Genomic DNA, 67819 nt, shown 5'->3' on the forward strand with positions numbered 1-67819 from the left:
AAGCATGTACTTTCTACTGAGAAGTCCAAATAGCTCAATAAAAATAACTGTGTAAAAAACATAAAGCTCTCATTGAGAGGAAAAGTATATTGTTTCTTTTTGTATAAATTAACAACTGCCTGCCTGTTTCATTAGCTAGCTTCAGCATAGAAGTGCATGCTATTAAGAAACTGATATAAGACAAACTTCACACAAAATACAAGATCAATAGATTTATTGAGGTAAACATGCATGCAATATAGTCATCCAGAGGAACTGTATAATAGAAACTATCATATCGAGAAGCAAAAATACATTGTAATATGCATCTCTACTCTCGAAAAAAAAATGGATTCCCAATGAGATTGTTAAATGTATCTTGACAATAGGATGCTGGACCTCCTGCCATTGTCTGTATGTACAATGTCAGGATACACTTATATAGCAGAATAATGGACTTACGACTGGTTTTGAAGGACTATACTATTGTGATAATATAGAAGAATTCGGGGGGGAGGTTGGAGAGGGAGGAGCAGAAAGCCCTAAGCCTATGGAACTGTATCATAATATAAATAATTTTAATCAATTCATTAGTTTTAATAAAAAAAAAAGAAAGAAGCTATCTATGCTTTAGCATCCAACAAGAGAATGAAGACTGAGAATGAAGGCTAATGCCCCATCAACGTGTCCTTCCTTAACACCCAGCATTAGAATGATCTGTGCTGTTACATTATGATCCTCTTAGATGCCCCCGTGCAATGCAACAAGAAGACACCTGAACAATTTTCTCTGTTCAGATTGCATTCACCTGCAAGTAACAAATGTTTGTGGCACTTGAGAAGAGCTCTTTTAATTTCCTACCTCAAGGTTTGCAGGAATCTCTACCAAGTTGTTATGTCCCTTAGGACCCAAGTCCTTCCATATGTGTGCCCTATCCTTCTTGTCTGTTTTTCCCTCAAGATCACAAAACGACCACTGTAAGTTCTCCATGCTTTGTAAAAACTGAATAACAACCACACAAAAGAGCCGGGTAACTACAGAGCTCTGCCTTTTCAAAGACCCCTCACCCATTCTTTCCAGAGACATCTCTGCACATGATTACTGCCTGTGTTAATTTTCGGGTATGGTCTTCGTATTTTTCTCTTTATGCTAGTAATAGCAATGTGCCAAGACACATGGCCAGATGACAAAGCTGAACTTAAACTCTGACTGTGTGAGTCTAGCATGAGTTTGAGACTCAAATGTTTACACTCCCTTTTTCAGATGGACTGTGGTAAAATACTGGGTCTTAGTAACTCTCCCCAACACTAAGAATACTTTCAATCAACTTAAAATAAAAGAGAAACAATGTAAATTTAACATAGTCCTCTGGTTCACAAACACCATTGGGCCATATAGCATGACTTTCTAAGGTCTAGGGACCCTGATCTACAAGGCTTTAGATGAATTTTTTTCCTTAATGTTAGTTATTAAAAGCTTTTATAGGAGTTAGTATACCTTCCATAGGTTAAATAAGAGCAAATACAAATCACCACCACTACCATCAATTTAATGTAAACAGTGCATCCAGGCAGGCATTTGGCACAGCAGTGAAGACACTCGGATTTCTGACCAGGGTGTCTGGAACCAAGTCCCGGATCTATTTCCAGCTAACTCAACACCCTGGAAGGTGGAGTCCAGACCCAGGGGCTGTGTGTCTACCAGTGATTTGATTATCAGCTCCTGCTTTTGGGCATTTGGAGAGCGGACCAGTAGATGGAAACGCAATCAATATTCCTCACTCCTCTTCTCAGCCTTTCAAGTAGATGGAAAATAAATCAATAAACACTGAAGAATTCGTGAAATACATGCTCTCATAAAGTAACTTGGTGTGAAATGTACGGTTTCATAAATTAACTTGGAAGCCTTAAATAATGTTAAGTCTTCATCTATGATCACTAAATAACATGGGTCAGGTCACCGACTTTGGGAAAGAGTACAATTTAGACTCAGCATTTCTAATGGAATGCTTCATCCTTTTTTCTTTAGGTATTTTTTGGTTCTGTAAGATACACAGAGTGCCATATCCTCTGGATGTAAATAACCGCTCTTCTGCAATAATGGAAGGTGGGAGGGTCACCAGGGTCGTGAACACACAAAGACTCTGTCACTCGACTTCTGTGTTTATTTTCTCTAACACTGTTGAGCAAATTCTGACAAGGACACCATGTGCTTCTTAATGATATTCCTGGAACCACTTAGCTTTACAAATGTCAAACCACAACCACCCCCAAAATAACTGTGAGGTAAATTGTTAGTAATCATATAATGTTACAGAAAACTCACAAATAAAGCCTGCCACCTTCTACATGGTTACATTGTAAAATCTTGCTTTCTTGTATTCTTCCTACATACAGATTATACTGTCATGTCAGTTATAAATCCATGTGGAAGTAGCAAAAGAGAACAGACCTGAAAGACATCACATCATTCAACAGGCGCTCACGCTACACCAGCTGGCAACACAATCTGGGGCTACTTGGAAGGATACCAGAAAATAATCACAAATACTTGAGTAATGCTTACTCTCCTTCTGACACTGTTCTGTACACACACGCACACTCTCTCACACACAAAAAGGGTCTCAAAAAGTTTATGGGGAAAAAATAATCAAAAATCTATGTAAGAAATCTAATTAGCCTGAATGCATCTAAACTCCAACTATTTTATTCGGGGTGCTAATTTGTTGATGTGATGTATCACATTTATTGTTTTGCGAATGTTGAACCATCCCTGCATGCCTGGGATGAATCCCACCTGGTGCAGGTGAATGATCTGCCTGATGTGTTGTTGGATCCTGTTGGCTAGTATTTTGTTGAAGATCTTTGCATCTATGTTCATCAAGGATATTGGTCTGTAGTTCTCTTTTTCTGTTGTTTCTCTCTCTTAGCTCCAATTTTCTGTATGTAAGAACCTTCACTCTGACTCCTTGAGGAGTTCAGGGATTAAGCAATAGCTACCAGGCTCCTTGTTCTGCACATTGCAATGAAAACCAAATTTCTTCCCCTACCCTAATGGCAGTGATTAGCTTTCTGTGCCAATCCAGATTGGGGGTTCTACAACAATTCCTCCAACCAGTTTAGAGTGTTGTTCAGCAATATAAACACATATAGTTCCCAGGCTCCCGGCTCCAACCTGGCTAAGGCTTGGCCATTGGAGCCATATGGAGAGTGAGCCAACAGATGGAAGATCTTCCTCTGTCTCACTCTTCCTGTCACTTTGCCTTTTAAATAAATACATCTTTCAACAATTTTTTTCATGAATAAGAGAGAGGCCTCTTCATAATCTTCATAACTAGGGTATAGTACAGTCAAAAATAGAAGGATTTTTTTATATTCTGTGTCAAAAATATCTAAACTTTACATTTTCATGTGGTAGCTTAAAAATGTTGATCCACAGAAACATGAAGTAGAATAGTTGTTATCATACACTGAGAAGAGTAGGGGGAGACAGGATATACAGGAGTCCAGCTAGACAGGAGCAAACTATGTACATATTCAAGGAGGCTGGTGCAAGGGAGAGTTTTGTTAGCAAACATTAAGAAATTTTACTTGAATGTAAAATTCCACTGGACTTGGAGACCAGAGTGAGAAATAGGGAGCCACTCATTGAGGGAGGTGTCATTATCTTAAAAATATTCTGCCCACAGAATCTTATTTGAATTGCTAAGATTTTAACAAATATTTAAGATAAGCTTCATTGCAGAAATGTGTGCCAGTCTTGCAAACATGGAATTAATGTAAAGCACAAAGAAATTTCTTCTGGGGTTTTTAGGTAATCTTTGAGACAGAAATTATCTCAGATAGTCAGGCACTATTTCTCCTTCACTAATTCCCACCTCTAATTTTGTCTGAGTCCAATCAGAAAAATTTCACCGTGGTATCAGCAATTTTATACCATGAAATGCCAAGCTCCTTATAGGTTACATCTGTACCCTATTTGTGTTTCCAGACAATAATGCAGAGTATTGTATATAGTAAGTACTCAACAAACTTCTAAGAACACAGGATTCACTACATATTTAAACATACAGTTTGATTTTTACCAAAAACTGTTCAGTCAAATTTTCCTCTTTTTTTAAAGATTATTTATTACTTTCATTGGAAAGGCAGACATACAGAGAGGAAGAGAGACAGAGAGGAAGATCCTCTGTTAGAGGATTCACTCCCCAAGCGACCACAACGGCCGGAGCTGAGCCAATCCGAAGCCAGGAGCCAGGAGCTCCTCCAGATCTCCCACATAGATGCAGGGTCCCAAGGCCCTGGGCCGTCCTCGACTGCTTTCCCAGGCCACAAGCAGGGAGCTGGATGGGAAGCAGGGCCGCCGGGATTAGAACTGGCTACCATATGAGATCCCAGCGCATTCAAGGCAAGGACACTAACCACTGTGCTATCCCACTGGGCCCATAGTCAAATTTTTCTTAACTCCAACTAAAAACCAAAATCAAAATCAGACTTGCCAGAAGTATTTTTCCATGTTCACAGTGAATATATAATATATTCCCTTTTCTTAGCTCCTTCCAATGTGGTGGGTTTTTTGGTTTGTTTGTTTTTCTTTTCTTTTCCAAATTAAGAACAACATGTATTTCACAACTGCAGGTTCACTCCCCAAATACTCCCCCACATCCAGGCTGGTCCAAGTCAAAGCTAGGAGCCAGGAACTCAATCCAGATCTTCCATATGGTTATCAGGAACCCAAGTGCCTGAGGAATCATCTGTTGCTTCCTACAGTATGCATCAGTAAGAAGTCAGAGTCAGAGGAGGAGCTTGGACCTGAATCTAAGAACTCTGGTGTGATGCAGGTGTCCCATAGAGCATTTTAATCACAGCACTGAATGTTATGGCACCAGTGTGATTTTCTAGAGTCCGTCATATGCTAGGATGACATTACAAAGTTGAAGATCACAAAGACGATGGTTTGTGAAGCAGCGTAAAAGGCCTCTGAGGAGGAGAGCAAGAGGACCTGCTTCCTGTACCTCATCTCACAGTGATACTGTCTACATGCACTATTAGATGGGCTACTAGATGGGCTGGCTGTGCAAAGCAAGACCGTGGAGTTGCCAAGACAATCAAGGGGAAGAGAGTTTCCCTTCCGCTCTGCTTCCCAGACCTTGGGAGTTGGAGGATGCAAGCCACGCTCCAGAATAGGGCAAGATAGTCACTGGAATGCTTAACCCCTTGATCAGCTCAGACACTTGAGTCCCCCAATGCCCCTCTCTATGTTCATAAATGTAAGGAAAAATAGCCTAAAAAGACCTAGCCATTTCCCCAAGGCTAGTGTCCAGTTGGACATGATCCTCCACTTCCCTATTTCCTTGTGGGACAACACTTTCCTATCACTCTGCTTTGAATAAAGATTCTGTTATGCTTGCACTTGTTTCCTGGATTTTTGTTTCTACACTAAGCTGCAGAAAGAACCAACTGAGCTTTTTCAGTAACAGTTGAATGAGAAGTGTCTATACAATCCAAAAATAAATGCACTGTAACACTACAACAACCTTATAAAACCTTTATAAACTATGTTTTATGTTTGTAAATTTATTAAAGTTGTTTTTAAATTTTTGTAATGTTTTCCTCAAACAGAATCCAACCAGTGCATTAGATATTATTTATTGTAAAAAAGCAAATATGATAACTTAGCATTTCAAAACACAGAAAAGTTTATTACAAGATAAAAGTTAGAAAATATGCTACTTTACTTCTATAATTTTTTAAACATTCTCTAGCAAGAAAATGGCCTGAACTAGATCAATTTTATGCTCTCATTTCTGGGAAGGCCTCTGTGGTTTTCATCATTATCCATTAATATTAGTTGTTCATAAGCTTTACTAAGTGATTTCTAAGGTTTTAAATAAGCAGTTGAAGCCTTGGGAGTTCTCAGTAATGCTGTGCAGCCACCACATGTTGGCAACAGTTCAGCAGTGGGGTGGCCAAGTCTCTGACCTTTTCTTAAGCAGTCAGAGTATTGGAGAGGGGCAAGAAAGAGGAGAGGCAGGAGCCAAGACACTTTTCATTTTCCCCATGGATGAGATCAGCTTAATTTAAGGAATAAACTTTCATATTATGTTGCAAGGTCAAAAACAACAATTTTAAAACAAAGACACCTGTAGCTGATATCACAACAGTCCTGAAGGTTAAGCATTTTCACTTTCTACATGAAGATAAAAAACCAATCCAGTTAGGAGCATCAGCCACCAGCTCCTGCCTTAAACATCCTCTTCCTTTATTGCAGCCAAGGCTTCCTTCCCTGAGAACAATCATACAGAATAGCCTCCCTGGTAGGGGTTATTGTGGGTTGCCCCGGCTAGGCTGTAGCTCTCACTGGTTGATGTAAGGGCCGAGTATGTGCTAGGCAGAACCAGGCTGACTGCAACACCCATTGGTTCCAGTGCAACTCAGGACTGAAAACAGAACCAACCCAGCAATTGAAACCACCAGCTGATTGTGGTGATGGACTGTGCCGGGCCCTGTGCTTGCTAGAACATACAAGAATCTGGTCTGGGAATGCCTCAAAGTTTCTTTGGAGATCTCCCCAATCGAACTGCTGGACTCAGAACCCTAGCCAAGAAAAGACAGAGGACAAAGCAAGTCAATCAACCACCTCAGCTATATGTTGGCAGCGAAATACTGGGCAAATGAAGACTCTATGATGGACTGTGTCAATCAGTGGACAACCTCATCGAGCGAAACTGGCAGCGATTCATAACTGGAGAACTATTAAAACCATTTGAGCAAGGATCTCAGAGCATGCCCCACATCCGGGACTTGGGGTGGGTGGGAAACTGGGTGGGGCTTCTCCCTCAATATCCCCCTTTACCTCAGACACATGATGGAAACAATATGGACATAATACTATCCCTCTTCCCTATACCCCCTGGACCTTTTTTTTTTACCGTAATTAACTATGTAAAGATTGTCAACAAAAATACAGTTAAAAAAAAAAAGAAATCCATATAGCCACTGCAAGGAAAGACATCTGAAAATGAGCCAGCCAATCTAAACAGATCCCAGAGCAGCTAAGTAACAGCCTTGATCACACTGTACCCTGAGCCGCTACACATTCAAAGTTTCTCTCAAAGCTCCTGATTTTCACATGCATATGCCACAAATGTCTTAGGGCCAAATACAGTTAAATACTTACAGAAAATATCTCAAGGCCATCTACCAAACTGAACAACATTTAACCTCTAGTGAGTAACACTGGAGTTGGTGTGGGAGTTAACATTAGCAAAAAAGGAGGGGTGTGATGTATGGGGTATGGGTCAGATTATGTAGTATTATTTTTTTCTCCTGGTTAAGTAAATGTAGCTTTTAAATTAAAATGTTGTTAAGTGAAAAAAAAGTAGAGTGAAGAGATTGACAAAACAATCCTCAACAGACATTTCAACAACCTAATAGTATAGTTTTCATCTTTATCATCCTTCTGAGTAGTTTGACATCATCAGTTATGAAAGACAAGGCTCTCAAACACAAGGTTCGGGGTGTCCAGCCACCCCAAACACCTGTTCACTGAGAAATTCCCCACTGCGGCCCCTGTCTCACCCTCCTTCCTCTCTCATCATCCTCTCCCTTCTCTTCTTTTTCATTCTCTTCTCTCTTATTCCTTATTTCTCATATATATGGATCAAGTTCTACTTGTTCTGTAAGCTCTGCTCTCTTGGACACAACCTCTTCAAGTTTAACTGAAGGTCATCCCAGAAGTAACTTATGACACAAGATAAGTTATAAAATAAAGTTTATAAAAATTCAAAAAATTAGCATAAGAATTGTGTCATCCAGATATTGAAAATATACAAACTATTCAAAGCCAATTAATGGTTGAATTTCTTGCTTATATCACATTAACACCTTCTTGCATTGGTCCTCATCCAATTTTTTGTTAAGATTTATTTATCTAGGGCCTAGCGCAGCGGCCTAGTGGCTGAGGTCCTCGCCTTGGGCGCCCCGGGATCCCATGTGGGTGCCGGTTTTAGTCCCGGCAGCTCCACTTCCCATCCAGCTCCCTGCTTGTGGCCTGGGAAAGCAGTCGAGGACGGCCCAATGCATTGGGACACTGCACCCGCGTGGGAGACCCGGAAGAGGTTCCAGGTTCCTGGCTTCGGATTGGCTCAGCTCCGGCCCATTGCGGCTCACTTAGGGAGTGGATCATCGGAAGGAAGATCTTCCTCTCTGTCTCTCCTCCTCTGTGTATATCTGGCTGTAATAGAATGAATAAATCTTTAAAAGAAAAGATTTATTTATCTTCATGTTTGAAAGCAGAGAAGACAGAGCTTTCATCCTCTGGTTCACTTCCCAAATGGCTGCTCTGCTGAAACTGGATCAATTCAAAGCCAGAGCCTGAAGTTTCTTCTGGGTCTCCTATGGAAGTTACAAGGGTTCAAGCACTTGGGCCATCTTCTGCTGCTTCCTCAGGTGCATTAGCAGGCAGCCAAATTGGAAATAGAGCAGTCAGGACTTGAACTAGCATCTTTATGGAATGCTGGCATTACCAATGAAGCATTACCCACGATGTCACAATGCCTGGCCGTATTGATTTCTTTAATACATTACAGATACAGTATAAACTTCTGTATTAATTCTATACCTGCCTGCTGTTCAGGGGTAGTCTTCTACAGAAGCATTCAGGATAACACTACAAAACATTAAAATATTTACATTTGAATTATCAAAAAAATTAATACTGAAAGCTAAAAGAATTGCTTATTATTCAAAATTTATTAATTCCAATGTCAATGTTTCCATTACAATAAAGTATTATTTATTTCTAAAATTATATTTATGATGCACAAAAGAATTCTAATATATACATATAAATCTTCCATTCAGCTTCATCACTGACACTGTTTACTAATTGCATTGTTTAATTGAATTACTTATTCTAAACAGCATTTGATTATTCAAAATAATGCTGTTCAACTTTAATTGACTCCTCAAGCAAGCCAGCATGCAACTTTTCAATCTGCATAGTAATTCATCAATACATTCATTATGCATTTTGTATGGATAAAGCATGGATTAAAATGGCAGATTGGGTTGAAGGTGTATCTATCTGTTTTTCCTTAGGCAGAATATAGGAGGAGAAATAAAATATATGCATAAAGATACATTTTTCTAGGGAATTTAAAAGTTTTATCATATTCTATAAATTATTTTCAACTTTATGGGGCATCCTTAGTTAGAAAATTAAAAAAATTCATCTGTCTGCACCCCAGGGAGTGGAATTTTTACCCACATCCAAGGTTGAATGACTTGAGCCCACAACAGCTAATTACTTGGCCCAAAGTCACAATGGAAGAGAATCTTCCAGAATCCCAGAAGCCAATTTTCTTCCCTTTTCAAAGCATTTTATGAGATTTACACCAGACATTTTTACATTTGTAACAAGTAATTAGAAGGATCACAAATGCATTTTCATAGACTTCACATACACATTATGCAATTGCAAACTGACAGCTGGAGCAGAACTTTGTTCTACAGTTAGAAGCAAATTTTTTTGTTTGCTTGTTTGGCCAGGATAGCATTTTCAATTTTGCTTTTGATTTTGTTGTTTTTAAGGAATCTGAATACCTTTAAGGCAGGTTCATTCTGCTACAATCATTACCACAGTCTAAGGTCTTACAGCAGTAACTTTTCCCTTTCAGATTGGCTACAAATGCTGAAGGCCTTTCTATGTATGACCCAGATCTCACAAATTACATACCTAGTTCCAATCTAAAACTTCATTGCTCTTTATCTTTAAAGTCACTCCTTTTTAGGTTTTCTTCTGTCATTCCTTCAGTCTTTCAACCCAGTGTGCACATTGCCAGCTGTATTGATTCAGTAAATATTTATGGCATCTCTAACTAGTATGGTCTAGGTGCAGCTGATAACAGACAAAACACATATTCTGCTCTCCGGGGGAAAATATTCCAGTATAGGAGAAAAATACAAACAAATGTAGATTTGGGTAGAGGCAGGACAGTGTATCAGGAAGGTCTCTTTGAAGAAATGGCATTCTGAGTGGAGGTGTGAATAAAGAGGAAGCAGAAATCACACAAGTTCCTGGAGACGAATAAGCTCAAAGTTGTAAGACAGAATGCCACTTGATGTGGCTGCAGAGCAACAACAAGGGGCACAGTGCCCAGAGGAGAGGCATAACAACTAGATCAAAGGCATGGGAATAAGAAACTAGATCAGGAATCAGTTCACATATAGCTTTTTTATTTGTTTGGCCAGCCCAAGGTTGAGTTTTTATTCTTATTAAACACCTTTGGGCCACTGAATACTTTGTAGGCTAGAGTAAACCCTTGGACTTTTCTCTAACTACAATAAAACCTATTGGAAACTTTAAGGAGGGGACTAACATAATCAGACTGGATTGCCATATTTAAAATGAAGGCAACCAACTAGAAGGCACTCCAATGACCCAGACGAGAGTTCAAAATATTAGATTCCTTAGTAGTAGCAGTGTATGTAGGGGTTATAGGAAGTGAGAAAATATTAGTTTACAGAATATGATTATGTGTATTTAGAAAGTATATTAATAAAGGGTCTGCTGAGAAACCAACAGGAGATATCTATTATCATAAATTGGCTCACACAATTGTAGAGTTTGAGAAGCTCCATAACATGCTGTCAACAAGCTCAGGATCTATCAAATCAAGTGGTGTGGTTGTAGAAATTAGGAGAGCCAGTTGTGGAAGCCCTAGCGCAACAACAGTACCATGTCCCAGCAGTGATAGAGAAAAGTACAAGAGAACTCTCTTTTCCTCTACTTTTTAAAATTATATATTTGCTCACCCTAAAGAGTTTGGATTGTGGACACCCATGTTAGGCAGACAAATCTACTCTGTCTACCTACTCAACTGCTAACTTGAGCCTGGAAGTGACCTTACAGATAAATCCAGTAACAAAGCTTAACAAAATATCTAGAACCCTGTCCCCAATGAAGCTGACACAAAACTAACAATCACAGAAAATATGACAACTCCAGGGATTTGAGGCTAAGCAACTGGCAAAACAATTGCTCATGATGAGAAAGGCCAGGAAAAGAAAAGGTTAGAAAGCAAAATCAAGAATCAATTTTTAGGGGCTGGTTTTGTGGCATAGCAGGCACAGCCATCATCAGAGATGTTAGCATCCCAAATGTGCACTTGTTTCAGCTACTCCACTTCTGATCCAGTTTCTGCTAATGTGCCTCAGAAAGCACATTAGCAGGAAGGACCAAGCACTTGATTCCCGACACTAATATGGGAAACCTGGAAGAAGCTTCTGGCTTCAAACAGGTCCAGTTCCAACCATGGTGACCATTTGCAGAGTGAACCAGAGGATAAATCTCCCTCTCTCTCCATCTCTCCCTGTCTGTGCCTTTGCCTTTCAAATAAATAAATTTTTTAAAAAGAATTAACTTTTTGTCAGATTTTAAGATGTCCACTTGATGCCTAAGTGAAAACATAGCATAGTTCACTAAATATTCTGGATATGTAGAGAAAAGAAAAGTTGTGTGTATCTATTTCAGCTGATAAATATAGAGATGGTGCATAATGCCATGACAATGGAAAGACATTTTAGGCAGTAAAAATAGAGAAGAACTCTAAGAACTGAGCACTGTCAGGATCACACCATCCTTCAGGAGAAGGATGAAGAGGAGTGTCCAGCAGAGAACACAAAGGATTGGCCAGTGAGGCAGAAGAATGCAACGTCCTGCAAGTGTAGTGAAGAATAAAGTACATAGCAGTGCATGAACAGCAGCAAAATCAACTGGGTACTTTTTAGAAAGGCAAACTCTCAAGTCCCATCCAAGAACTACAGAATCTGAAAGCTGTTTCATCCAGTGCCCCAAAAGATGATGATATATACTAACATTTGAGACTTAAAAGAATTGATTCAGCAAAGAGACAGAGTAGATGCTACATTGAAAAAATAATTACCATGGTCTCCAGAAATAATAACCTAGACTCAGATTGAAGCATTCTCATTTAAACAGTTGTGTTGATTTAAAATACTGCTTCTGTTAGTATCAAGAGATATTTCTATAACAAGCATCTCCATTTTTATTTTCAATGGATTTTGTCTTACTGCATATGGTAGTTGCTGTTTCAAGAGACTTGCTGGAATATAAAATGAGCACATTAAAATATTTTTCCCACTAGATAAATGTTAAATTCTTACATATTTTAGATCATTATCTCTCAAATCTACCTACTCAGCAAAATCACTGGGAGGTGTTATTGTATGTGTGCTTATTTGTTTTAATGGAGATGTTTGAGCTCTGCTTCAGACTTATGCCAAAAGACAGGCTTTGAGGTGGCACTCAATAATCTAAATTTTTTTAGTTTAGTTTGAGGACTACTTGGGCTTAGGAGCCACTATTATAAATTGTAAGTGATTTAGAAGTTTAGAAAACATCAAACCTATCAAAATTTAGTAATCAAAAAAAGTTCTGTGGCAGAAGTGGGCTGTGACTGCACAGCAGAGTAGACCATCAGCTGTAGTAGAATGGAAGCTGACAGCAGAAATGGCATGGGTTTCCCAGGCAAGCACATCATTATGAAAAAGGTGGGAAATAACAGGCGATGATAATCTGGATCCTCTGAGGTGTTCAGTGATAGAAAGCCGAGGCGACACAGTTAAAGCAGCCAAGTTATATAAGAAGGCAACTCACTGGGTTTTCATAAATAATAGTTCAAGCTTCAACAAGGATGAGTGTGACACAAAGAATAGGAGAAGGGAAGCCAGAAGCTACAGCTCAGCCCTAAACTAACCTGCCAAAGTCCTGAGATAGGTAATTCTGGGATAGGATTCTGCTTTAAATGAAATTTTACTCAGACTGGAGACAGCAAGTAAAGTAGAAAAGGGGTGTGGTTAAATGGTATCTAATTTTTTTGAAGCTCTAACCTTTATGACTCCACTTTTTTAAAATTTATTTATTTTTGTTGGAAAGGCAGATAGGTAAGAGAAAGACCCTCCTTTCATTGATTCACTCCCCAAGTGGCCACCACAACCAGAGCTGAGCCAATCTGAAGCCAGGAGCCAGAAGCCAGAAGCCTCCTCCTGGTCTCCGATGCAGATACAGAGTCCCAAGGCTTTGGCTCATCCGCTATTGCTTTCCCAGGCCACAAGCAGGATGCTGGATGGGAAGTGGAGCCGCCAGGACACAAACCAGCCCCACACAGGATCCCAGTGGATGTGAGGCTAGGATTTAGCCACTAGGTTATTGCACCAGGCCCTGTGATACTATTTTTAAGTCCTACTCTTTCATCATTTCCCCTGGATCTTTTTAGATATTCTATGCTACTGTTTGAATCCTGCTTCTTCCCATTACAGAAACAATAAATTGCTAAGCAATGTGGCAATGGTGTATGTATTTTTTTATTATTTTTACAATAGGATATTCTGTATGTACTTTCCAGTAGCAATCAACCTTGAACAACACACGCCTTACCCCAACGTTTGCTGTGAGGATTCTTTGATCTCTGGTAGGTAATTTTTTTTTACTAAGACCTTAAAGACACGTGCGCGCGTGCACACACACACACACACACACACAATAAACTCATATGCCCCACTAACCAAGAAAAATAAAACACTACAGTGAACAACATGTTGGACAAATCTGATGTGACAAGCATTTCTGTGGTAGTTGCCATTTTTCTCAAGGTCTTTGGGATATATAAAGACTAATACATTTGTGGGACAGAAACTATACCTCCTATTTCCAAGCACACTTGACACAATCCAAAATCAATTTTTTTTTCTTTCTTGAAGTTGGTTCCAATCTGTCAAGATTCATCCTTTTTTGGCCTCACCTCTTGTATGTCCTTATATCTATTATATTATTTAATGATGACCATTGCAACTCACAGAGATGAAGACAACTGGAGATAAAATGTTGTTGCTGAAAAATAACCCAGTGATACCCACTTTAATGCTGTCTTTCTGAAGGCTCATAAGATTATTCTCAGAAACAGCTTTTAGTTATTTTCTATAAAATAAATTATGCCCACAGGAGATGTCAAGGACAAAGTAATTATGATAAATGTCTAAAAATGAAGCAAGAAGGCAGGCAATGATAGGAGTACAGACTCTACCTCAAGCCTGCTTAGTGCTATATGAGGAATATCGGATGGCTTATCCAAGTTCATCACAAAGGATGTGCAGGATAAAAGCTGTAGAGCAAATATAATGATTTGCTCTTAGAAGCCCTAGTTCTCTTTGCCTTGTACGGTTTCAGTCCAATAGAAAGATCTCTTTAAAGGCAGTGCTTTTTGGATCTGATCTCCTATTAAAAATCTCCCAAGATGGGGCTGGCACGACAATGCAGCACGCTAATCCTCCTATGTGGCACTGGCATTCCATATGCACACCAGTTTGTGTCCTGGCTACTCCATTTTCAGTCCACCTCTCTGCTTATGACACGGGAAAGCAGCACAAGACAACTCAAGTCATTGGGACCCTGTATCCACATGGGAGACCGAGAAGCAGCCCCTGGCTCCCAGTTTCAGATCAGCTTAGCTCTGGCTGCTGCAGTCATTTTGGAAGTGAATCAGTGGATGGAAGACCTCTCTCTCTCTGTCTGTCTTTCCCTCCTCTCTCTCTGTAAAATATGCCTTTCACATTAAAAAAAAAACTCCCAGATAAAGAGATCCAATAAAAAAACCATTCATTGTTTTCTGAAATATGTTTATTAGGCTTAAGAACTTTCAAATGATGTTAACAGAGTTTTAAAAAGCTAACAAGCAGTTGGATAAGAATAATATCAAGACAAATGTCACAAACCAGTAAAAGCCAGCATATACTTTCACCATTTACATAAAACTGAGTACCTATGTGATGCATAATAAAGATAGATAGGAGTCTTGATTAGCTGTAATGTTCAAGAATCATTTCATGCAAACTCGGGTTTGAACTAGATTTTGAGACAGCAGTAAAGTTAGGACCTTAATATTTTGAGACTGCCTTCTAAATGTCCAATCAGTTCTTCACCTTCATGAATGTGTGTGTGTGTGTGTGTGTACTTAAGGATTTATTTCTTTCTATTGGAAAGGGAGCTCTACAGAGAGAAAGAGAAATGGGTCTTTCATCAACTGGTTCACTTCCCCAGTGGTTACAATGACCAGAATTTAGTTGATCCAAAGCCAAGAACCAGGAGCCTCCTTGAGGTGCAGGGTCCTGGAGGACTTGGGTCATCCCTTATTGCTTTGCCAGACCACAAGCAAAGATCTGGATGAGTAGAGGAGCAGCCAGGACATGAACCAGCACCCATATGGAATGCCAGCACTTGTAGGTGGAAGAATTAGCCTGTTGAGCCACTGAGCCAGCCCTGAATTTTTATATTTGCCCTCTTCTTTACATCTCTGCAATTGATTACCATCACCTTTTACCCAAATTCCTACAAAAGCCTCATTTTGGCTACCACTTTTGCCCCCTGCAACCCATTGATTATATTAGCCTATTTTCAGTTGCTGTCATATGCCAAACCCTTTCTATCTCAGTGCCCCTATCTCTTGTTTTCACTGCCAGAGTGGCACACAATAGTTGCCCAATACTTGAATGTTCAATGAATTAATCAGTTACTTCTGGTTTGTGAACTCCAAAAGAACACAGATCGGATTTGCTTTATTCCCCTCTATATTACCAAAAGCCTGAAGAGTACCTAACGGAAAATGTGTATGACAATGAAGAGTTACCTGAAAGGAATAAAAAGAAAGAAATGATTGAATGAACAAATATCAAATCTGCTACATTATTTTTTAAGGACATTTTTTGTCATTATTATAATACTGTCTAGTTCCTATTAGAAGAACACAACAACACCATGTGTCCCATCATGAAATATAAACAGAAAAATCTACACAAATAGTTGTCCTGTTAAATTATTTTATAGCTACATATTTGGCTGCTTGGAGAAATAATAGATATTATGCTAATTAACATACAAATAAGCATTTTTTACATTTTTTTTAAAAACTTTTACATTAAATATTTTAAAAGACAAGGTACATGGTAGAAAGTGGCATAGTATCAGCCACATAAAGTGATTTGATTCCTATGAAATAATTGCATTTGCTCTGGAAAACACCATGTTTTTAATGCAGAGATAGTATGACTTCAGTGACACTAGCAAAATGAATTGCACTTCATTACATCAAGACATATGCCATTTAACAATAAATACACCATCAAGGATGTTTTCTATTTAATATCTCAGGATGTATCCTGCGCTAATAATGTATTATGAAAGGAAAATTTTTTTAATCGTTCCTTGTAAATTATTCTTTCTCTCTATGTGTTGAGCTTCTTTAATAACATTTTTTAAGCATGCAGATAAGGATGGCACTTGACCATAAGTAACAACAAATTTACACCATGTTAGCCCACAAACTACACTGACATAATATTAAAAAACAAAAAAACAGTGCAAATGGAGACAATAGGAAGGGAGGATTTCTGTGTGTGTGTGTGCTGTTACATCAGGAGGTTTGCAAAGACATTCAAGCACAGAATGTAAAAACATATGATATATCTTATGGGATACATGGAAACCCTGGAGTGTATAAATTTGATCTGTAGGAGAATTTGTTCAATCTTTACAATGCAATATTTCTCCTGAACTATACATGGGCTTCTCAGGAACTGTTTTTCTGGGAATATAACTGACTTTAATAGATCTCTTTGCTGTTAATATCTATGTGAAATTTAATTAATCTGTTGGCAATATTAACAATATAGGCCTTCTATTACAGTAAACTATGTTGCTTATTAAAAATTATTGCCTCATTGATTTTTTTCTAAAAAATCAAAAATAAGACAGAATAAGCAACTAACCTCACATTTTAGATTTCCAGTTCCATATAGTTTTGAAGAGAAAAATAAAGGCAAAAATGTCCCTCAGTTATCAGGTTAGAGCTAAGATTTGAACTCAGCTTATTTGGTTTTATAGCCTCTTTCTATTAACACACAACACTGTGTAATTAATTTAGAAATAATTTCTAATGCTTAATTGATAATTGCGTTATTACTATATTTTTATATATTAACTTGCAATCTTGAGACTATCCATTGATCCATGAGTTTATTTATCCTACATTATGGTAAACTCCATGGAAACAATGTTGAATGAAAACAGACATGAGTTCTGGCCTCACAGAAGAGAGTCTAGAGCAAGAAAAGTAATAAATTCAAGTTAGGGAAAGAACTGCAGGCAAGTTCAAGTAAAGATTTGTTTTCTAGGGCCCGGCACGGTAGCCTACTGGCTAAAGTTCTCGCCTTGCACACACAGGGGTCCCATATGGGCACCGGTTCTAATCCTGGCTGCTCCACTTCCAATGCCTGTGGCCTGGGAAAGCAGACAAGGATGGCCCAGAACCTTGGAAACTTGCACCCATGTGAGAGACCCAGAGGAACCGTGGGAGACCCAGACAGGGCCCTGGCTCCTGGCTTCGGATCAGCCATTGCAGCCGCTTAGGGAATGAATCAACAGATGGGAGATCTTTCTCTTTGTATCTCCTTCTCTCTGTTCATCTGCTTTTCCAATAAAAATAAATAAATCTTTTTTAAAATTGCTTTCTAAATCTATGTCCAGTATTGGCAATTTTGGAAAGTCAGAGTCATGACTGCTGCTTGGAAGGATCCAAGACTGGACTCCAGAGTAATTCTAAGTCCCATGGCTCAACCAGAAACCCCACACTTATGACTCAGAGGGGAGGTCAGTTTTGGGCAGCCATGTGACAAGTCTACTGTTTTGAGGGAGTGCTTGAGAATAAGATGTAATGACATGACTTCCTGGGTTGGAGAAAGATTAAAATAAGAGTATTAAAACACCTACAGCTCCCCTGCCTGGCAGGACCCCCTCCATGCTGGTCGTAGAAACCCAAGAACTGGGGGAGTAAGGAAAGCATAGTGTAAATCAAACATCCTACCAAGATAGTCTTTGTTCTATCTAGTTGGGAGCCCTGTTTCTATAGATAACCCCTAACTTACAAGTATCTCGGTTTTCTATAGCTTGAAAAAGCAGAATTTACAGATGATAATAGGGTCTCTAAATCAACACAATTAGCAGAAAAGTAATCTTTGAATAATCCCATCATCACAGTCATACCGTATATGAATATCATACACAACTGAAAATTATTTCAGGAATGGGGCTGTCATGGTAGCATAACAAGGCAATCCTCTGCCTGCAGTGTTGGCATCCCATATGGCTGCCAGTCCTGGCTGTTCCACTTCACATTCAGCTCCCTGCTTATGACCTAAGAAAATAGTTGAAGATTGTTCAAGAACGTGGGCTCCTGCACCATGGGGGAGACCCAGAAGAAGCTCCTGGTTCCTACTTTTGGATCAGTTCAGCTCCAATTCATTGTGATCATTTGGGCAATGAACCAGCAAATGGAAGACCTCTCTCTGAGTCTTTTCTCCTCCCCCTCTCTCCCTCTTTTTTTTTTCTCTCTCTCTCTCTGTAACATATGTCTTATAAGTAAAAATAAATATTTTTTTTCAAGTGGGGGCCAATGTTGTGGCACAGGATATGAAGCCACTGCCTGCTATGTCACCATCTCAATGGGCACTGATTTGAGTCCCAACTGTTATATTTCCACTTTAGCTCGCTGTTAATGCACCTTATGAAGCAGTGAAAGATGTTCCAAGTACCTGGACCCTTGCCCCCTTTTGGGAGACTGGAAGAAGCTCCTGGCTCTTGCCTTTGGCCTGGCACAGTCCTCGAGATTGCAGGCTTTGGGGAAGTAAACTAGCACGGAAAAGATCTCTCCTTCCTCTCTCTCTCTCTCTCTCACTTTTTCTCTGTAACTCTGATTTTCAAATGAAAAATAAATATTTTTTTAAATCCAAAGAAAATTACGTGAAAACACCTGTCAATCCTACTGTAAATAGAACACAGAAAATATCAGTTGAAATGACAGCTGAGCAAAATTGTCCACCTTTCAAACACTCTGAATAATTGCTTTTATCAACTACTTATTATAAAGAAACTAGAAGTTAGCCAGATCACTGGATGGCCTATACAGTATTGTATTTGCCATTATTTAGCTAATGTACAATCAAGTGTATATTGTCTCCTTATACTACAAAATCAATTATTCTCACCAAATCGTTTTGTCATCTTACTAAAAAACAAGCTAAGAAATCTCCTCCTCTTATTATTATTTTATATGAATCCCAGATACGTAAATCAATATTCTAGCCTCCAAAATGAAAGAATCCGAAGTGTGACTTCTATTAAAGAGTGCTGGTTAAACAACAACAACAAAAAGAATGCTGATTTACAGGTTGATTTCTTCTTGAGCATGCTATACTACTCTTTCTTACTCATTATTTAATTTCCTCCTCACAACAGCCTTGGATTATCCTGGGACAAATATTATTAAGCACTTATAAAGAATGAGGAAACAGATTCAAAATGAATGGCTCATGCAAGATTACACAATCGGTGAGTGAGGCCCAAAACCCTGACCTTATTCAATCATATCATACTTCATCTTTCCATTCCATCAGATGTTTGCACTATACCACAATTTGGAAAAATGTGTATTTATTTATTTATTTCCTAATTTTTTTAGCTTAAAAATCTCAGCATGAAATTTTATGTACTAAGTGGATATATCACAACTGACCAGAGAAGCTATAAAATCTCTTCCCAACGCTTTAAGAGACTTGTTTACTCAATCACTAAGACAATGCTACCATAAGTAACCTCAGATAGATTGCTATTCATAATTGCAGAGGACATTCATATGCATGAGTCACCTGTCAGCTAGCTCTGCAAGCCCATCATTTCTAATACCTGTCAACTGTCATCAAGGACTCTGAGTCTGTGACACAAACAAAACTTACTTTCTCAAGAAGTTGAAAAACATGCAGTACCACACAGTTTTGTGATTGAAGAAAACAACACAAATAATGCACTCTACTTGGTACATGAATTTTCTAGTTCACTCAGAACTGTTCCTCTTCAAACATACACAGAGTATGGACACATTCTCAAGCACAGAAATTTGAATCCTCTTATCATTTATGCTAGCACAATATCCATAATATTCACCTCATATGTGCCACAAAAGACAAAAGAGGGGACAATCAAGATGGCGGAATAGGGTAAGGACACATTGAAACAGACAGAAAAACATCTAATCAGGATGAAAAAGAGAGGACACATTACAGGAAACGGGAAAAGACAGAACAACATCAGAGGGGTACCTGGAGACTGACAGACACAGGAAAGCAGCAGACACAACAGTGTGGTGTTGCAGAGACTGATACTCCGTTTGCATTCAGCTAACAGCAAACTGAACTCCACCAGCAGTCGGAACTCCACCAGCAACAAGGTGGGAAGGGACTTTCACTGGGAGCTTGTGAGGTGAACCCAGACCAAGAACTGTCCGTCCTGCTGCTCTGTTTGATTTGACCAGGAGCAGAGACAGAGCAGCAGATCACAGACGGGCAGTGCGAGAACAGCGTAGATTTCACAGCCCAGTCAGCCCCCTTGAGCTGAATTGGCACCATTTTGCGTAAGCAGGCAAAGACAAGGGAAAGAACTAAGTATACGCTGAGCTGGGGGTGAACTCTTTTCTGACTCAGTGAATTGCATCAACGTGGTATTCTACAGGTTCCTCCCAAGACAGGTCTGGACAGCCCACAGACCTGACAGCTAGCAGATCAAGAACTCTAGTAGTAGTACGTCAGGCACCATTTTGTACACTGTGGCAATAGCTTTAGGACTGCAGGGGACAATGGTGAACTACGCATGTGCTAAGCTCGCTAGAACTCACTGAATCCTGTGGATTGCACTGGCCCCACAGGAAAATAATACCGACTGTGGCACTGTACAGGTCAAAATAGGTCCGTGTGGCACCAGATCTGACGTCCAACAGGTTCCGGCCAGATGAGCACCACCAATAACCTAGCTATATAGGACATCTGGTGTCTCTCTAATCCTGGAGCTGCTCCAAGCAGAAGTGGGGAAAAGGTTGTACAGACCACACTGCAACCTCAGCATGAAAGCACAGGAGGTGGAGAGTGGTTAGCCAGGAGCTGGGGCTGTGGAAACCACAGGGGAAATGTAACATAAGAACCCAGACCTGGAACTCGCTGGAGGGAGTAGCACAAGTGGCTGCAAGCAAAAAGTTGTGTACCAACTGCAATAAGTAAAATCAAACTGTAGACCTGTGGGTGACACAGCTTAGAAACCTGCCCCAAGGAGAAGAATCTAATAACCAGAAGTACAATGGTCAAGAGCAAAAGAAGAGACAAAGACACAAAGAATATTACTGAAGTCTCCCCTGCAAAAGAGCAAAACCCTATGCCAACCTCAGAGTTAACTGAGGCAGACATCAAGAAAATGGGGGACACAGAATTCAGAAAGCTCATTATAAAGCTTCTGATCAACAATGAGAAGCACATTCAAGAGTTCAAAGAATTTAGGGAACATTTTACACAAGCAATAGTAACAATAAAGCAAATGAAGGCTGATGTATCAGAAATTAAGAACACAGTACAGCAAATTAAAAGTACAGTGCAGAGTCTCCAAAATAAAATGAAGCAAGCAGAAGAAAGAATCTCAGATTTGGAAGATATTTCCTGTCACCAGGGGGAAACAAACAAAAAGCTGGAAGCAAAGCTGGTTCAGGCCAAAAAAAGTATTCAAGAATTGAAAGACACTACTAAGAGGCCTAATATAAGTGTAAAGGGAGTCCCAGAAGGTGCAGAAAGATAAGCTGAGTTTGCAAATGTATTTAATGAAATAATAAAGGAAAATTTCCCTCATCTAGAGAAAGAATTGGGAAACAAGATCCAGGAGGGGCACAGAACTCCCAACAGGCTTGATCAAAAGCGATCTTCACCAAGACACATGATCATCAAGCTCTCTTCAATCGAACATAAGGAAAAGATCCTTAAATGCGCATGTGAAAAAATCAATTGACATATAAAGGTTTGCCAATTAAACTCACAGGAGATCTCTCACAGGAAACTCTACAGGCAAGAACAGAATGCAATGACATATTTCAGATTCTAAAAGAAAAAAAATTGTCAGCCTAGGATAACATAGCCAGCAAAGCTTTCTTTTGTCTTTGAAAATCAAATAAAATTCTTCCACAGCAAAGGAAAATTAAAAGAATTTGCCTCTTCCAAACCTGCCCTACAAATGAGACTTCAAGATGTTCTCTTGACAGTGAAAAGGAATAATGCCCACCAAAACCAAAGGCAAATGGGAAGAACATCCCAGTAAAATGACAACAGAAGACTAAACCAATGAACAACCCATTCCCAAAATGACAGGACCAAATCACCACCCATACATATTAACTCTGAATGTAAATGGCTTAAGCTCAATCAAACATCATAGATTAATAGACTGGATTAAAAAACAAAACCCATCTATTTGTTGCCTACAGGAGACACATTTCACCAAGAAAAATCAGCAGAAACTATCTCTCATGGATTTTGATTTTTTTGTAGTTTCTTCTCAAAGCAGTTTCTTCTGATGAAATTCTTTAACTACTCATAGATCGTACAGTAGCATCATTTTCTTCAAGAAGGTTCTTGACTTTCTTTTTCATTTCTTTAGGGACACATCAGTCATTCAGTAGCATGCTATTTAACTTCATGGTGTTGTTAATTTCTCTTTTTTTCTACCTGTTCTTGATTTTGTTTCGTGGTTTTTCATTTAAGGGGATGTATAGTAGTTGTGTAATGAAGACTGTCATGTCTAGTAACATGTTATTTAACTTCATGGCATTGTAAATTTTGATTTTTCTTCCTATTGTTGATTTTGTACTGTGACCTTTCATTTGAGGGGATGTACAGTAGCTGTGAAATGGAGACTAACATATCCAAATGTGAGGATACAATGTAGTATGCATCTCTACTTCCAGACAATGATGGACTTATAATGAAACTGTTTACTATATCTTGACAATAGGATGCTGGACTCTCTGCCATTGTCCATGCCTGCAATGATGGACATATAACTGTGTATGAAGAACTATACTTGAGTAATGATATAGAGGAAATAGTGGGGGGGGGGGAGGAATTGGGGCTGGGATAAGGGAAATACCAGGAGCCTATGGAACTGTATCGTAAAATGATAATAAAAAATAAATAAATAATTTTTTTTTTAAAGATTTATTCAGTTTATTACAAAGTCAGATATACAGAGAGGAGGAGAGACAGAGAGGAAGATCTTCCGTCCGATGTTTCACTCCCCCAAGTGAGCCGCAACGGGCCGGTGCTGCGCCGATCCGATGCCGGGAACCTGGAACCTCTTCCGGGTCTCCCACGCGGGTGCAGTGTCCCAATGCATTGGGCCGTCCTCGACTGCTTTCCCAGGCCACAATCAGGGAGCTGGATGGGAAGTGGAGCAGCCGGGATTAGAACCGGCGCCCATATGGGATCCCGGGGCTTTCAAGGCGAGGACTTTAGCTGCTGAGCCACGCTGCCGGGCCCATAAATAAATAATTTTTTAAAAGACAAAAGCACAGAATTCTCTCCTGGAGTCTTCTACACCATACTAACAAATGACAACTTGTCCCGATGTGGTGCCTATCAAACATGGCAATTTTTCAGGGAAGTTGTCTCTCTGTGGATAGGATTAGTTGCATCTGCTGGTATGACTGAGAAGATGTTTAGAATGAGGAAGCCATTGATGAGGCCAGGGAAGAAGCGGAGGTTTGGACAGACAGGTCATAATTGATGCTAACAATCAGAGCTTTGTTTAATAAATCAAACCGAGGAACAGAAAAGTAAGATCCCAACAGGCAAGAGCAAAATCAACCACAAAAAAGAAAGGCAAGAAAAAGTCATACATGCAAACAATTCACTGCATAGAGTTGCAGCAACTTAAAATTGCAAAGCTTGATAGACAAGTAAGTCAGTTCAAGACATCAGTGGTCAAGGCACCACGCCATAAATCTGACTGACATAAAATTTTCTCGTCTAAGGGCCAGTTCAATATTGGTTACCAAGTGTTAGTGAACAACTGCAAACAGACAAGTGGCTTTACCTGTCTCAGATGTGGCTTCCGGTGTTCATAAACTAAACATTGGTATATTTTTAAAACAGCAATTCACATATATGTACATATATGGAGAGAGAGGGTTTGGTTTCAGGCATCCACTGGAGTTTTGGAAGGCATCTCCCTGGAAAAAGGGGTGCTACTCTACCTCCACATGAAGCGTGGGGGTGTTAGGTAATTTTTCTCAAGACCACACAGTCATTGAGTCTGGAATGGAACTCATATTTTCTAACCTCAGCAGCCACATCTAGGAAAACAGACATAGGGGTGAGGAATAATTTTCTGTCAAGGATCATTTGAATATTTGTATCATTTGTGGCCTGTACAAAAGTAACAAAGCAAAAATTAGCCTGCTCAGTTTTCAAAGGATAAAACATAAATGGCCAATAAACATTAAAAAAAAATATAAAAACACCTCACTAGGGCCCCGCACAGTAGCCTAGCAGCAAAAGTCCTTGCCTTACATGAGCCGGGATCCCATATGGGTGCTGGTTCATGTCCCAGCAGTCCTGCTTCCCATCCAACTGCCTGCTGGTGGCTTGAGAAAGTAGTCAAGGACGGCCCAAAGCCTTGAGACCCTGCACCCACGTGGGATACCTGGAAGTGGCTCTGGGCTCCTGGCTTCAGAATGACACAGCTCAGGCCATTGCGGCCACTTGGGGAGTGAGTCATCAGAAAGATGTTCTTCCTCTCTGTCTCTCCACCTCTCTGAATATCTGATTTTCCAATAACAATTAAAATTTTTAAAAATAGAAAGGGAACTTATGACAATCTAAGTGACCACTAAGGAAATGAGCTCTGTGGTGGGTGCCTACACATTTCTATGTTAATGACAACCCTTGATCTAAGCAGGTCAAAAGGCATTGGAAGGCCTAGAATTAAATAGACAAGTTCTCTGAACTCATGAAGACGGTGCCCAGTTTTACTTTCCATACTTTCTATATAATGAGTAAATACCACATTCACTTAATACTATCTTCCCAACCAATGACAAATACTTGGGGCAGAAACTCTTTGTCTATAACCAGACACTGAAAAATTGTAACAAAGATGAATACATTGAAAAGAAAATGAGGGATGAATAGTATCATGGATATGAGAGCAGAAGATAGTTACATGGCTTTTTCTACTCTGTCTCCTCTAAGCTTTCTCATGAAGGTGTCTTACACATTACAAAAGGACAAGAAAGCAACCAATTAAACATCTGTCACCACTTTCCCCTTAGTGTTTAATTTGAAACAACTTTCCATTTCCTTCTAAATTAGGGTTGATTATTCAAGGGAGAGCTGGCTGCATTGTACATAACTTTGGCTTGGCCCAGACAAGCATTAATCAGCCAACACATCAACAGCGAAGCCTGCAGGTTCAGCAAGATTGGAAAGGAACATTTTCACAATGGTTCAGCAAAGCTGCCTGTGCGAGCACTCTATCCACTGACAGTAACAAGATTAATGACTACAGCTTCCTGGATGGTGCTTTGAGCATTTCCCTCAAGCTGATTTTCAAATACTGCTAACCAAGGAGTCAAAAAATCACATAATGAACCACATCATATCAGATGTTTATATAGCAATATATTTTGTCTATGAGTGAATTTGGAAAATGACTCATGTTTCACTTGAATCTTAATTTTTTAGGTATTCATTATAACAGATTGACTACCCCAGCTGACTTTGTGACACAAATCTGTTTAGATCGTTAGTTCTGTTTAGATCATCAACCTTGACTATCTTTAAGCAACTGAAGTATTTTTCTATTTCTGTTCCTTTTGATCAAAAGAATTCATAATCAGTATTTCCAACCCCAGAAGTGACCTTGTCCTTCATTATCATCTGCTGTTATTCAATAGATGTACTTTCTCCTTCTCTCTTTCATCATGAAGATTCCCACCCCACCCCCAACTCCCTCCATATCCCCTTACATGTCCCTGCTGAGCATCACAGAGATTCTCATCTTTCCCTACATACATCATGTGCCTTTACTTATTGAGTTAGTCTCCTTTCCGTCACAACAAAATATTACATGCTAGGTGACTTAACGTACATATTCTCACAGTACTGGAGGAAAGAAGTCTAAGACCAGGATGCTGAAAGTTGGTTCCTAGTGAGGGAGGTCTTGCTGGCTGGCAGATGACAACCTTCTCACTGTGTCTTGACATGACTTCTTAACATGGAAAGGAAGTTCTGGTGTCCCTGCCTCTTATAGAAACAACATTCTTTATCAGATCAGAGCCTACTTTTCTGGCCTCGTTTAACATCGATTATCTCCCTAAAAGTTCTGTCTTTTGGTATAATTATTTTGGGACCAGGACTTCAACATATAAACTTATGATAAAAGGATACATTTCAATCCATTATACTTGAACGCACTATCATCAACTTAGAAACTACTTCTCACTCTGTTCTCCACTAAGAAATATTCCACTCAAGTTTAGATTCCATCCAAGTTGTCCTATAATTATACTCTGATCTCTCCTGCCTTACTCTGCCCCCTGGCTTTTTGTTTGTTTGTTTGTTTGGTTGGTTGGTTGGTTGGTTGGTTGGTTGACTTTTTTGGTGTTTTTGTTTTTGGCAAACAAACCCTGAAAGTCTCAATATTAAGTGATACCGGTACTCCACTAATCCCAAAGTCTCTCTGCAGCCCAGACCTCCATGTAGGACTTTTTTGGATGTGCCACAAGTAACACAACCACCAATCTAAACTAACCCCACAACAAATCATTCTCCAAATTCTATATATTATATGGTCTCAAAATATCCCTTTCTGTCACTTGTTTTACTGAACCTGGAAGATACTTATCAAAATTATAACGGTCATGGGTGTGAGAGTGAAGGTGAGGATGGTAGATGAGGGTATAATGATGATGACAGCAGTAACAATTATAACAACTTAATTATTTTGTCCAATAATGAATCTAAGTTCTTTTCTACCAGTTCCATATACTATACTGTTGATTGCCCCAAACCAAACCCAATTCCCCCAGCTACATGTAACATTTCTTAGTATTTATTTCAATACACTGCTCTCTCATTCTTCAGTATCCTCCTCCATATCTTGAATCCAGGTAATTCTTAGTCATCCTTCAAAATATGTGTTAAGTCACTACCTGCTACAGCAAGACTTCCAGGGTATTCTTTGTGCCCCAAAGCATAGTGTTACACTTGTATAGGGGTAAAATCTGGTAAGAAAAACTAAGGCTTATCTTTGTCAACTTTAATCTTCCATATTTGAGTCAGTGGTCATCACGCTCAGGAAAAGAAGCACACACATATTCACACACTCATACATACACACACAATGAACTAAGGAGATGCTTGACTTCAGTAATAAAAACAAAGGGTCAGACTCAAAAGGATTAAAAATCTTTTCCAAGGTCACACAACTGGTCAAATTTAAGCCAGGGCTTTGTTATTAAGCCTTTCTAAAAAATACAGTATTTTTTCTAATATACACTACCGTTCTATCTCTATGTCTACCCAAAGACATCCACATATTATGAACCCATTTCATCAATTAACATTTTCTGGGTATATACTGCATGCTTACCATTATGTTACATACTTGATATTTTAAAATTAACCAGATTACTTCTTTATCTCCCAGTAATACAGTCTATTAAAAAACAGTGATATTATCAGCATTATCAAAATAGATAAAAATTTTTCAGTATTTACTCTTCTATGCGCTTTACAAATTTTTACCCGATGTGATAGCCTAAAAACATTAAGTTGGGCAGTATTAATATCTGAATTTACAGTAGAATAAACTGAGGCACAATCAAGCTATTAAAAAGATTGATAACTAGCAAAATGAATAGTTTGGTGCCAAGGCATATTAAAAAATGTCAGCAAAATAGTTATTATTTGAACTGAACTGCAAAAGGCAAACAGTTGTGAACACTGAAAAGGAAGATATTTCCAAGCAAAAGGCAAAGCATGCAAGAAGCTGACAGAGCTAAAGAACTAGCCTGCCTCCTCAAACATGCTATGTGCAGTCAGGCTTCTACCTTTGAGCTATTTTATTAGCTACAATTTTTTCTCTCTTATCCACTGAAAATAGTGGGGGTGGGGAGAAAATCAAGGATGACTGCCAAATTCATGAGTGAAACACCAGGATGGATGGTGCTGCTACTAACCAAGATGGAAAACCACAGAAGTTGCTGTTGAAGGGGAAGATAAAGGAAGCTGCAAATGACTCAATGCACATGTCCAGCCAAAGCTGTACTCCCTTCCCAGGCAGCATCTGCCCAGAGGAAGATAAGCTTGTTTTCTAATTTGCATAAAAGCAAATGCTACAGCACATCTAAGAAAAATGAAGAGTTTGGTTTCAGGCATGTTAAGGAATTTATTAGACATCTAAATAAGTACTTGGATAAACAAATCTGGAGCTTGCTGAACAGGTCCAGAAAGAAAACATAATTTGTGAGTTACCAGCTTGATTACTGTATTGAAAATCAGGAGCCTGCATGGATTACACGGTGGTATCATTTTTCCCAAGAGACTTTTATGTTTCCTTTTGTCACCCATGTGTTGGTTACCCAGTGGCACATTTTTTCATGATGTTGTAATTTGTTGTTGGGGTGGTAGTGGCTGTTGTTCTAATTCATACCAGTTGGTGACCTTGTTTCATGGCTTTTCATTTATGGAAATGTATAGTGATGGAGTACTGGGGTCTACCACATCCACATGTGGGGGTGCAATGCAACATGCATTCCTACTTCCAAACAAAAGATGGACTGCCATTGAAACTGTTGGAAATGTGTAGACAATGGGATGTTGAACTGTCTGACACTGTCTGTACCAGCAATGTCGGGGCACACTTAGAGACTGGTGGAATTATGACTCCTTATGAAGGACTATACTATTGTAGCAATATTGCCAACTTAGAAACTATCTGTCAGGGGTGGGAGTTTGGGAGGGAATCCCAGTCTGTACAAAATTATACCACAAAATTCAAAAATGTAAAATAAAAATATAACAAAAAGAAAAACAGGAGCCTGGGTGAGTACATCAAAGGAATGGGAACAAATAAGATCCAAGGGTCGAATGCCCAATATTAAGAGATAAAAGTAATGCAGAGAAACCACCAAGAGAGAATAAGAAACAATAACCAGCAAAGTAGTAGGAAACTCAAAAGGTATCCTGGAAATGGAAAGAAGGAATAAGCCAAAATTTCCCAATAGATTAAGTAAGATATGAACTGAGAAACTAACCCTGGGGTAGCAATATAACAGTCATTGGTGACTTTGACAAGTGCAATTCTCATGAAAAATTAAGGAACAATATTTAAATGGGTTGTGTTTAAAAACAGGAGTTAGGAGACTGACATTGCGGCATCATAGTAGGGTAAGTTGCCACCTGCACTGCCAGCATCTTACGTGGGCACATGTTTGTTGCCTGGCTGCTCCAGTTTCAATCCAGTTCCCCACTTACAGCCTGGGAAAGCAGTGGAAGATAGCTCTGGTTCTTTGGCTCCTGCACCAACCTAGGAGAGCCATAAGAAACAATTGCCTCCTGGCTACAATTGGCCCAATTTCAGCCATTACACTCATTTGGGAAGTGAACCAGCAGATTAAAAAATCTCTGTCTCTCTTTCTCTCTGTAACTCTGCCTTTCAAATAAAATAAACTTTAAAAAAAGGAATGGGAGGTGAGGGATTGGACAAGTAAGAATAGACAGCTCTTTGAAAGCTTTGTGTAATAAAGGAAAGCAGAAAATGGAGCTATTACTGGCAGTGCTGTTAGCTATCATTTATTATTTCTTAAGCTGGAAGATATAACTGCACTCTTGTGTGCTAATGGAAATGATCCAATTGGGGAAAAGGAAATGGTGCTACAGAAGGAAGAGGAGGGTGTTAGAAGAGCAATGTCCTTGTGTAGGTGTTAAAAGAGGAAACCTGAGACATAAGTGAAATGACCAGCCTCAGATAATTCTTCCACAACAACAGGAGAACAAGAAAAGTGCAACAGAGTGCAGAGGCAGGTCAGCAGGTGGAAATGATGGTGGGAATTATAGCACACCTCCTCTGAGAAATGAAAAAGTCAACAGTGACAGTAAGCACTGCAAAACACTGCAAGTGTTACTGACAAAAAATCAACATCTGATACACAACACAAGTTGTCAAGGATGTAGAACAACAGAAACTCTCATACACAACAACTGAGGTGGGATCACTTCAAAAATAGTCATAATTGGCCAAGGCAACATGTACATATTTGATGACCCAGCAATACCAGTGCTAAGTTTTTTGGGTTTTGTTCGTTTCTTTTTTTAAAAGATTCATTCACTCCTATTGAAAGGCAGATTTAGGGAGTAACAGAGAGAAAGACCCTCTTTCTGCTGGTTCACTCCCCAAGTGACTGCGATGGCTGAGCTGAGCTGATCTGAAGCCAGGAGCCAGGGAACCTCCTCTGGGTCTCCTATATGGGTGCAAGGTCCCAAGGCTTTGGGCCATTGTCCACAGCCCTCCAGGGCTACAGACAGCTGGATGGGAAGCAGAGCAACCAAGACACAAACCAGCACCTCTATGGGATCCAGCACACGCAACTCTAGCCACTAAGCCATGGTGCCAGGCCTACCATTACTAGGTTTTTAGCCCATCATACTGTGTGCCTCTGTGTGTGTGTGTGTGTGTGTGTGTGTGTGTGTGTGTTCACAATGACTACGTGGGAGTGATTATGGCATGGCTGTGTTTATGCTAGATGCTAAAAACTAGTGCCTTACGGGTAGATGCTTGGCACAGGGGTTAGGCCCTCTCTCAGAACACCCACATTCTATGTTAGAGTGCCTCAGTTCAAGTCCTGGTTCCACTTCTAAATCCAGCTATCTGATAACGCACATCCTAGGAGACAACAGGCTCCAGTACTTGGGTCTTTGCCATCCACATGGGAGATCTCACTGAGTCCTCGGCCCCTGGATTCAGCTCAGCCCAGCCCTGGTTGTTGTGAGCATCTAGGGAGTAACCAATAAATGAGGGATCTCTCAATCTCTGTCTCTCCCTCTCTTTCAAATAAATATTTTTTTTATTTTAAATATAAGTTAGTGATTATCGGGAGGAGGGATGGGAAGAGGGCTTTTAATCACAAAAACTGTCCTATCTCTTATGCTTGATTATGTATTAAACCATAAAACTACATATATGTTCTATAAATTTTTGCTTAAGCATTTCTATGCATTTTTGCTTAAGCATCTTAATATTTTCAATTCCTTAGCATTGCTTCCTGAAGCTAACTTCTGATTTACAAATGTCTCATTGGATAGCTATTCCGTCAGTCAAAATACTCCCACTCCGTTCAACCTTCCTTCTCCTCTGAAGACAATGTAATTTTTCAAGGGGATTGTATGAACTCTTGACAGCTGGAGATGGGCATTTATAAATCTGTCACTCTCCCAACTGACAACAGGACATCATGTATTGGTGTTTGATACACGTGTGCGAACTTTCTGCCTCAAAGGCATGACAATCAGACAGGTAGTGCGTTCTGAATCCTCTTCACTGAAACCTGAGCCCTTGTTCATCCTGCAGCGCTCTCATCATTAGTGCCTGGCCCTCCATGTGTGCCTCACTGTAGAATCAAATCAGACAAGTACCACTCAGGTTTCCTTGGGAAAGCTGGTATGTGTCACCAGAAGGAACCACAGTTTCTGCTCCACCTTTATAAAAAAGTAGATCCTGGCTAGTAAATGGCAAATGCTACCAAAAACAAGATAGGAGTTGCCCCCATCATTGACATGATATAATTGAGCAATCACAAAGTACTGGGGATAAGAGAGTTCCCAAAAAGAGTTGCCAAAATAGTAGCCACTGGGAGGACCAAATTGTTAAGCAGAATGGCAAATAAGATTAAAAAGTTGGCAGTTGGAAAGGGGTAAACCCTAGTGGATTAAAGGCACATACGCAGAAGAATCACTACATGTAACAAATGCAAAAAGAAAGAGATTTTTTTTTTAAAGATTTATTTTATTTCCATTACAAAGTCAGATATACTGAGAGGAGGAGAGATAGAGAGGAAGTGGAGCTGCCGGGATTAGAACCAGCAGCCACATGGGATCAAGGCGAGGACCTTAGCCACCAGGCCACACTGCCAAGCCCAAGAAAGAGATTTTTAAAAAGAATTCAACCTCATTTGATTAGCTTCAATGGTGCAAAGTTCACAAGAAACAAGAAAGGGGAAGTTGCAGAGTTAAACATTTCAAAATATACTTCTGAACATGTAAATAAACTACAGAAGAGTCAAACTGTCATTTGTACAAACTATAGGTTGCTGGTGATAAAGCCTTGAGCAAGAGAGATGGAGAGATTATCAGCTAGAGTCAAGGGAAGTCAAAGCTGGATGAAAACCCTGTGTGAGGCGGAAGTCACAAAGAGACCTCTCACAGGCAGTGAAAGCGCTCCAGAGACAACATAGGATCCAGAAAACGGAAAGATCCTAAGTTTTAGAATCATTATTTCCTCACGCTATGTCCTCACATTTTAAGCCTCAAGGATACTCAACAAATCACCTAAATCCAAAAGCTATGTTTTAGAGATAATGAAGCTCACTCCTTCTGCCTCAGAATTTGTGCAAGATTCATGCTTCCCCCAGCTCAGGGTTGGCGCTATAGTACTCTTCCTAACCACAGACTATGCCTGTTTACGTTCCTTGCACGTGACAGTTTCAGACTGGAGTCACTCAAACCAAGCTTAACCACAAAGAATTCCAAAATAGAACTTTTCATTCTTTATGCTTATGTCCTGATGTTTTCATCACAGCACAGTGAATTGAGACCTTTTATAACTGTGTAGGAATACACTAGGCTCCAACTCTCTTTTCTAATTATGGTAAAACCATGTGGCTTCTCACAGATCGCTTGGTATACTGTCCAGGTATTGATGGCTTGTGGGATTTTATAAAGATTATTTCAGATTAGTTAATAAATTCATTGAAGGCAGTATCTATTAAGTGTTCCTGTCTGTCTGCATAATTACTATTGACAATATTAAAATTATGTAGGTTTTAAATTCCTCTCTCCCATGCTGCCTTCAGGCCTAATCAATAGTCAAACCATCATTCTTACATGAGATGTCCTTTTATTTCAAAAATAAAAATAACACACTGGCTTCAGCAAATTTAAAAAATTTTTATTTTAAATTTTGTTCCTATTTCCATTGGTTTTATCCTATATTCATGGGCTTATCCTGTCTGTTCAATATTTACAGCAAAAGACAAAAATCTTCTCCATATATATGGAGATATCCATCACTTTCCTTTTACTCAAAAGATACTATGTGCATGTAATGATAGCAGTGGCCAAGTAAAGGAAGAGAAAACCAGTGTTCACAACTCAAGATCAAGAGATGCTGTAATTCTGGCATTTTTTCCACTTAATAGAAAGGATACATCATATCCTTCTTCCTTGCTGTTTAGCAATGAGAGCCACTCACATAACTCAAGTATAATTTAATAAATAGTTCCCAAGTTCCCAATGAAATCAAAGAGTAAATAAGAAAGGGCAAAATAAATATGCTTTGAGGCTTATTTTTATCTCCTTAGCTTAAAATTAGAAATATAATTGCTCTTCTAAAATCTGCAAATGATTACATTATTTTGAAAGCTGTGATTGTGTAGCCCAAATGCAATTTAAAATTTAGCACTCAGAAGAAATAAAAGCAACCAACATCCTTTGGCCAACTATTACATGTGCAGTCAAAAAGCAGAAACTGCATTTAACTTATTGGGCATTTTGGGGCCTCTTCTAGCATCCAAATGTTCCTTTTCTATTTCTTAGGTTTTGTGGTTTAATATTAGAATCCTTATAAATATGCTTTCAGTCTCCAGATTAGTGAGTATAAGTTTTGTAATCTTAAGAGTGCCTAATCCATATTCATGTATATCATAAATAAAAAGGTAAAGCCTGATAATTTTTATACAAAACACAAATGATTTAGTAAATATAATAATATAATTTAGTAAATATACTCTGAAGTAAACGCTATCTAATTAAGCAAATTTACAAAGCTGATAGCAGTAAGCCTCACTCACTGGGCTCTGAGAGGATCTGACAGCATGGCCAAGGCCTTGTGCCAGGGCTGTTATCAGTCTCCACAGGCAGCACCAACACGCAGAGGAAGAAAGGGCAGTAAAGGAGACTTTTCTTTCTCACCTTTTTGTAACATCTCTTTGACTGTTTGCTAGATAGCTGATAATTACTAGATACTATCCTCCCTCAGCCTGGACAAGCAGTCAATGCCAACTCTTTGACCTCCAGACAACTTTACACTATCTGAATATACTGGTGTGTAGTATTAATTGGACACATTCACATCAACATGGATTTATTACTGCTATTGTTAGAATCTTAAGGCTAACTTAGAAACTCTTTCTTTCTCTAATTATTGAATGAACTTACTCAATGAGAAAATATTTGAATGTCTCCTAAATGTCTAGCAACACAGAATGCAACAAAGAACTAGATTTTTAAAAGGGGGTAGGGGGAGAAATGACTGTTCCAGACAGAGGAATACACCTGCACAGCTTTTCTCATTCCAACCAAGAGTGTCTTTGGCTGATCCATTGTCTCTAACCATTCAAGCGCTACCAATCATGTAGGAGATTGAGATGGTGTTCCATATTCCTGGTGTCTTCTGCAGCCTCCCAGGATGAAGAGCATCAAGAAGTTGGATTGGAAGCAGAATAGTCAGAATTCAAACCAGGAATCTAATTTGGGGGACAGATGTTGTAAGCAGAGGCTACATCTGCAGCACTGCAAAGCCCAACCCAAAGCACTTACAATTTTAGCAACGACTTGTAAGTCAGTCTAAGCTAATTTTTGCAAATTAATTGATTGGGCTAATTATAATAGAAAAATCTGATAATCACACATGGTAGTGAGTAGGTAGGCAATCACCAGTGTGATAGTACCAGGATTTCACATAGACAATGCATTTTTGCATACCTGCATCAATGGTAAAGTTAGGTGACAGGTGAGAACAGTGGTTTCAGCGTGACTAAAGAATAACTTTCAGGGACCCAGCAGTAGTCTTGCAGCTAAAGTCTTTGCCTTACACACGCCAGGATCCCCACTGGGTGCCAGTTTGTGTCCTGGCAGCTCCACTTGCCATCCAGCTCCCTGCTTGTGGCCTGGGAAAGCAGTCAAGGATGGGATAAAGACATGGGATCCTGCACCTGAGCAGGAGACCCGAAAGAACTTCCAGGCTCCTGGTTTCAGATTGGCTCAACTCCGGCTGTGGTGGCCACTCGAGGAGTCAATCAGCAGATAGATCTTTCTGTCTCTCCACCTCTGTATACCTGACTTTCTAATAAAAATAAATAAATACTTTAAAAAAAAAAAGAATAATTTGGGCCCAGCACAATAGTGTAGTGGTTAAAGGCCTCGCCTTGACTGTGCCAGGATCCCATATAGGTGCCGGTTCTAATCCCGGCAGCCCCGCCTCCCATCCAGCTTCCTGCTTGTGGCCTGGGAAAGTAGTCCAGGACGGCCCAGAGCTTTGGGTTCCTGCACCCGCGTGGGAGACCCAGAGGAAAGTTTCTGGCTCCTGGCTTCGGATTGGCTTGGCTCCAGCCGTTGCGGCCACTTGGGGAGTGAATCATCGGATGGAAGTTCTTCCTCTCTGTCTCTCCTCCTCTCTGTATATCTGACTTTCCAACAGTAAATAAATAAATCTTTAAAAAAATGTTTTTTTCAAGGCCGGCGCCATGGTATAACCAGCTAAGTCTCCATCTGCAGCACCAGTATCCCATATGAGCGTCAGTTTGAGTCCCAGCTGCCTGACTTCCAATCAAGCTCCCTGCTAATGGCCTACAAAAGCCCATAACTAGGTAGTCAGTCCAGGCCAGCAAATGGGTATCAGGAACCGATCTACCTGAGCCATCACTGCTGCCTCCCGAGTTCTACACTAGTGGGAAACTGGAGTGACCAGATTGAAAGCCAGGCATTGAACGTAGGCATTCCAATGCAGGACATGGACATTCTAAACACCATAGTAACTGTGATGCCAACTGCCTGCTCTTAATTATACTTTTTTAAATGCATGATATATTCCTGAGGGTTTTACTTTAGAAATAATCCCCAGCTAGTCCATCTGAATACATAACACATGCCTGTATACACAATTATTATCAATGTACTATTAGTTAAGTGTAGTATCTTAAGTTTTAAATAATCCAAATTAATTAGATACCACTTTTCAGACTGAGTTGTATCACTCCACAAAATGACATTATAAGTAGGATATTTAATATTAAAGCTAAAAAAAGTTTAAAAACCAAAGACAAAACCATCTTTAATTCATTCCATAATAAATTTTAAAAGAAATTTACACAAACTCATAAAGACAGTGCCAAATAAGATTATGCGTATCTTGTGAAAAAATAAAGGAATCAATCTTATTTTAGGTAAACATTTAAAAACTTGAGCAGAGAAGCTCTTCCATTTTCAGTTTTCTGAAAACAACTGGAAATGAATGGAACATCCCAAGTTCCTAGGCAGGCTGGGGAATTTTTTAGGGAAAAAGGCAAGAGTGTTTCTGCCTTTATGGATTTTACAGGAGAATGAAAAGAATCAAAAAATAGCAATGTTGACAAATAACAACAAAGTCATCCACTGTCATGAGAAGAAATTATGGAAAGCACTACTTTAGACTAATAATTACTCCTCGCTGGTTCCCAAAGCTAAATGCATGCAGGCTGTTATGTCTATTTGAACGTGTCTATTTTGAGTAACAGGGGGTGACAAAAGTAAATTATCTGAAAGCTTACAAAACCGTATCTCAGAGTCACAAACTTCATTCCTGGGCTGCAGTTCCTGATCTTTTTCTCTCAAATCATAATGAAGTGTTTACTTCATACTGAAAAATGAAGAATAATAACACATTTCAAGGGTGGCTTGTATAGATTTAACCAAAGTGACAGTCCCATACATGCCACACGGCCTTTGGCATAGTCAGCACGGATAATAAGAATGAACATATGTAGCATGGCTGCAGTACTCATCTAGTCTTTTAACAACCAGTTCTAGGCTCCATAAAATCGACTCAGTGGAGACAGATATTGATCATGAAGACAGCTAAAGCAAAGAAATCAACTCTATTCATTTCTGCTGATTTTCCCACAGTTCCTCAAGGTCAGAGTACACGTCAGCTTCATTCTGTAAATCTTCATTAGGTTTAAGACAAGGTTGTCCGCTAAGGGAGCTCTTCTACACACCCTTCAAGAAAAAGAACATACCAAAGAATGCGGGGAGCTACTGAATAGATAATTGTGACTGAGAGAAAGATGACTCTGATAAAATGGCAGAAAAGAGACTGGGACGGTGGATAGAGGCCAATTCAAGGAGCTGGAATGCTGAAGAAAACGAAATGTCACCAAGAGGAGTTGATGATGGAAAGCAGCTTGGGAGAACTTCAGAGGGAAGAGAGATGGAATTTAGGGAGGCTATCAGGATAGGACCTAAGGAAAAAGCAGAGAGGGAGAAAGGGATGAGGGTCAGAAGTAAAATGGTAACAGAGTTATAACTAAAGGGAAGAAGGAATGTAAGGAAGGAGGGCAAACTACAGCATGCTGCCAAATTCTCACTGCACTGAAAGGACAGTAATGCCCCTGGAGGGAACAATGGAATCCAGGAAATCAGGAAGGGACTTGGTTTGGAGGGAGGGAGATAAGTTTTGTTTTAAACATACTGAATTGGAGACAAAAGTGAATATATGATAAAGATTTTCAATTAGGCGGGGTTTTTTGGAATTTATAATCTGTCTCTTAAAAAAAAAAGAAGGAAGGGCAAGCTTTGTGGCACAGCATGTTAGTTAAGCTATGGTTTGAGTTGCAGACATCCTATGTCAGTGCCTGGTCCAAGTTTGGGCTACTGCTTTTCTGATCAAACTTCCTCCTAATGCACCTGCGATGCGGTGGATAATGGCTTAAGTACGGCCTGATCCAGCCAGGGTTGATGCAGATATTTGAGGAGTGAGCCAACAGATGGAAAATTCATTCCCTCTCACTCTCTCACCCTCTACCTCCCTTTCTGTCACTCTGTGTTTCAAACAAACTGAAAAATGTTTGGGGGGGGGGGGCAGGAATTAAAGTAGTTGGTATTCAGCATCAAGGCTTAGCACCTGGTTGATCCTCTGCCTGACAGTGCCAGCATCCTATATGGGCATCAGTCAGTGTTGTGGCTGCTCTACTTCCCATCCAGCTCCCTGCTTATGGCCTGAGAAAGCCACAGAGGATGGCCCAACCAAGTCCCTGGGCCCCTGCACCCACATAGAGATTCAAAAAGAAGTTCCTGGCTCCTGGCTTCAGATTGACTCAGTTGCAGCAATTGCTCTCTTTCTCTCTGTCCCTTCTTCTCTCTGTATAAAATCTACCTTTTGAATAAAAATAGATAAACCTCTTAAAAAAAAAAGATTGGAGTGGCTTACCTCAATTCAAAATGACATTAAGACTCAGTTATATTTGTTTAATGGCAGCAATTCAAAAGCTCACAACGATAATTAGGGAAATTACTACTACTCTATATCAGCTAATTAGAAAACAGGTGAAAACTCACATCTGGAGCTCAAAAGAGTGGTAGGTTTTGAGCTATAAATGTTAAGTTACCCTTTTCTGTGCCCTTTCAGAACTAACACAGAGGTTCCAGAGCTTAACACAGCAGGGGAAAGTAAGTCTTGACAAAACCCAGAGAAGCGGTTGTCACCTCTGCTTTGGACCTGTCTGAAGTCATAGCTGGAGAAAAGAATGTGTTAGCTGCATATCAATATTTTCTGTATTTAATATTACCCAAGTACAGTGTGCGATGCAGGGTGTATAGGATCAACAACAGTAGGTTTAAAAGGTAGGAAGGGAAATCTCAGAACATAGGAACTTTCTCTTGAAACCACATTTACATAGAGAGGACACTGTTTTTATTCAGACTGGAAGGCTTTCTTGAGGTGGCTAGGAGTAAGGGCTAAGGCGGGTTAAATAGGATAGAATTCTCTCTCCGCTAATCATCCCTTGACCCTGGCAACGGTGCTGAACAAAAAAATGCCCTCTTGTCTTGCTGGCCCTCTGCCCTCTAAGCTACAAAAAGTTCAACTTTTTAAAAGAAGTGAAAAAAGAAGACAAAGGATAATAAATCACGTAAGACAATACTTCTGATGAGGTGTACATTATTTAGGTTCTAAAAATCAGCATATGCCTTGCATAAAATGACGTTTGAGTTAAGGCCTATAGATGAGTTGGAAGAAACTGGCAGAGAGATTTGCAGACAGAAATAAAGATATGTGCGACCTTCTTAACTTACAGGGAAAGATATATAGTGTCAAAACATTCCCATGACTACAGAATTCAGCTCAGACTACCCCTGATATTAGAGACAAACTTTAAAAATTAAGGATGAGACTCAGCACCTCCTTAGTCAACACCCTAAAGATGGCCTCTGTGGCCTATTTTAAGAGGGAGCAGGATGAAGAGGAGTGAGCTAGGCAGAAGAAATAACATGAGAATTGATTTCAGGCCCAAAAATTAATTGCTGCTTTATACAGTAACCTGCTGTTAAGGAGATCCAACAAGGCCAGTCACTGCCAAATGTTACTGCTACTGATGTGGAAAGCCAGGCCATTGGCAAACAGTGGCCATGACAGAAGCTGGCTTCTGAAGAAACCCTGCTCACTCTGCTGCCAAAAGCTGGCCACTGGAAGCAAGACCGTCTCAGGTGTCAAAGGACTCCCAGGTCAGAATCACAAAACCTGCTGACCCTAAGCAAAAGAGTCCTTCACTCCTCTTTGTGCCCATGCCAGCCTTCACTGCCAAGTGAATACGGCTGAGGGTCATGGTTGACACAGAAATTGGAACTGTGAATTTTCTTTCAGATATGATAGCACCTACCCTACTAGCCTCTTACTCAGGTTAGCTTTAGTCCCGATTCAACCAGGTAAATGGGAATCCATGACACGCCCCAGAGGGAATACAGGTCACACAGCAAATTCTTACTTCCCACAACGTCAACGCAGCTCTGAGCACTTTTCAGACCAACAATGTATTCCAGGTTAGAAATTCCAAGGTACAGGGAAATAAAAAGGCTTTTGTTTTTTAAGATATATTTATTTTTATTGCAAAGCCATATTAACACAGACAGAGAGAGAGACAGAGACAGAAAGATTTTCCATCCGCTGGTTCATTCCCCAAGTGGCTGCAACAGATGGAGCTGAGCCAATCCAAAGTCAGGAGCTTCTTCTAGGTCTCCCATGCGGGTACAGGGTCCCAAGGCTTTGGGCCGTCCTCTACTGTTTTCCCAGGCCACAAGCAGGGGGCTGGAAGGGAAGTGGAGCAGTCGGGATTTGAATCGGCACCTATGGAACCCTGGCAAATGAAACGTAAGGACTTTAGTCACTAGGCTATCACGCTGGGCCCAAACAAGGCTTATAAGGGCAAGCATAAATAAGGTCCCTCCTCTGAAGAAAACAATGAATACAGCCTTTCACTGAGTGCGACTAGGGTAATTAAGTACACATTAGCTTATGTGTGCATGAGTGACCCAAAAAAATGGGGCCCAGCACAGTAGCCTAATGGCTAAAGTCCTCACTTTGAATGCACCAAGATCCCATATGGGCACTGGTTCGTATCCTGGTTGCTCCACTTCCCATCCAGCTCACTCAAAGCCTTGGGATATTGTACCCACATGGAAAATTCAGAAGTTCCTGGCTCCTGGCTTTGGATCGGTTCAGCTCCAGCCCTTGTGGTCACTTGGGAAGTGACTCATCGGACAGATCTTCCTCTCTCTGCCTCTCTTTCTATCTGCCTTTCCAATAAAAATAAATTTTTAAAAACTGGGAATTTTTTTAAAAGAAACTGGGAATAAGGAATAATGTAGATATAAATAGAATAAGGAAAAAATGTAGAAGCTTGACCAGCAATTACATATCTGAAGTATTGCTTTTGATTAATAACCTTGTTAGCTGGGTTATAATCCTAAGCTCATCCTCACGGAAGCAATGGGGTATTGTGAGATTCTGGGAGGAATTTCAAGAATTCCAGGCCTGGGAAACCCTCCACACATCAATATTCCAGAGAGAAGAAAGACGAAGACAAAAAAAACTATTTTTTAACCTGTCTGGTTGCAGATTGGGCTCTCAATTCTTTCCTCAGAGGTTTGCCTGTTCCACCTGGGAGGGGGGTGCCAGGTTCGTGAGTCCTGGGGGCGGGCGATCCAGCAAGGCTCAGGTCCCCTGGCCAGTGTCCTGCGACCCATCTGCGAGGTGCTGGGTTCATGAGCCCCAGGTGGCACGGGAGGCAGCGCAGCCCCATTCGCCTGATCTGGGTCCTTGGGCCCACCTACAAGTGAAAGAGGCAGAGCGGTGGATGCAGACTAGGATGCACATGGAGATATGGCAGCTCACTGGATACCACAGCAGAGGAAGCAGAAGTGAACAAACTGGACAACTATTGCAGCCAAATGATGACAGCAAAAATCCGGGTGACTGGAGATTTAAGGTTGACTAGGTCAGCCAATGGACATTGGGAAGGCTACTTCCCATTTGGATAGGCTAAATTGACAGCATTTTGAAAATATACAGACCACTTGGGCAGAGCGCTCAGAGCACACACCACATCAAGACCCTGGGTTGAGTGCCCAGCATGGTAACCTAGTGGCTAAAGTCCTCACCTTGCATACACCAGGATCTCATACTGGTGCCAGTTCTAATCCCAGAAGCCCCGCTTCCCATCCAACTCCCTGCTGTAGCCCGAGAAAGCAGTCAAGGAAGGTCCAAAGCCTTGGAACCCTGCAAGAGCATGGGAGACCCAGAAGAGACTCCAGGCTCCTGGCTTCGGATCGGCTCAGCTCCAGCAATTGCGACTGCTTGGGCAGTAAATCAATAGATGGAAGAACTGCTTCTCTGTCTCTCCTCCTCTCTGTATATCTGACTTTCCAATAAAAACAAATAAATCTTAAAAAAAAAAAAAAAAAGACCCTGAGTTGATATCTGGTGGCGGTTCCCACCCCTGGGTCATTTGGTAGACTGGGTGTGGCCTCCCCCTTTTCCCCTCCACATCCCCCAGGGACAAGAAGAAACAGAAAATTTGCAAACAATGATTTCACCCACTTTTGCCTAATCCTCAGTGCTTCCCACCCTGATATACCACATAATCATCATTAAAAATACATCTGAGGCCCAGCACAGTAGCCTAGCAGCTAAAGTCCTCACCTTGCATGCACTGGGATCCCATATGGATGCCAGTTCTAATCCCAGCAGTCCCACTTCCCATCCTGCTCCCTGCTTGTGGCCTGGGAAACCAGTCAAGGATGGCCCCAAAGCTTTGGGACCCTGCACCCATGTGGAAGACAGAGACTCCAGGCTCCTGGCTTTGGATTGGCTCAGCTCCAGCTGTGGTGGCCACTTGGGAATTGAATCAATGGACAGAAGATCTTCCTCTCTGTCTCTCCTTCTCTCTATATCTGACTTTCCAATGAAAATCAAATAAATCTTTCAAATAAATAAATACATTTTACAATTTAAAAAAAAAAAGAAGTCTGCCTGGTCTGTTAGGTGGTCAACGTACATTAAATTTGCTGCAAGCTTACTGGAAAGAAAGGAAGGAGTGATGCAGAAGATACGCCAGAGAGAGGAAGGGAGAAAAAGAAAAGAGAAAACGGAAGGAAGGAGAAAGAAAACAAGAAAGGCGCATACAAACGCCAGAGGAAGAAAGTGCTTTGCCACCAGCCAAATACAGAGAGGGCAGGAGATCAGCTCAGAACAAGCAAAGCCACAAAATGAGGCTGCTGTAGGAGGCTTTTCACAAAGAAAGGAAAGGAAAGCTTGAAGAAGTTAAGTAACATACTAGACTTACTCAGTTGGAAACTGACCATCAACCTCAGAAGCCAGGTCAGCTTAACTCACCTACACTCCCAGCCTCCCCATACCTTCCTGATATTGAGTCCCTTGAGGTTCTTGTTGGCATACAGAGTCTCAGGCTCTCCCCCAAAACTTCAGAATTTCTTAGAGAAGGATCAACCAGCACCCAACAGGAAGGGGTCAGTCATCCTGAATCATTTGAAAGCTTAATAAAGGGACTCAATTGGCCACCATCACAGGAGGGAGACCCAAGCTCCACCTTCATCGCCATGCATAAGGACACATGATACATTCAGTGCTGATGTTGTGGTGCTGTGAGTTAACTTTTTCCTTGTAATGTCAGCATCTCATACCGACACTGGTTAACATATCCACTGCACCTGTTATGATCCAGCTCCCTATTTATGACCTGGGAAAAGCAAACAATGCCTCAGGTGTTTAGGATCCTGCTACTGGCTCCTGGCTTCAGCTGGCCCAGCACTGGCTGCTGGCCAACCGGGAAGTGAACTAATGGATAAAGATCTTTCTCTCTCTCTCTCTCTCTTTCAAGTAAATAAATTTTTTTTAAAAAAAAAATCACATACAAAATATGCACCAACTGAACTAAAGATAGTGCCTGTGAGTTCAGTACCATCATTCTGGAAACTATTTTGGTTTCTACATCTGACTTGGTCTTCTAGAATACAGGATTACTGCATTATGAAATACTGATTGTTCCTGTTACTCTGCATGACCTGTTTAGAACATACAATATGAATTAAAACATAATATAATTATAGCTGCTCTCATTCTACTTAAATGAATTTTTCTCCTCAAACAAGCTCAGATAAGAGGCCCTCATTTTCTTTATTTTCAACATCCTACTCTGTCTCCCACCTCATGTAGTCTAGAGAGCCAACCCTGGTCAATTCCTAACCTAACTATAATCAGGAGACTTCATATTTTAAACAAACATAAGAGAACTTCCACATCCAATTAAGTCTTGTCTTTCTAAATAATTGCCTTGAGAAGCTAAATATTTAGTCTACAAGCTGCGTTTTCATGCTCAGGAACTCTCATTAAAAGACTAAATCAAGGGCCCAGCACGATGGCTCGTGCCTTAATCCTCACAAGCACACATATGGATGCTGGTTTATGTCTTGGTTGCCCTGCTTCCCATCCAGTTCCCCTGCTTATGGCCTGGGAAGCCATGATGGCCCAAAGCCTTAGGATCCTGCACCCTCACAGGAAACCCAAAATAAGTCTTTAAAAAAAACGAATCAAGACAAATTCTGAAAGAGAAACACGTATCATCAGGGAAGAACACTTAGCTTGGGAGGTATATGGTTATGCACAGTGCACAGGTGAGCATAAGCTTCTGCTTTGTCTACCAACCAGTCATTAAAGCCTCCTCTCACCTTCCTTGCCAGCAACTCACCACGATTCATCTGTTATCTTAGCAGCACAAAAAACTTACCCACAGATGCATTTCCAAAAAAAAGAGAGGTAGAGATCAGTGGCATGCTGTGTCATCAGGTTAAGTCTCCACCTGGGGCACCAGCATCCCATATGGGGACTGGTACAGGTTCCAGCTGCTCTACTTCCTATCCAACTCTCTGCTAATGTGCCGGGAAAGCAGTAGAAGGTAGTCCCAATTCTTGGACCCTGCCACCCATGTGAGAGACCTGGAGATGCTCCTGGCTCCCAGCTCTGGCTATTATGGTCAACTGCGGAGTGACACAACAAAGATCCCATTCCCTTCCTTCTGTCTCTCTCGCTCTCTCTCTTTCTCTCTCTCCCCCCCCCCTTTGTCTTTCATATAAACAAATACATTTTTTTAACTCACCTTTCCACAAACTTCAGGAAGAGAGGTGAAAATTTAGGTGAAAGAAGGGAGGGAGAAAACAGAAGGAAATAAGCGAGAGTATCAAGGGGGAAATAAATGTCTTTAGAAAATTTGATATCCATCAGAAGGAAACCCACACAGGGGCAGCTATCCAATCTTTGACAAGAAAACAGAAGACAATCCAGGGAAAAGGAAGATCTCTTCAATAAATGATGTTGGAACAATTGGTTAATAGCATGCAGAAATAAGAAGCAAGACCCATACCTTTCACCACACATAAAGGTCAAATCTAAATGGATAAAAAATCTAAACCTACATCCAGAAACCATCAAACTTTTGGAAGAAAAAGCTGGAAACACTCCGCAAAATATAGGTGTAGACACTGACTTCCTAAAAAAAATCATCAAAAATAAAGGAAATCAAGACCAAAATAAACAAATGGGACTACATTAAGCTAAGAAGCTTCTGCATAGCAAAGGAAACAATCAACAAATAAAAAGGCAACCCACAGAATGGAAGAAAATCTTTGCACACCACAAAGGAGACAAGAGGCTAATCTCCAGAATACACAAAGAACTCCAGAACAACCATAATGACAAAACAAACCAACCATGCACCCTATGTTCATAGCAGCACAATCAATAATCACAAAAACATGGAAGCAACTGAAATGCCCATCAACAGAGGACTGGATAAGGAAACTATGATTCCTCTACTTACGGAATACTACTCAGCTATTTAAAAAAATGAAATGCATTTCTTTGTGGTCAAATGGGCCCAACTGGGAACCATTATGCTAAGGGAAATGAACCAATCCGAAAAGGTGAGATATCATGTTTGCCTTAATATAAGATAATACGATGTCAAATCTAAAAATTATAGCTATGACTTTTATTACACTTCCTAGCTCTCTGTACCACACATAATAAGATCTTATGATGTAACCTATTAATTAATAATTTATGAGAGATCGATTGCTTGTGATCACCAGAGATGGTTAATATCCCTCTTATCACTGTTACTACTCTTATCCATGGGTAACAATGATCTAGTCCTTATTGTACTCCCACATGAACCACATGGGTCACATGCTAGAAGTCAATATCTACAGGAAGATTTTGGACACTATTTTGCACCAACCTAGTGCCTGAAAACCACTGAAACCTCTGTTACAACAACACCATGGAGTTGAAGACTCACTATTTTATATTATTTTAAATTTTTTTTCTCTTCTCAACCTGTGATAGACCGTACCTAAGGGCACATATAATGGAAGTGTAGTAGAAATAAATATGTCCATAGGCAGAAACAGAGAGAAGTATATCCCCATACATGCAGTACAAGGATGGACTCACAGCAAAATGAGAGATAATCTCCTACACTGGAGGGAGATACCTCAATGGCAGTGTGATGGACTTCTGAGTGTACTTGAAAGACCCCTATTGAAAGACTGGAGAGGAGAACAATGGGGGTGGGGAGAGGACACCCCAATGCCTATTAAACTGTGTCATAAAATAAAGGAAAAAAAAAGAAAATTTGGTATCAGTAAGACATTAAAGGGTGGACATTTAAGCCTAGAGGTGAAGATGCTGGTTATGATACATCAGAATGCTTGGATTTGAGCTCTACCTCTTATCCTGATTCCAGATTCCTGCTGATGCAGACCCTAGAAAGCATGGGTGATGGCTCAAGTGATTGAATACGTACTGTTCACATAAGGAAACCAAAGTTCCTGGCTCTCAGTTTTGCCTCAGCCCAGTCACAGTCAATTGTTGGCATTGGAGCATCGAAGAAGCAGATAAAGGCGCTCTCTCACTCTTACTCTCTCAATAAAAATAAATAAGACACTAAACATGTACAAATATTGCAGAGTGTGAGCTGGTTTTGGCTGAAAATACTTGAAGCTGCTGAAACAACCACAGTGGACTGGCTAAATAATTTGTGGACTACACAATGGAAAACTTGGCTCTGATTTAAAGTTATGATATAGACCTATATTCAATGAGCTGGAAAATTCCTAAGTGAGCAAAGCAGGTTACAGAATTACATTCATGATGTGACTTCAGTTATAAAGCATATGTGCTTGTACTTGTGTATAGGTGTACATGTAGAGAGGTCAAGAAAAAAAAACAATGGGAGTGAAGAAAATAATGATCCAGACGTAAATGGATATTCTTGAGAGGAAGAAGACATGAGTAATTTCTAATTTTTCTGCAAGCAATATAGTATATAAAAAGTAAAGAAGGCTCCTGGGAAAAATGATGCCACCATATAATTCGTGAGCCCGTGATGAATTCAACAAGAGAACAGAAATTATTTGGAATACATCAAACTGAAATAAAAAAATATCGAAACACATGGGATACAGTCAAAAAAGCAAACAAACAAAATACAGTATGGATTGGATTATTGAAGTTACACTTTCCATGTTGGTTTCCTTATATAAGAGAGAACATACGACTTTTGTGTTTCCTTTTTGTCACTCATGTGTTGGTTACTCAGTGGCGCATTTTTTCATAGTGCTGTAATTTGCTGTTGATGTTGTTGTGGTGGTGGTGGCTGTTCTAACTCATACTAGTTGTTGACCTTGTTTCATGACTTCCCACTTATGGAAATGTACAGTGATGGAGTACTGGGGTCTATCATATACAGACATGAGGGTATCATGGAACATGCACCCCTGCTTACAGACGAAAGATGGATTCCCAATGAAACTGTTGGACATGTGTAGACAATGTGATGCTGGACTGTTTGACATTGTCTGTATCAACAATGTTGGGGTACACTTAAATAAGAGACTGATAGAATTATGATTCCTTATGAAGGACTACACTATTGTAGCAATATGGGGAAAATCTGTAGGGGGTAGGAGTTTGTGGGGGAATCCCAGCCTATACGAAATTGTACCACATAATTCAAAATTCAAAGTTCAAAATAAAAATACATTTTAAAAAAAGTAAAGAAGGCTGCCAAAACAAAACTAAGTTACTGTGGTTGAAAATTACATCCAAGTAATTACTCAACATTTGCTGTTTATTCTATGTCATTGCTCACTGAGTTTGTTTTTTTTTTTAAGATCCACACTTAGATAGTACTTCTCAAGTGCAGGTACCAATTTTTTTTGTTTTGTTTTATTTTGTTTTTCTTTAACACAGAGAAGAGAGAGTGCTCCCATCCAACTGATTCATTCCTCTGAGTGCTAAAATGGCCAGGACCAAGCCAAAGCAGAAGGCAGCTGACAGGAATGCAATCCAAGTCTCCCACACAGGAAGCAGGAATCCAACTACTAAGTTGTCACTGTCCCCTCTGAGGATCTGCATTAAAAGGAAACCAGGGGGCCAGTGCCTTGGGGTAGTGTATTGAACTTTTGCCTGTGGTACAAGCATTCAATTATGGGCACCAGTTTGTGTCTTGGCCGCTCCACTTTCAATCCAGCATACTGGAAACGTGCCTGGAAAAGCAGCAGAAGATGGCCGGAGTGAGACACACTCACACAACAAAGCTAGAAGCAGCTCCCAGCTCTTGGCTTCAGATTGGCCCATCTCTGCTGCATCCATTTGGGGAGTGAACCGGTGGATGGAGGATCTCTTTGTTGCTCCTTCTCTCTCTGTAAATTTGCATTTCAAATGAAAATAAAAATAAATAAATCTTTTCTTAAAAAAAAAAAGGAATACTGGAATCAGTAACTGACCCCAGGGACTGCGATGTAGAGTACAAGGATCCTAACCAGTGGTTTTGGCCTAACTGCTGGATCAGATGCATGTCCCCATGTTGCTTTTAAAGTCAATACCACGCCACAGATGCAGTGACAAGAATTAAACACAAATATCTGGAGCCCATACCTAGTGCTCTTCTGCCTATCACATTTTGCATCTCCAATGTACATTATTATATGAAAAAGAAAGATGTAAACACAGAAAATCAGTATGCAATTGAATGCTAACAAAAGGAAAATAAAGAAAATGTTTATGATTAGCTTATATGTGCAAAAATTATTTAGAGTGGTAAAAGAAAAATGTATAACAGCCGTTATCTGTGCAGAACAGAAACTAAGCCAAAGGGGATGGAGATAAAAAAACCTTCATACTTTCTCATGCTGGAAATTTGTGAATGTATTGCCTGGTATAAAGTAAAACATTAATCTTTTGTACTTCTCACAAGCTTATTTTTTTAATCATGATTCCCAACGACAGCTGCTATGTGATTGGGCTAGGAATTTAGTCTTTATTTAACATTAATTTTATTCAAATATTTGCATGTATATTTTTACATTATTTTAGATTTTCCTTGGCTTCTTTTCAGATGTTGAAGATAAGATGATCTGAGTAGGATAACAGTCTCAGCTCACAAGCAGCTAAATGGGTATACCTTAGGGGTCAAATACTCAGAAAAGAAGGTCAAATACTCCGAAAATCAACGACACTTGAAGCTTTGTTGCTAACAGTCATGTGGAAGGCACACATTCTTACTCTATTTTGAACTGAATATTAACTTCTCTTGGATCATAATGTCACCTGTATTGTTCTTCCATTAACACGATGCAGCCAGTGGGAACATCTGCCCAACACTAATGAGCCACTCACAAGAGAAGCAAGAGCAGGGTACCAGGAGCCAAGGTAAAGCAATTAGAGGGAAAAGGAGACTGTTGGCTCCTGTCCTAAATTGAATTGCTTTTAAGAGACAGAAACAGATTTTTTAATTATGTAATCTCTTTGTTTCTCATTTCCTTGAAAATGTAAAGGTCAAGTTTGCCTCATGTATGTCTGAGACCAGATCTGATGTTACTGCATCTGTGATGACTAAAACTAGAAGAGGGGGCTTGTTCACTCACTCCAATGGATGCAAAGCTTTTCTTTATGTTATCATACTATGTGTTGTTTTGAACAGTCGCTTAACAACTACTGTCTTTCACCTTTTCCATTCCATTTTTCTTTTGAAATACTACTGTACTAAGAGAAATTTAGTCTGCCTTTACTATGTAGCAGAACTGATTAAAGGCTTAGAGATCTGAGATAAGCAGAGGTCTAGTTAACAACTTTTGCAAGACTGGCTTTGCTTGGAGATTGTTTTAACATATTCTTTTTTCTTTATAGTTTCTTAATACTGCATTTTAATAACAGAAAAGATTTCTCTCCTATATTTTGACTCTGCTTCTTCCCTTCCTTCCCCGTCCCCGCTCCCGCCCCCTCCCCGCTAAGCTGTGATACCTCCATCCACCAGGACCCAACAAAAATCAGTCTATCCTTCTCATGGTGATTTCCTGTGTGGCATCAACACCCTCTGATTTTCTGTATTTTTCTACTTATGTCATATGCCCTGGCAGTTATGTCCCCCTTGTCTTATTGTTCATTGTTAAGAATCTTAATGAATGAACTGTATTGATTCACATGACAGAAAATAAAAGGAATTAAGGCACAGCTTTCACAGAATTTTCATCAACGTCATCAAAATTCACTCCTCCTTCATCTCTTGCCTCTGCTTTCTATGTGTATGGCTTCTTCTTCAAGCAAGGTCTTCCCATAAGGTGTCTTATATATTCCTACCAGTTAAAAATAGCCAAATGACACACAAAAAATAACTTCTTTCCCAAAATTTTGACAGGAGAGCCTGGGCTGAGGTTAGACATCCAAACTGAATTATAAGCCCACAGCAGGTAGTGATCAGCTCCACCCAAACTCCATGCCCTGCAAAGACAAAAGGTGTGAACCTCCAGAGGAAAGGAGGTTCAAAACAAAAAAAGCACAACAAAAGCAATGATGCTGGCCCAACATACAAAGAGACAACATTAAACATTAAACATTAAACATTAAACAGCTGAGGCTCGCACTGTGGAGCAGTGGGTTAAGCTGCCACCTGTGATGCTGAAAACCCGCCTCAGAGTCTGGATTGCTCTGCCACAGAGGCAACTTCCTGCCAGTCTGACAGGAACACAACTCATGATGAGTTGTACCTAGGTCCCTGCCACTGCATGGGAGAGCAAAATGGAATTCTGGGCTCCCGGATTCTGCCCCGCCAGCCTTTGGGGAGTGAACCAGGAGATGAAAGCATGCTCTCCCTGTCTTTCTCCCTCTCGTTACTCTTTCAAATAAGTAATCTTTTTTAAAAAATTGTTTTCCTGTCACAGTATCTCTACTGCCCCAGATTTACGCGTGTGTAAAATGAACAGTCAGTCCTAAAGATCCAAGACTTCACCTGCCAGCATCTGGCCCAAAAAGAAACACATCATCACTGAATATATTTGTAACTATACATATATTGTAAATATGTATAAGTGTGCATGTGACAAAATGAAATGGAAAATGGAATTCAAAGATAAGTTTATTTGGGGACAAAAACTTATGAAACTCCTGCATAATTTTTTATAATATAAATTTTCCACAAATTTTTAAAGTCCCCTCATAAGCCAGGAAGTACATAATATTTCCATGGCTTCTTTCTCAAGCAACATCCTCCTAGAGTTTCAATCAATCAAAGGCAAAATGAAATTTTCCTTGTCAATAATCTGAGAAGTAAGCTTTAGTCTCTACAACGCAGAGCACCTCCACCGACACAGCAAGGGCAATCCCATCATGAAAGCCAATATACCGTATCCTCAACACTGACAGGCCCCAGCTCTTTCTGACTTTCTGTCTGGAAATCCCAAATATTGCACTCTCATTATGCTTCATTTTAACACGGTCTGCTTCCTCTATAAAGCACCTACACAGGAATCAGTCAACTTTTTCTGTCACAGAGCAGATAAGATATATTCTAGGCTTTGTGGCACATATGGTCCCTGTTGTTACAGCTATTCAGTATAGCTCCTGTGGTGCAAAAATAGCTCTAGACACTGCATAAATGAATAGCCATGGCTAAATTCCAATAATGCTTTATTTATAGGTGCTGAAATTTGAATTTCACATATTTTTCACATGTCATAAAATATTATCTTCTTTGATTTTCCTTTCAACCATTCCAAACTGAGAAATACATTCTTAACTTGTAGGTTATACTGACATGGGCAGGGGCCATAATTGGATATTGGATCATAGTTTGCCAACCCCTTTTTTAATGTATTTCAGTTGTTTCTAGAAAGACCATCTATGATTTTACTGGAATAAGACTGAAACAGAAAACAAACCTGGCAACCGAACATTTTCACTTTTTCAGAGGTGGTACACAGTTGAAGTATCAACATACATGATCCATTAATGCTAAAGGTAAGATGACCTTCATCTGAGGGCCAACAAGAAACGATCAACCACGCTCACTGCAGTTTTCCTAGAGCTGATGCCATGAAGACTTGAGATTGGGAAAAAATACTATGCAGATTTGGAAGTTGTACTTCTAACATACTAGATACTGAGGTAAAAGTGAACACTAAGAACAGTCCCGCCAACACTACACCACTATATATTAAGGCCCAATTGACCAACATGACTCATTAATTGAAAGAAGGGTTTTTTTCTAAATTCAAGTACAGATTCAATCAACATTTTTTAAGGGCTTTCAATGTTCTAAACATTGGTTAACAATAATAATCAATATTAGGTTTCTATTCCACAAATGAGTTGAAGTAACTAACATTGACATGATATGTTCTAAAATTATTAAACTGGGGGACCATAAGTTGCCACAGCAGTTAAGACAACATAACCCATACCAGAATGACTGGGTTTGGGTCCTCACTCCCTTCCCAACTCTTGTTTCCTGCTAATATACACCCCAGAAAGCTTCAGGTGATGGCTCAAGTACTTGGGTCCCTGCCACTCCTATAGGAGACTGGATTGAGTTTCTGGCTCATGGCTTTGCTTGGCCCAGTAACAGCTCTTGCAGCATGTAAGAAGTGAACCAATGAATGGGGTGGACATCTCTCTGCTTCTCTACAAGACCATGTCCTGCTACTTCATCACAAATAAAAAACAAACTCTTATAAACAAAATTGTCTAATTGTTTTGAGAATTATTGTATCACTTTCTCATTTCCATTTGGGAAATTCATATTATTCTATAAATCCAAATACTACTAGGAGATAGAGGCCAGAAAATTTAATGGACTATAAGGACCAGAACTTAAACCTATGTCCTTTGGCTCTAAATACTGTTCTTTCTTTTCATGATACTTGCTCCTACTCAAATATAGAGATGCTATATGTGAAGTCAGGGGCTTTATAAAAAAGATCAAGCATCTATAGCATATATGAAAGTTTTAAATCCACACACAAAGACAAATACAGAACAGTGAATCTATCAGTGTATTTGCAAGAAAAGAAGGTCTAAATTGAAAACTGCTCACAAGAACAGAGATTTAAATTGGAAATTCTGTCTTGGGCCCTGCACAGTAGCCTAGCGGCTAAAGACCTTGTCTTGCAAGTGCCAGGATCCCAAATGGGTGCCAGTTCACATCCCATTTGGGCGCCGGTTCTAATCCTGACCACCCCGCTTCCCATCCAACTCCGTGCTTCTTGCCTGGGAAAACAGTCGAGGACAGCCCAAAGCCTTAGAACCTTGCACCCACATGCAAGACCCAGAAGAAGCTCCAAACTCCTGGCTTCAGATCGGCACATTCCAGCAATTTGGGCCACTTATGGACTGAGTCAATGGACAGAAGATCTTCCTCTCTGTCTCACCTCCTCTCTGTATATCTGACTTTCCAATAAAAGTTTTAAAAATAAATCTTTTTTCTATAAAAAAAGAAAGAAAATTCCATCTTGTGAGGTAACAGGATTCAAAAACAAAAAATGTCTCAATTTTCTGTTCCTTTGGAAAATTCCAGCAATGGAAATACAGACATTGTTCCTACAAAGGATACAAATACATTCCCTCCTAAAAAACAGACCAACCCCAAAATAACAAATGGTCTCATCCTTGCCCCTACAAGGCCAAGATTAATCCTCTTTGCGCCTACCACACATATGCCCACATTTCTTTCCCTCCTGGTCCAACATCTGGCCAACAATTCCAGAACATGGTAGTCCAAAAAGCCCCTATGTCACAGCTGCAGCAAAGGGCCATCAACTATCCTGGGGTGAATTAAAAGCTTCATGACACTAGAGGAGCTTGGGAAAATTCTGATTTACTTCCTAAGACCCAACCTAAGGAGGTAGAAAATGCCTGAATAGTGAGGCCCTGCCCTTGTTTCTGCCACAGGGAACTAGAGCCACAAAGGAAGGACCATGTTTCCATTAGACTAAGGAAAACTTCAGTAAAGTGATAGGAACTGGGTATAGCACAGGGATGGGGGAGGCCAGCAGAAACACAAAGCACTGCACAGCTCATCCCCTAGCTCCCTAGCCAGGGCGGGGAGACTCAATCACGCCAGGAAAAGACCCTAATGAGTGCTTAGCTGCCACCGAATTCCACATTCCTCAATGGCTTTAACTCAAGTCTAGAGATTTGGCTGGAGTCTCAGTGATTGTTTTGATGCTAGTAAGAAACCCACATAGAGCACTTTAGCTCCCAAAGCCCCAGACCCAAGCTGCTGCTACAGTATGGCCATATACTAACTCCATTCTGTATTGGGACAGCAAGCAGCCCCACTGTCACCAGAAGCCCCTAGAGTCAGAAGCAGAAATCACAGAGTAGGCCCCTCTGCATCCTGCTTCTGCAGAAATACTGGACACCAGTCCTGGACCCACACTTGCTCACTACATGAAATCTAGAGAAGTTTCCCTCTGCTTGTTGGAACTCACTGCCATCAGCAGCTGACACACAAGCCCAGAGGAGAACTGAGGAAGTCCTCTTCAGTGGATACTTGAAAGAAAAGAGAGGAAAACAGGCACTAGGAACCTATATAATGAAATAATAGCTGAAAATCTTCCAAGTCTTAAAAGACATATGTACATCCAAAGAGAGGAAGCTCAAAAGACCCCAAACATACTCAACCAAAAAAAGATCTTCAGACATATTAAGCCAAATTGTTCAAAGTTGAGGACAAGGAGAATCCTAAAAATAGTATTAGAAAAATGTCAGGTTACTGGGCTCGGCAGCATGGCCCAGGGGCTAAAGTCCTCGCCTTGAACACGCCAGGATCCCATATGGGCACCAGTTCTAATCCCGGCAGCCCCTCTTCCCATCCAGCTCCCTGCTTGTGGCCTGGGAAAGCAGTCAAGGATGGCCCAAGGCCTTGGGACCCTGCGCCCATGTGAGAGACCTGGAAGAGCTCCTGGCTTCTGGCTTCGGATCGGCGCAGTAGGCCACTGCACTCACTTGGGGGGTGAATCACCGGACAGAAGATCTTCCTCTCTGTCTCTCCTCCTCTCTGTATATCTGACTTTCCAATAAAAATTAAATAAAATAAATATTTTTTAAAATGTCAGGTTACATATAAAGAAGATACATATAAATTCATAAGATTACGAGCAGATAACTCAACACAAACCCTATACACCAAAAATGAATGAGTGATATATTCAAAATCTTGAAAGAAAAAACTCCCAACCAGAAAAACTACCCCCATGCAGCACTCTTTCTCTTAGGAGGCACAGAGTTGACAATTAAATAAGCCTGATAGCCTTAACTCAGTATTAATAATACCTGTATATTCACAACATCTCCAACTGGAATATAGCTTTTTTAAAAACCTTGTTTATTTATCTACCTGAAGGCCAAATGACAGAGAGACAGAGATCTTTCAGCCAAGGATATATTCCCCACATGCCAGCAACAGTTGAGACTGGGCCAGGCCAACATCAGGAGCCCAGAATTCCATCCAGGTGTCCAACAAGGATGGCAGGGGCCCAAGTAATTGGTTCTCCATTTGCTGCTTTCCCAAGTCCAATGGCAGGCAGCCAGACTGGAAAGCATAGCAGCCAGGACTCGAACTACTGAACTGGTGTGGCAATGCCAGCATTTGCAAGCAGCAGCTTTGACCCACTGTGCTATAACACCAGCCAGAGAATACAAACTTTTGACATCAGTTTCACTTCCTTCTATTCCTACCTCTTTGTCAATACCTATCACAAAAGAAGTCATTCTGAAAGTCTATGACTTCAGTGGCCTCATTCCAGTGTTCACATACTTGTGCGCTTTCTTCCTGACTAGTTTTAACCATGGATTCCATGGACATGACACTCAGTCAATTTGCAATCCAAGCCTGAAAATGTCTGATTTTGAGCTCTTAGGAATTCTGAGCTAAATTCTCACTGAGGCCCTAAAATCTGAGTGTGCTGATTTAGTGCAGCTCCCAACCAACACTTAAGCAAATGAGCCTTGGAAATGATTTTCAGTAAAATCAGCAGAACTATCCAGCTGAGCCCATCTTGGCAGAACCATATGAAAATATAGCTTGATTGCCTTAAGCCACCAAGTTATAGGTTTTTTTATGCAACAATGGATAACTGAAGCAGGTATCTGGAAAATTTTCATTGACTGAATAAATAAATGGAATCCTTGATTTTTTGTTGCTCTTGCTACAAAATTACCATGGCAACAAACATGACATTAAAAACTTAGAGTGCATTGAGAAAAGGCATGCAAGAAGAGGAAATAACATTTTTTGAAAATATTCTGTGTGTCAGGAACTATCTAAAGGCATTTTCTCATTCATATCTAAATTCTCAGCAACAGCCTATTAAAGCTAATATTTCTTTCCTATGTTTTCATTCATGAGTAAACTGATGCTCTAGTAAGTGAAGTTGATCAAACTGAAACAATAAGAAGACATACAAACTTGAATTCAAATACCAATTTCTCTGCTCATGACGCCATGTTGCTATCCTCACAGACAGTAGTAGCCAACGGGGTATAACATCAGTTCCAGCTTCACCACTGATTTTCTTGAGATGTTTTTTAGCTTCCTTCATGACTCCGTACACTCGAGTTTCAGTTTCTTATGCTAGATATTGTTCATCTCAATTCCTGGAATGGTTACAGAATCTCAGCCACTCTGGTAAGTCACAATTGCTTATGCATTTAGGACAGTCTGGCACAAGAAGCCCTTGAGACCAGAAGCCCAGACCTGAGACCGGATTCAGTGACCCCCCTCAGTCAGATGTACCCATGCTGGTAGTATCCCAGAAACTTAGGAAAGCAAGAGGAGAAGAAATTCATTTCTGTTCAATGGCATCGCTTTAAAATGTATACCTACAGCCTAGAAAATATGCTACAAGAGTAAGCCTGATAGGACAGAAAACTGATATGTACTTTGACAAGAACCCCAGTTGATTCTGCTGCATTGCTGGGTTTGGAAGCCACTCTTCTCTAGTCCATTTAAAGCACAACTAATTCAGAAAAACACCTGTTCTCTTTACTCTCAGAGCATATGTCATACTGATAGTATGTGAAAGATGATGCATTCTTAATTATGTGGCTTGTCTATCTTGACATCTTTAAATCACTAGGTGTCATTAGCCATCTTCTTTAATGCTATCTCATATAAAACCAGTTTTCTGGGCCCAGCGAGATAGCGTAGAGGTTAAAGTCCTCTCCTTGCACACGCCAGGATCCCATATGGTCGCCGGTTCTAATCCCGGCGGCTCTGCTTCCCATCCAGCTCCCTGCTTGTGGCCTGGGAAAGCAGTCAAGGACGGCCCAAGGCGTTGGGACCCTGCACCCTCATGGGAGACCCGGAAGAGCTCCTGGCTCCTGGCTTTGGGTTGGCTCAGCTCCAGCCATTGTGGTTACTTGGGGAGTGAACCATCAGACGGAAGATCTTCTTCTCTATCTCTCTTCTGTATATCCACCTTGCCAATAAAAATAAAATAAATCTTTAAAAAAAAACATAAAATAAGTTTTCTATCTCAAAACGTGAGAGAATAAAGCCCAGCGTGTTCTCCCAGGTGCTTCTCTAAACACCAAAACAATATCACATAACACCCTTCTTCCTTATCCCATTCCTCCAAATCACCACATCTAGGCAAAAGCTGTAAATCTGAGAAACAATGTGGCAGTATGTATATGAATGGAGGTGAGAAGAGGTGTGAGCAAGAATTGGTGGTGGCTGGTGGCTTCCACCATGGCACAATGAATGTTGAGGATGGTAATGGTTGTTTATTATGGTGATTCACATATTACAGAATCAAGCAATGAAATAGATGCTCTGTCAGATGAACAAATGCCTATTGAGAAATAAGACATTACATGAAAATTCAGCACTATGACCTACCCTTTACATCTTTGGAAACTATACCATATCAATACGTCTTTGAATCACAGCAATACATCAACTCATCTTTGTGAAAAAAATGAGGGAAGAATACTTTGATGACAGAGTTTGGATTCATGTCAGCTTGTTCTGAGAAAACAAAGAATAAAAAACAACATGAATTGGGGACCCAACAGGGTGTGTGAGATCTGTCACTGGGAAGAAACCTGATAGAGGAGACTGGGGAACTCCTTTGTCAGGACACAGTCCCTACAGGTGAACACAAGAACCAAACCAGGCCAGGTTACATTACCCATTGGCATACCTGTGGGTCATGTCTGTGGGCAGGCCAGGCTGAGCCAGTTCATAACATCCATTGGCAGATGTGAGAACCAGGATGGGGCAGGGTGCAGGAGAGGTGGGGTCAGGCCAAAACACCAGTCAGGTCACAATGGAGCCAAGAATGGTGGCTGGCCTGGGTTGAGCTAGGCTGCAGCACTCACCAGCAGGAGCTAGAACTGGAGGCAGGCTGCACTGAGCCAGGCAGAAGTACCCGCTGGTGAATGCCAAGGTGAGGTAAGCTATGCCAGTCTGAGGGCAGTGGGTGCTGAGTCAGTTAGCCCTGGGGGTGGGGGGTCTGGTGGGGCCCAGGTCACCTGGCCCAGATCCTTAGGCCTGCCTGCACAGTGGGTGCTGGATCTGTGAACCCTGGGGGTGAGGGGTCCCGTGGGGTCCAGGTCGGCTAGCCAAGGCATGTGAGAATTGGTCCTCCTCAGTGGAAAAGAAGGAGTAGTAGACAGCAGGCCCTTACGCACATGGAGGATATGGCAGCCCACTGAGGCCTGCAGAGGACATATGGTACCATAACAGAGGAAAACAGAACAAACTGGACAACTATCCCAAGGCAAATGATGACAGTAAGTATCTGGGTGAATGGAGACTCTAAAGTGGACCATATATGAGTGAATGGAGACTCAAAGGCAGACATTGGAAAGGTTTCCTCATCCATGGCTCAGCGAGATCAACAGCATTTCAGAACTACCACTACCACCTGGGCAGAACCCTCACAGCGTGTGCCACATCGGGACCCTGGGCTGGTGTCAGGTGGCCGTTCCCCATCCCTGGGTACTGGGTTGATTGGAAGGCTGGGTATGGTCTCTCCTTTTATCTCCTTCCTCCCCCCAGAAATAGGAAGAAGTAGAAAATTTGGAAACAATGATCACATCCACTTTTCCCTAAACCTGGATCTTCCCACCCTGAGCAACTATGTAAACATCATCTAAAACAATTTTTTTAAGTTTTAGAAACATTAGTAAAATTAAAATCCATGATGAGGTAGGTGCCTTTGCTCTGCCAGCACCTAGCCGCCTTCCTTCTGTCAGCACCTAGCCTTGGGGGCCTGGGGACTCACTCTGTGGACCAGAGGAGCAGAGCAGGTCTGGGAACTCCTACAGGGGTTTCAGTCCCAGGCAAGCAGAGGGTCGGGCGGAGCAGGGAGCAGGAGGGAAGTGGTATTAGGGTCCCAGGCTGGCATGCTAGTGTGGTATGCTAGTGGACTGAGTTTGGGGACCTGTTAACATGCCTGAAGTCCTGGGTGAGCAGAGGGGTCCCAGACCAGCATATGTGCCAAAAAACTGGATCTGGGGTCCCAGGCAGCTGGACTGGGCCACAACACTAGCCAGTTAACATTAGGACTGGGACTAGGGGCTGCCCAGGCTGGAATGAGCTGGAATGGGAAGGGGAGTGGAGACTGGGCCGAGCCAGGCTGCAGCACCTGCCAGCAATGCCAAGGTGAAGCAGGCCATGCCAGACTGGGACGCAGCATCCACCAGAACATGTAAGACCCCACCAGTGGAGATGAGCCTGGGAGAGGAATTGCATGGGCTCCCCTGCTGGGTCACTGCTCCTACTGGTGAGCATGAGAGCTGAGACTTAGGGCAGACCAAGCTGGGCAGGGCAGCAACACCAGCTGGCTTGCATGTGAGCTGGGTTACAGGAGAGCCAGCCTGGGCTGAGTGACCATATCCACTGGTGCATGCATGAGCCAGAGTAAGTGCAGGCTGGCCTAGCTTTGCTGTAGCATCAACTGGCAAGTGCTGGGAATGGAGACAAGTCCTGTCAAGCTAGACTTAAGAACCACCTGGAAAGTACAAAATCTGGTTTGTGTAAGAGATAGGACTGGAGACAGAACTGACCCAACAATCGCAACCACCAGTGTGTGTAGGCTGATGTGGGTGACAAACTGCGCCATTCCCCCTATTTGCTAGCACACAGGGTCAGTTATGGGGTCACCTTGCATGAGGTTTCTCTGGGCACCCTCTCAGCTGGACCACTGGACTCAGAAACTGTGGTCTGACCATGGAATGCATGTGTCTGGGCCTCCTCAATTGCTTATTACAGTGCAGTGGATAGCATGCCAGATGCAGAAGAAGGATACAGCAGTTCATGGGGACCTGCAGAGGACATTTAGTATCATGGCAGAGGGTGCAGGGCAGAACAAATTGGACAATTCTCCCAGCCAAGCACTGACAGCAAGTATCTGGGCAAGTGGAGACTCTAAGGAGGACTACGTCAGTCAACGGATCTTGGAAGAATTTCCTCAGGCTTGGAACAATGAAGCCAACAACACCTCAGAGCAACCAAAACCACAGGGCAGTTCCCTCAGAACACAGCTCCACACTGGGGACCCTAGGATGACATTGAGAGGCCATCTCACATCCCCAGGTATTGATGCAGTCAGGATGCTGGGAGCAGCCCTCTCCCCTTCTCTCCTCCTTTCCTCCAGATACAGGAATTAAAAAAAAAAAAATTGGAAGCAATGATCTCATCTACTTCCCCCGTTCTTCAACCCTTCCCATCCTAATCAGCTGTCCATATGGGCATCCATCCCTCTCAACTATGTAAACATCATCAAAAATGAAATAAGAAAAATCAGAATAAAAGAATAAAATCTGTGGTGAAGAAAGAAACATGGTTGGGGGCCAACGTTGCAGTGTAGGAGGCAAAGCTGTTGCCTGAGACAGCGGCATCCCATACGGCTCAAGTCCTGGCTCCTTGCTAATGCACCACCTGTAAAAGCAGTGGAAGATGCTTCAAGTGCTTGAACCCCTGAAACCAAGTGGGAAACTTGGAAGAAACTCCTGCCTCCTGGTTTTGGCACTAGCTGCTGCAACTATTTCGGGAGTGATCCAGCAAATGGAAAACTTCTCTTTTTCTCTCTCTATCACTGCCTTTCAAATAAATAACTCTTTACAAAGAAAAAAGAATATGGGTATTTTTAAAGAGTTTCTTTCTTTAAAAGATTTATTTAAATTTTTATTGTAAAGTCAGCTATACAGAGAGGAGGTGAGACAGAGAGAAAGATCTTCCATCCGTTGATCCACTCCCCAAGTGGCTGCAACGGCTAGAGCTGTACCAAACCAAAGCCAGGAATCTGGAGCCTCTTCCAGATATCCCACGTGGGTGCAGGGTCCCAAGGCCATTGGCCATCCTCGACTGCTTTCCAGGCCACAAACAGGGAGCTGGATAGAAACCGGTGCCCACATGGGATCCCAGCACGTGCAAGGCAAGGACTTTAGCCGCTAGACCACCATGCTAGGCCCAAAGAAAATATTTTAAAAGAAAACAATGATGAAAAACTTATATATTCATATATAATATAGAGGGGAACAATAAAGTTGAAAAACTAAGAGAAAGGATATGATAATCATGAAGGAAAGAGAATGGAGAGACCAAAATTTACACAACTGATGTTCCCAGAAAAAAAGGCCAAAATTAAACAAAAATAAGAGTAGGCACTAAACAAAGTATGATATGAATTAGTAAATCATTTGTTATATAAATTGTATAAATTACAATAACCCTATGAGTTTACATATCATAAAGATCTAACTTACCAAGGCCTTTATAATGCATAAGCAGTAAGCTGATAAGTGGTGGGTAGCAGCCCTATACCCTGCCTATGAGAGACAAAAGCTACCCATCTGAACCACTACAGATCACTCTACCTCCTCTTTTTTCCTGCTTTGTATTAAACATATAATGTACTATAACACTTCAAACCAAAGGAGGGTAACTCCTTTTAAAAGATGTAGTGGTTAGGCTGGGGAGGTGGTGGAGTTGTGGTATATAGCACATTAAGCTGCTACTTGTGATTCTGGCATCCCCTATCGGGGCTGGTTCAAGTCCCAACTGTTACAATTTCAGTTCAGCTCCCTGCCAATGTGCCTGAGACAGCAGTGGAAGATGGCCAACATCCCTGGGCTCCTGCCACCTATGTGGAAGATTCAAACAGAGTTCCATTCGCCTGGTTTCAGCCTGGCCCAGTGCAAGCCACTGCAGCCATTTGAGGAGTGAGCCAGTGGATAAAAGATTTCTCTCTCTTCCTCTCTTTCTCTGTAACTCTACTTTTCAAAAAAGTAAATAAACATGTTTTTTAACAGATTTTAACAAAACCTATTTTGAGCCATGAATTCCATATGTAGCCTTCTTGGCTCATTTGAGAAGTTATCACAGAGAATATCGTAGATTGAAAGGCTTGTAAACGACAGAAAATTATTTGCCTTAGCTTTGGACTGGGAAATCCGAGATGAAAGCAGCATCAGACTTCAGGTCTGGTGAGAGCCCACCCCCTGAAAGTCCTCCCATTGCATCAACAAGGCAGAAGAACGGCCATTAATCCCATTCCTCAGCACCTTGGACCCAAGACCTAATCACCCCATCACTGTTTGGGTGAGAATTTCAACATATGAATTTTGAGGGGATGAAAATGTTAAAGACTAGAAGAGGTGCCAACATGCTCCACATTTGTGAAAGCAGTGAAGCAAGCTCATTTTTTTTCAGGAATACATTTATACTCATGCAAAACTTTTTTTTAAGTTTGAAGACAAAATTCAATTGACCAAGAGAAGTAGCCTGAAGTGAAATAACAATGAAGAAGTAGCGACACAGAAGCATTTTAAAATTTTTATAATAGTCTAAACTTTAAAACTCCAATTACATGAGCAAAACTGAGGGAGAGATAACGGGCAAGGCCAGTCTGCCCAAACATGACGTCAATGGTGAGGTTTTCCTTTTCAGCAGTTAGAGAAACAAAAGTTACAGAATGCTTCTGAAAACTGAGTGCTACTAGCAACATTTAAATGTACGTGTGTCTCTGTGTGCTTACGTCAAAACAAAGATGAAAGCAAAGAAAATGTGATCCATGTTTCAAAACAATGGCAATGCAAAGGAACGTGAAACAAAATGACAAAGACCAAACATATTAAAGTCAAAGGGTTGCAGATTGAGTGTAAAACTGCTGTTTTTAAGAGACTCATCTAATATAAACTGACATAAATGGGACAAGAGTGAAGGAAAAGGAAAATGTATAAAGGACAAAGGCAAACAGAAAAGAAGCTGCAATGAAAATGCTAATATCAAATTAAGAAAAATGTAGAGCCAAAAGCAGCACACAGACAAATAGGATCACTTTATGTTGTGATACGGTCCTTGGTCCACAATCACAGCTGTGCCTTTATATGCTTACCAGTGTGTTGAAACACATGTAGGAAGTATTTCCTTAGAAATCCAAGGATACATTTTCAGTAACTCAACAGTAATGGGAAAGTTTTTATGTAATCTTCATTTTGACAAATCAAATAAGCAAGGGGAAAAAAGGATAATGCTTTAATAGGTTAGGGGCTGGCAACATGGCATAGCATGTTAAGCCTCTACTTGTAATGCCAGCATCCCACATAGGCATCAGTCAGAGTCGTAGCTGCCCCACTTCCCTGTTACTGTGCCTGGGAAAGCAGCAGAAGGTGGTGGCCCTACATAGAAGTAGGAGACCAGAAAGAAGTTCCTAAGCTCTGGTTTTGGAACAGTCCAGCGCTGGCCATTGCAACCATTTGAGCAGTGACTCGGTGGATGGAAGATCTCGCTAGCTCTCCTCATCTCTCTAACCCTTCCTTCCAAACAAAATTAATTAATTTTTAAAAAAAGAATAGGATCAATATTATATAATTATAAAATTATACATCCCACAAAATAAAAACAATCTCCTAAAAATCTAGTAAGAAAAAGGAAAAAAGTCAAAACTACCATTGGGATCAATTGAGGAATAAGCCAAGTGAGAGCACTATTTATAAGAATATATCATTCATGAGGTAATCAGAGGATCCCTGCGACCTACACAGGAGCCCTGAAAGCAGCTCCAAGCTCCTGGTTTTAGCCTGATACAACACTAGCCATTGCCTTATTAGGGGAGTAAACCAGTGAATAGAATATCTTTCTCTCCTTTTTGTTCTATAACTCCGACTTTCACAATAAATAAATCTGTAAAGAAGTGTTCCTGAGAGACGTACCAGAGACTGACTGCTCACTTATCTACTCTTCCAGAAGGTAGATGAGTTACAAGTGCAGTGAACAATCATCTGAGAATATCAAGGGACAACTCTGCTATGCTTAATGACTTGAGTACTTTATACAGGTCAACTCTGGTTTGTTTATTAACAGGTTTTACCTGTTACAGGAACAGAGCTACATGGAATGTATAGCACAGCTACATTATTAAACACATTCTGCTTAACAAATAAAAGTAAGCTCCGGACATGTTTAAACATGTCTCTATTTTAAAAATCACAGCTTCAATAACCTGTTTAATCATAAGAAACCCCTACATTCCTCCACAGAATTATTATTTTGTGGAAGATCTCACAGAAAGGTGATTTTTCAGTTAGTTTCTCACTCAGGAGTTGCTTTTGGGTATCAGAGACTAATGATAGCAACTTAAAAGCAAAAGGTACAGATGGAGGAGCACTTGTGGCTGAGTAAGCAGAACCATTGTGCTGAATGTTCTTGCCTAAAAACCTACTTAACATAGCTTGCACTACAACACTGGTTCCCCGAAACATTTGTGCTGGACTCCCAATGGTAACTCATCATTACAGTCATTTACAGTAAACCGTTTTGAAAGTGTGTATGATTTCCAGTAAGTAGCTGCAATTGAAAAGGCCCAACATATATGATGCTGAGTAAAGTCACGACCCAACAAACACCAAACAGGAACCTATGGCCAGAAGTCTACCGTGAGACTGTCAAATTTATTTTTTCTAACTCCAAGTAGAGCCATGTCTATCTATTCTATAATGACCATCTAATCAGTTAATAAACATACCTAATTCAGAATATTTCATAGTGTGTCTTGGCAATCTATTTCATGCTCCCCCCACCAAAAATGGGAGGATTCTTCCTTAAAATAATTAAAGACTGGACCCAGCACAGTAGCCTAGCGGCTGAAGTCCTCACCTTGCACACACCAGAATCCCATATGGGCACCAATTCTGATCCCGGCAACCCTGCTTCCCATCCAGCTCCCTGCCTGTGGCCTGGGAAAACAATGAGGACAGCCCAAAACCTTGGGACCCTGCACCCACATGGGAGACTCGGAGGAGGTTCCTGGCTCCTGGCTTCAGATTGCCTCAGCTCCAGCCACTGCTGCTGCTTGGGGAGTGAATCATCGGATGGAAGATCTTCCTCTCTGTCTCTCCTTCTCTCTGTATATCTGCCTTTCCAATAAAAATAAATCTGAAATAATAATAATAATAAAAAACAGTTAAGTCATGTCATGACTTATTACTCAGCCTGATTTTTTCAATATTCATATTAATATATAAAATCTAATTCAATGAAAGCATCCTCTTCTGTTACATAACATTGTTCTACCATTAATATTTCAGCAACTTGATAGCCTTTTTAATAGAAGCAGTTCTTTGCTGAAAAAGATATATTTCATAAAATCAGTGGGCTTAATGTTCTCATTAAAAATAGAATTTTAGAGTTAAAAATGTAAGACACCACACATGACGGTATAACCTGTGTTCAACAGAGAAGACTGTCTGGCTTTTCCACCCACCTTCTCAGTACCTGATAAATAATTAAAGCAATCTCCTCTAGCTCCACCACTTCAGCTGCCAATTCAGTGCTCACAGTCCCCCAACCTGAGCCTCCTGATTGCAGAAGGAACAGTTCCAACTCACTGCCAGACTGCTGCCTATAGAAATCCCAAAGCAGAAACACTTCTGCTGTTTCTAGCATTCTCATTTAAACTGTGGTCCTGTGGCAGCTGCCCTGGTTATCGCCTGGGACCTTTGCTGGAACGGTACAACTGCACACATACCGGATCAAAATAAATGTTTATATTATTCCCAGATGAGTCCTGTGCACATTCAAGTTTGAGAAACAGCTTAATGCATCCCTCAACTCCGTTGAATTCTACTTATTCACAAAGAATTCAGGCATGCAAAATATTTAACCTGTCAACAACTGAGAAAGATTCCATGAGGATTAATTTTTAAACCTCTGTAGTTTAAGTTATTTTTAAGTTGACTTCCAGAAAAAAGTTCCAAGTAAAATAAAGTGAAGTGTGATCTTGCCTTGTTGGAGGTTCTTTCAGGAGTATACTCATTACTTCAGAGTGACATCTCTACTCATGAGTAACCTTTTGACTTGTTATGCTCACAAAAGGTACTAAGTTCTAGAAAAAAATATTGACTTGATATATTTCCCTATTTTCCCAAAACTGTTCAGTGCCTAGAGTAAGTTACACAGGATTGTTTCGTGAATCTTTAATTCCACTAAGGAAGCTGAGCGATACTTTATTCTTCAACATAATTTTTTAGAGATAGGATTTTTAAATTATTTTTAGTCATACGCTTCATGTCTCTACTAAAAAAAGAGTTCAACAAGTGGAAAGAGCATACTCCAGTAGGAAAATAGGCAAGGGCCATAACAAAAATCAAATGATAAAAATGTCCAACTTCACTCATAAGTTTTAAAAGTCACAAAATCATTATAGAATATAACTTCTTATCAATTTATCTGACAAACAGTTAAAAATGAAGTTTGGTAAGACACTGAATTGTTTGGGGGATATTAAAGATGGCTAAATAGGGTATAGCCATGCTGACTTCAGCTGCTCTGGGGATACTGAAAGAACAAAGAGGTTGACAGAAATTTTTAGCAGAGAAGTGAAAAAACAATAAAGACTCTGTAGGACAAAAAAAGGAAAGACAGTGGCCAGCTGGGAGCCACCACCATCCCAGATCAAGGCAGGAAGAAACTGCTGGCACAATGCTATACACGGAAAAACCTAAACACTCCTCAGAAGAGATATTAGAATTGATAGGCCAGTTCAGTAAAGCTGCAGGTTACAAAAACAAACATGTGAAAACCAGCAGCTTTTTCAAACACTAACAACTGATTCACCAAAAAGAAATCTCATTCACAATAATCACCAAAAAAGAATCAAATATTTAGGAATAAATTTGACCATAGAAGTGAATGAGCTCTACAATGAAAATTATCAAACACTGATGGAAGAAATCATCCAGAACATGAAAAATGGAAACATATTCCTTGCATACAGATTAAAAGAATTAACAGTGCCTGTTGCGATGGCTCAATGCCTAAATCCTTGCCTTGCAAGTGCCAGATCCCACATGGACATCGTGCTGCTACACTTCCTATCCCACTCCCTGTTTGTGGTCTGGGAAAGTAGTGGAGGATGGACCAAAGCCTTAGGACCGTGTACCCATATGGGAGACCTGGGAGAAGCTCCTGGCTCCTGACTTCAGTTTGGCTCAGCTCAGCCACTGCAGCCATTTGGGGAGCGAACCAGTGCATGGGAGATCTTTCTACGTCCCCTTCTCCCTGTACATCTACTTTTCTAATAAAAATTAATCTTTTTTTTTTTTAAAGAATGTCAGTTCAGCCAGGGGGCTGGGGCGAAAGGAGCCCTTTGCAGCGTGGCAGCTGCAGGCGGCGTCTGAGCCAGGCCAGATCCCAATGGCCATGGTCACTGCTGCCAAATGGTGACCAAGTCCTGGGGTTTGAGTGTCATTGTGCCTATTCGGCGTGAGGCTCTGCCTGCTGGCCACCTGCTGGTGAGCTTTAGGGTTTTTAGGGTATATAATTGCTGCCTAGGGACATCCATCGATAAGGCCATTGTGAGTATACAGAAGGGATGAATCCTGTGTGACTTCCAGTGACAGGGCTGGCAAGTGAAGGGAATGAGACCTGGTGGTTTGGAGGCGAGAGTCCATA

At 40.7% G+C, this 67819-nt stretch overlaps 1 non-coding gene across 1 annotated transcript; it reads left to right on the forward strand.

Annotated features, from left to right (window-relative positions):
* The first annotated feature begins 38622 nt into the window (after positions 1-38622).
* On the forward strand, positions 38623-38742 carry LOC118759366 (small nucleolar RNA SNORA26). The gene has a single exon (XR_004996158.2). It is a non-coding gene; the product is annotated as a small nucleolar RNA SNORA26 (small nucleolar RNA).
* Positions 38743-67819: the final 29077 nt, after the last annotated feature.

Source organism: Ochotona princeps, chromosome 6 (genome assembly GCF_030435755.1).
Source record: "Ochotona princeps isolate mOchPri1 chromosome 6, mOchPri1.hap1, whole genome shotgun sequence".
Classification (NCBI taxonomy): Eukaryota; Metazoa; Chordata; class Mammalia; order Lagomorpha; family Ochotonidae; genus Ochotona; species Ochotona princeps.